Here is a 72,089-nt window from a genome sequence, read left to right as displayed (position 1 = left end):
TATCAATGTTGATCTCAGCAAATTCAGAATTATCATCCAATTTAACCACCATCGCTGCACCTTTCTCCCTGCCATTCCAATTTCCAAGCAACATCGTCAAATTTATCCATTCCCTCGAAAAAAAATCAATTGTGGCGATAATTAATTGTTTCGACCAGCAATTACAATTCGAAGTTCCCGGCAAAGCTTGGAAAGAGCAATGGCAGTAGACCCGCCAACCCGACCCGTTCCACCTAATACAAGAACCCTCGAGTTGGAAAGTTGAATTCTAGAATTATCATTACTATTAGCGAAAGAAATTAAGCTACTTGTTGCGCGCTTCAACTGAACCAGAGTTCCCGCCATTGCTCTTTCTCTCTCTAAAGGTGCGGTTTTTTTCCTCCTAAAAATGAAAGAAAAAGGCACTCCCTTATCATCATAGAATCCGTAACTCCAATCATCGCAAGTTTTTAACATCTGGACATGCATTATTTTAATAGAATTCAAAGTTTTGACATCAGAAAGGAATTTTGAGAACCGAAAATTGGGTGAATGGAACTCGGAAGCTTGTAATGGTAGTTTGTAATGGTGAGGCAGAAAGCAGGATGAAGTCGGGAAAAGTGGAAGTACGAGCAAGAGAGAGAGAAGCCGATGCATGAGTTTAGAAAAAGAAATTAACAAACAGGAGAGAGAAAAGAGAAAAAGATGAAGATAAATAAGAAATTAAGGAGAGATAGAAAAGAATGTGTATTTGATTTATATTTTTAATTTTGGGATTTGTTTGTGATAATTAGATAATAAGGGGGGTTAATTTATAAAATAAATAAATTTAAGGACCAAATTAACTATTTTCCTTTTGACTATTAACACCGTTAGTCAATTTGGTATGTGTTTGCTAACACAATGAACCTCAAGGTACCATTTTGTAAATTTTTAAACCACAGGGTTGCGATAGAAAATAGGTGTAGCCATAAGGTTTATTTTTGTACTAGTTTATAATAGTCTAAATGAACCTACATTGTATAAATATTTGTTCTCTCTCATTAGTATGACAACTCATTTATTTAAAAGTAAAAATTATTTTCAAATTGATGGGTTTAATATCCCAAAATTTTAAAAATAGTTGTATTTGTTTTTCTATAATTGGTTTTATAGTTTTTTTTTCATTTAGACCTTCATATAGACTCCACCAACACTCTTGATGTTTATTCTATATTATTTTTCTAATTTGATCCAAGTTTACTTTCGTTTTTTTTTTTTAAAGTTGTGCTGAAAACCCTCAACCCATCCCACCAATGTGATTCGAACTCATGACCTAGGTAAGCTCTCAACCAACAAGCTAAGAGCTTCACCACTTACTTTCGTTTTTTATATTCATTTATTTTTGCAAAAATGATCTAATTATTTTTACTAATGGTATTGAATAATTAGATTAAGTTTTTAGGTATTGTATATATTATATTATAGTATGTATATTTCAATTTCTTTTTAATTAAAGATTGGTTAACGAGGAAGGGTAAGCGGCGAACATCACAGCTATGCTGACACTAGATTTGTTCATGGGTTAGATTGGACCGGGCTTATGAATAAAAACTCATACCCAAACCCAGTCCAGCCCGTATTAAATAATCATCGGGCTCGGGTCGGGCTCGGCTAAATTAGAGAACCTTAATCCCAGGCTCAGGCCAGGCCCGCCCATACTAATGTTTTTTATATATGTAAATTTCAATCATTTCCACTTAAATAAATTAACAATACTATAAAAGAAGCTGGAAATTAAAAATATTAATTGAGCTGCAAATTTGAAGATGATCTGGAAGGTAAGGAGGCGGCTGATAATGTTAGAAAAGAAAGAGATGAGATATTAGACTAAGTTGAAATAGGTTTTACGTTTATTATATATTATTGATAAAATTAAATATGAATAAATTTTATAAATGGTTATTAATAAGTTTTATAAGAGATGTTCGGCCACTACTGTTTTATGTTTGAGCTTATGAATGTTTTATATCTGAGCTTTATTAACAAAATACAATCATATAAATCTTAACTTATAAAGTGTAATTTTTATAAAAGAAAAAAACTTATAGAGTGTAATAATATATAAATAAAATATCAATACGTATGTTACGGGCCGGTGAAGGAAAATAGGCTAACTTTTGGCAGCAGAAATATAAATTTTTTAACCTATTTCCATTAACCCAAGATCCGTTAATCGTTATTTCATATAAAGAGGGATAGAAAGAAATACCTTTTAGAAGTTCTATCTACTGTTGCAAACGAATTGCCCACAACTCTTACTTCAAGTTCCCAAGCACAAAACAAACAATTGAAGATCAAGTTAGAATTCAACCGTATATAACAACCAAAATAAATTGTCTCTAATTAATCAACATAAGATCAAGGATAAAGAGAAAAGAGATGTAATCAATTGAACGGAAGGAAGCGGTGGATAATCTCGTCCTTATGGTGTGGGTCGAAAATTCTCTCTCCCGGCTTAGTATGTGTATTTCAAAAATTACACATGGAGGGTATTTATATTCTTTTGTATCTAAACCCTGGTTAGATAGAATTAGGTTACTGAATAAGAATTTAATTCGGAATATAATTCTTATTTATTATCTATAATTATATCTTAAATATAAAGATAATAATAGTAATCTTATAGGATAATAATAGGTGCAATTTAATCTCATTAAAACTCATAACTTATTTATTCTTTAATTAATTTAATTCACAATTATAATCTAATTAGAATTGTTTAAAATCAAATTAAATGTTTATGTATTATATATACATAAAATCGCCCCACCCCATGTACTGGGCCTTAGCGGACTCAGTTGGGCTTCCATCAATTAATTAACATCCGTTTCTCTTTTGGGTTCCAAGTCTTATGTGTGACCCATTAGGTTCTTATTGCTTCTAGCCGTACGCAACTATTAAATTAATTTTCACAGAATTATATTTAATCTTTGCATAACGGAATGAGTACGCAAAATGTGATTAGCAAATCCGAAACATTCCCCCAGAGCTATAAGAAGACAGGTTGATTCTGTCGTTGACCTTTCCGTATTAGTTACAGTATAATTCGATCCTTTATCAACTACATCCTTGAACTGAATCTTATGACTATGGATAATGTCAAGTCACATATAGCGAGACGTTCGTTTTACTTGTACAGGCCGAGTCAACTCCAATTAGATAGGTTAAGTGAAATCTGTATTTCAAGTCTTAAGCTATCACCTTGCAAGGATTTAGATTCAAGTCTTTCACAAGCGATCCATGGACATATCTCCCATTTATCGGGAGTGACAAATGCTCAATCCAATGTATAACTATCCTGCAATTACTTCCTGTGATAACCAACATCTGCTGTTCACACCCCAGAGTCATCTCTGTTATGGATCGTGTTACAACATGATCAAAACGTCACATTCCGTAATCCAGAATTACTAATTAACATTCCTTTGAGTCTGAGGATTACTTATACCTATTAATACCAATGAGATGAACATGTGACAAGGATGAATCTACCCATCCTGTTATCTCAAGTCGGGTCCCCAATCCTAATGAACTTCTTTTCATTGGATCCATGTAATTGTCCAGATATCTGTATATATGAAGCTTGTGAGATCAGCTTTCTGTCTCGACAGAAGATTGTTACATGAAAGTCTCAACAGTGATATGTCAATCCTAAACATATTACTTGACTTGGGGTGGTTTTGAGTTTATTAGTTTATTATAAAGTTTCGTCTCACTTCATACTTGTATGAACACTTTATAATCACTTTAAACAAACTTATGGATTTCCTTTTATTAGACTTTATTTAGTTCTTAAAAAGGATTGCCTTTATATAGTTATGAAACCATATCTCATTAAAATAAACGATATAAAGAACACTTCATTTACATTAAGTTTGTATCCTAGAACAATTGTCTATAGGACACTAAACCCCAACAGTCGGGCCGGGCTGAAACATGCTTTTATAATAAATCACAAGCCCAACCCATAAATTAATGGGTATGTTCGGGCTTGGGCCGGGCCGGGCTAAATAAAAATCTAGCTTGACCAAGCCCGTCCCATTGTCTATGGGCCTGGACGGGCTGGGCGGGCCATCGGGTTTGTGAACAGGTCTAGCTGACACCCCCAGCACAGACCCAAAAAAGCCCCGAACCAAATTTATTAAAAGAATAAATAAATTGTTGAAACACCTTTCCACATGATTTTGATTTGATAAAATTATTTAAGTTAATCCATGATTAAGGGACAATTAAATTTAAGTGCTTTGATTTAATTGTACTAATATGTTTGTTCAATGATAAGCATAAATATAAATAGAAATAGAAATAAAAAGTAAGACAGGACGAAGTCAGCATAAGATCACAGCACAAACTGAGTATAGTGGAACTCAGCATGAAAGAAGATAAGTTATCTTCAGAACAGAAGCTTAAAGATCAAGCTAATCAACGAAGCTGAGTGGAACGAAACTCAGTATCAAAAGTAGAAAAGTCTTCTTAAGAACTAAGTCTTGCAGAACGAAGCTGACCATGAAACCTGAGTAAAAGAGAACTCAGTATAAGAATTGACAACAATCAAAGACAACGACTATCAAAATCAAGCTGAGTGATCTTCAGGACAGCATGAATGATCCGTTTGCTAAAAGACAAGATCCGACAACTGTCTGCACCAATCCAGAACCTTGGAATTACGCAAAAGCCAATTTCAAGACGCATGGGTCAACTGTTCTTTTGCTAAAAGACAAACTGGCACAAGAAGACGAAACCTGCAAGAAGAAGACAAGCCTGACGACTGTGGAAATTCAGACGACAGGATTGGCCTGCAAACCTGAAGCTGACCAGGGCTTTGTCTCAAAAAGGAGCCGTTTGGATCAACGGACAAATTCAAGATTCAAATCATTTCTGCTTCAGACCTCAACTATAAAAGGACATGATCATTCTTGGATCAATGGCCGCTTTACAACAAGAGAATACATAAAAACAAAGCACATCAAAACAAAAAGAGATCTTACACCAATTTTCTATACTTGTGTAAAAGCTAGATTGATTTTTGTAATCATCTAAGGTGTTCTTCATCTGAAAAGAACAAACTTGTATCAATTGTAAATTGAGAGTGTTGTGCTGAGTGTTTGGTTTTAAATACTCAGTGGTAGAGAAATCTAAGTGTTTGGTTATAGCACTTAGTAGGGTTGAGTAGACGAATAGAGGAAGGTACTCTTGCATATTCAACTGCCTTGTAAACGATTTGTGCTCTACCTTTAAAGAGCTCAGTATTGGATTTAAAAAGTCCGGAAGGACTCTGGGGACTGGACGTAGGCGGAGAGGCCGAATCAGGATAAGTCGTGCTGAGTAATCTCTAACTTTCTCTCAATATATATATATATATATATATATATATATATATATATATATATGTTGCTTGTTATATTTACTCGGCATATAAATTGTTTAAACTAACACTGAGTAAATAAGAGTGCTGAGTTGGAAGCTGACCACAAAAGTGTCAATTCTCAACTCATATGTAAAACAGTTCTAGTCAACATCTGACTAAAGCTGTCTTACGCTACAATTGGCTGTGCTGACCAAAGCTGAGTTAATAAACTCAAGAAATTATATTAAGTCAGCATAATTAAATTTGAAAAAGTTATATTAGTTCCTAACCCCCCCTTGGAACTAATCACACGGGACCAACAAGTGGTATTAGAGCTTAATAGCTCACTATTCAAAGATTTAACAATCTTGAGCTGATCCCGATAAATGGCTGAGAACAACACTCGTTTCCTTCCAGGGAACCAAACAACACAGATACTCCCAGAGGGATTATCAATTAGTCGGCCTCCCCTATTCTTTGGATCTAATTATACATTCTGGAAGAATAGGATGAAGAACTTTATTCAAGCCATAAATATGAGTGCATGGCTTGCAATAGTTCAAGGCCCATATGTGCCTTATAAAACTGTTAACAATGAGAAAGTTGTTAAGAGTGAAACTGAATGGTCAGAAGATGACCTTAAAAAATTACAAAACAATGCTTCGGCTATCAATATGCTTCACTATGCGTTAGATGCTGCAGAATGAAGGGAAATAGGCCAACGTATAGCAGCGGAAATATAAAAATTTTAACCTATTTCCATTAACCCCAAGATCCGTTAACCGTTATTTCATACAAAGAGGGATAAGAAGAAATACCTTTTAGATGTTCTATCTACTGTTGCAAACGAAGTGCCCACAACTCTTACTTCGAGTTCCCAAGCACACAACAAAACAACAGAAGATCAAGTTAGAATCAACCGTTTATTAACAACCAAAGTAGATTGTCTCTAATTAATCAACACAAGATCAAGGATAAAGAGAAAGAGATGAAAATCAATTGAACGGATGGAAGCGGTGAAAACTCGTCCTCGGTTAGGGGGGTTCGAATTCTCTCTCCTGGAATTAATGGTGGATTTCGAAAATCCTTAGTAGGGGGGTATTTATAATCACTTGTATCTAAACTCTAGTTAGATAGAATTAGGTTACTTAATAGGAATTCAATTCGGAATAGAATTCTTAATTATTATCTATTAATATATCTAAATATAAAAGATAATAATGATAACCTTATTGGATAGTAATAGGAGTAATATAATCTAATTAAAACTCATAACTTATTTATCCTTTAATTAATTTAATTCATGATCCTAATCCAATTAGGATTTGATAAAATCAAATTAATCATTTATGTATTTCACTACATAAATTTCGCCCCCCTTGGTTACTGGGCCCTATTGGGCTCAGTTGGGCTTCCATCAATTAATTAATATCTGTCTCTCTTTTGGGTTCCAAGTCTTATGTGTGACCCATTAGGTTCTTATCGCTTCTAGCCGTATACAACGTTATTAAATAATTTTTAAAGAATTATATTTAATCTTTGCATAACGGAATGATGTACAGAGTATGTGATTAGCAAGTCCGTAATCATTCCCCTAGAGCTATAAGAAGACAGGTTGATTCTGTCGTTGAGCTTTCCGTATTAGTTACGGTATAATTCGATCCTTTATCAACTACGTCCTTGAACTGAATCTTATGACTATGGGTGATGTCAAGTCACATATAGCGAGACGTTCGTTTTACTTGTTCTGGCCGAGTCAACTCCAATTAGATAGGTTAAGAGAAATCTAATTTCATTCTTAAGCTATCACCTTGCAAGGATTTAGAGTCAAGACTTCCACAAGCGATCCATGGACATATCTCCCATTTATCGGGAGTGATAAATGCTCAATCCAATGTATAACGATCCCGCAATCACTTCCTGTGATACCCAACGTCTGCTGTTCACACCCCAGAGTCATCTCTGTTAAGGATCGTGTTACACCAGAGTCAAAGCGTCACATTCCGTAATCCAGAATACCAATTAACATTCCTTTGAGTCTGAGGATTATTTATACCTATTAATACCAATGAGATGAACATGTGACAAGGAAGAATCTACCCATCCTGTTATCTCAAGTCGGGTCCCCAATCCTAATGAACTACATTTCATCGGATCCATGTAACTGTCCAGATATCTATATATATGAAGCTTGTGAGATCAGCTTTCTGTCGGACAGAAGACACTGTTACATGCAAGTCTCAACCGCGATATGTCAATCCTAAACATATTGCTTGACTTGGGGTGGTTTTAAGTTTATTAGTTTATTATAAAGTTTTGCCTCACTTCATGCTTGTATGAACACTTTATAATCACTTTAAACAAACTTACAGATTTCCTTTTATTAGACTTTATTTAGTGCTTAAAAGGGTTTTGCCTTTATATAGTTATAAAACATATATCTCATTAAAATAAATGATATAAAGAACACTTCATTTACATTAAGTCTGTATCCTAGAACAATTGTCTATAGGACACTAAACACATTAGTAACTAGTATGCTATTCACATCCCCTCGTAGTTTACCAAAAAAAAAATATGCTATTCACATTAATCCCAACCATATTGCCCATTAGTTTATGACAACATGAGTTTGCTCATCCAATTATCATAATCTAATTTAAGTATTACCCCATATTCATGAAAAGTGATTTTCGATAATTCAGGTGTTACCGTAAGACCCCGAGCTTGAGTTTGCTCAACAACCCAAAGGCCCCCAGTACTGCCGGCTGAATTATAATATTAGGGAGGCGCAACCGATTTTAATAACTTATTTATTTACTTAACTTTTTAATGAGGGATTTTATTTTAGGTCTCATAATCTAACTTAGTCTTGATTTGCTTTAGCATACATCAGACACATACATTGGCGTTATGGACATATTATCTAAATTATTCCGTCGAGCCAGAGACGGAATAAAAGGCCAAACCTAGGGAAATACTAACTATTACATATTTCTCTTTAGGTCCTCCGTCTTCTCTATGGCGCCTTGAAATTACACATTAATTTCTATACTAATAAAGAAAACTTCAATTGAATTGAAGGGAATTAGATGAGAGGAGAAATTACAATAGATAGTAGAAAGGCAGGACTCGCAGGCCCTATTTCAAAAATACCAAAAGACTAAAGAGGGTCCAAATATGTCCATAACTCCAAACATGTATAGACTCAATTAAATAAATTTAATTGGTTGATTACATAAGTATTTTATGTAATATTTAGATTAATCACATTAACTCAACAAATTAACTTTCATCCAATTTTACTTCTAATAGTTTCGTATCCTTTTATATTAAACTTTTAGATTAATATAACTATACAAAACTTTTAGTTATGCACGTCCCAATTATTTTGATTTTTATTCATTTAAACATTTTTTATTTACAAATAGGTAAAACAAACTTTTAAATAAATTTTCATTCGATAATCAAAACAGAAAACTATTAATTTCTGAAACATATACATATATATATTTAAAACTAGTTTTTAAATGATTTAAAAACTAAGTGGGTCTCGGGCCGGGCCCGAGGGTGGGCTGCTTCCGTTTGGCAGCAGCCCTGGGCGTTTGACCCGCCGCTGCCTTGCGGCAGCGGCGGCTTGGCGCCGCGCGCGGTTGCTGCCGCGCGGCAGCAACCACGACAGTAGTCGGGTCGCGCCGTATGGCGCGACCCGAACTGCTGTAATATATTTTTTTTATAAAATATATATATATGTCAGTTTTAAAACAGTTTTAAAATGATTTTCAGAAAATAGGAAAAACTATTATAGATTTTCCGTTTTATCTTTTAGAATGAATAAAATTGATTTTATCAATCTAACCATAAAACTAATAGATTTTGTTATAATGATTATCAACCAAAATTATTAGGAACATGTGCATAACCTATTTTAATTAACAATTAATTAAAACTTATTTATCTTTTAGAACTAATTAATCAAAACAGTTTTGTTAATCAACCTAACTATAAATATTTATTCAATCTGATTGAAAAACTTCTAAATTTTCATATATGAAATAACGGATTTAACGCAGTCTCTGATACCACTGAAGGGAAATAGGCTAACGTATAGCAGCGGAAATATAAAAATTTTAACCTATTTCCATTAACCCCAAGATCCGTTAACCGACAAAGAGGGATAAGAAGAAATACCTTTTAGATGTTCTATCTACCGTTGCAAACGAAGTGCCCACAACTCTTACTTCGAGTTCCTGAGCACAAAACAAAACAACAGAAGATCAAGTTAGAATCAGCCATTTATTAACAACCAAAGTAGATTGTCTCTAATTAATCAACACAAGATCAAGGATAAAGAGAAAGAGATGAAAATCAATTGAACGGATGGAAGCGGTGAAAACTCGTCCTCGGTTAGGGGGGTTTGAATTCTCTCTCCTGGAATTAATGGTGGATTTCGAAAATCCTTAGTAGGGGGGTATTTATAATCACTTGTATCTAAACCCTAGTTAGATAGAATTAGGTTACTTAATAGGAATTCAATTCGGAATAGAATTCTTAATTATTATCTATTAATATATCTAAATATAAAAGATAATAATGATAACCTTATTGGATAATAATAGGAGTAATATAATCTAATTAAAACTCATAACTTATTTATCCTTTAATTAATTTAATTCATGATCCTAATCCAATTAGGATTTGATAAAATCAAATTAATCATTTATGTATTTCACTACATAAATTTCGCCCCCCTTGGTTACTGGGCCCTATTGGGCTCAGTTGGGCTTCCATCAATTAATTAACATTTGTCTCTCTTTTGGGTTCCAAGTCTTATGTGTGACCCATTAGGTTCTTATCGCTTCTAGCCGTATACAACGTTATTAAATAATTTTTAAAGAATTATATTTAATCTTTGCATAACGGAATGATGTACAGAGTATGTGATTAGCAAGTCCGTAATCATTCCCCTAGAGCTATAAGAAGATAGGTTGATTCTGTCGTTGATCTTTCCGTATTAGTTACGGTATAATTCGATCCTTTATCAACTACGTCCTTGAACTGAATCTTATGACTATGGGTGATGTCAAGTCACATATAGCGAGATGTTCGTTTTACTTGTTCTGGCCGAGTCAACTCCAATTAGATAGGTTAAGAGAAATCTAATTTCATTCTTAAGCTATCACCTTGCAAGGATTTAGAGTCAAGACTTCCACAAGCGATCCATGGACATATCTCCCATTTATCGGGAGTGATAAATGCTCAATCCAATGTATAACGATCCCGCAATCACTTCCTGTGATACCCAACGTCTGCTGTTCACACCCCAGAGTCATCTCTGTTAAGGATCGTGTTACACCAGAGTCAAAGTGTCACATTCCGTAATCCAGAATACCAATTAACATTCCTTTGAGTCTGAGGATTATTTATACCTATTAATACCAATGAGATGAACATGTGACAAGGAAGAATCTACCCATCCTGTTATCTCAAGTCGGGTCCCCAATCCTAATGAACTACCTTTCATCGGATCCATGTAACTGTCTAGATATCTATATATATGAAGCTTGTGAGATCAGCTTTCTGTCGGACAGAAGACACTGTTACATGCAAGTCTCAACCGCGATATGTCAATCCTAAACATATTGCTTGACTTGGGGTGGTTTTAAGTTTATTATAAAGTTTTGTCTCACTTCATGCTTGTATGAACACTTTATAATCACTTTAAACAAACTTACGGATTTCCTTTTATTAGACTTTATTTAGTGCTTAAAAGGGTTTTGCCTTTATATAGTTATAAAACATATATCTCTTTAAAACAAATGATATAAAGAACACTTCATTTACATTAAGTCTGTATCCTAGAACAATTGTCTATAGGACACTAAACCCCAACACAGAATACAATAAGAATTCAGGGTGCGAGTCAGCACAAGAGATTTGGAAAAAGCTTGAAGTAACCTACGAAGGTACAAGCAAGGTCAAGGAATCAAAGGTGAACCAACATATGAGATTATACGAGCTGTTCGAGATGAACGACAATGAGGACATCTCTGAAATGAATGCTAGATTCACCAACATCATAAATGAGCTAAAGAGGCTTGGCAAGAACTTCACTGAAGAAGAGCAGGTGAAGAAAATCCTGAGAAGCTTACCAAAGAGCTGGCAAGCTAAGAAAACTGTTGTGGAGGAAGCTCAAGACTTGACCACATATAAATATGACGAGTTGATCGGATCTCTGCTGACTCATGAGATCTCTATGAAAAATTTTGAAGCAAAAGAAAAGTCAGAAGACAATAAACAAAAATCACTTGTCATGAAAGCTGACTCAACCGAAGCTGACTCATCGGATGATGAGGAAATGGCCATGTTCACAAGGAAGATGAAGAAGGTGTTCAGAAAAAATGAAAAGAACAGCAAGAGGCCATTCAGAAGAGGCGATAGGTACAAAGTTGAGTCCAGTGACAAATATAAAAAGGACAGCTCCAAGCCTGTCACGTGCTTTGAGTGCCATCAAACTGGGCACATTAAGTCAAGCTGCCCTAATCTGAAGAAAGAAAAGAAGGGAAGCAAAAAGGCAATGGTGGCCACATGGAGTGACAACGATGAGTCAACATCATCTGAAGCTGATGCCACCGAGTCAGCAAACATATGCTTCATGGCCGATGATGCTGCTGACCACACTCGATCTGAGCAAGCTGACCTCTCTGAAGAATCTGAACAGGAGGAATACTCAAATGAGGTAACATCCTTACACTTGCTTAGAAATGAAATGATTAACGCCCTGAGTGATTTATATACACTGACTAAAAAGTGTAATAAGAAAATAAAGGCACTCAGCAGACGATGTGACGAGATCGAAGAGGTCAAACTTAGTGACCTTCGATATCTTCTCCAAGACAACTCAACTTTGCATAGCAACATGGAAATTATGCACAAGTTTGTCTCGGAGGTCCAATCAGATTCAAAGAAACTGAGGAAGGACGTCACAAACCTACAGAACCAAATAAAAGGTTCAAACAAATCCCATGCTGAGTACTCAGGTACTGGTCAGTGTAGACAGTTCACTCAGTGTGACTGTTGTGGGAAAAGGGGACACACAACAGATGTGTGTTAGTACAACAAGCGGATTGTCCAATGTGACTTCTGCGGAAAGAAAGGACATACCACTAAGGTATGTTGGCATGCTCAGCACAATGGTGCTGACCAAAAACAAAGTCACCCCAAGAGGGTAACATTCTGTGACTTCTGTGGTAAAGCTTTGGAGACAATAAGAAGGGTAAGATAGTAGGATCAGGTACTATCGGAGGTAACCCCACCATTGAGTCAGTCTCCTTAGTTAAGGGTCTCAAATACAACCTATTGAGCGTAGCTCAGCTTTGTGATAGCGGTAGACAGGTTATATTTGATGTTACTCAGTGTCGGATACTCGAGGGAAAAACAAATAACTTAATTTTAACTGCCCCTCGTGTTGACAATGTATATATGTTGAGTTTAGAAAAACAGTTTTCCAAAAATATATGCTTAGTGTCTAAAGAGGATAACTCCTGGCTATGGCATAGGAGACTTGGTCATGTAAGCATGGACCTCCTAGCCAAATTAGCTAGAAAGCAACTAGTTGAGGGATTACCCAAATTAAAATTTCAAAAAGATCAATTATGCAATGCTTGTCAGCAAGGTAAACAAACGAAAAAGTCTTTTCAAAGTAAAAACATTGTCTCAACCAAGAGACCATTGGAATTACTACATTTGGACCTTTTCGGACCTGTCCAGCCACTCAGCTTGGGCGGTAAGAAATTCTCCTTAGTCATTGTAGACGATTTCTCTGGGTATACTTGGATCATCTTACTGAGTAGCAAGGATGAAACTTTTGAGATGTTCACAACATTGATTAAAAAGCTTGAAAATGACAAAAACCTAAAAGTAGCTCATATTAGAAGTGACAATGGTGGAGAATTCAAAAACTAATAGTTTGATGAATTCTGTGAAGCTGGTGGTATTGACCACAATTACTCTGCTCCTAGAACGCCTCAACAAAATGGGGTGGTTGAAAGGAAGAACAGAACAATTGTCGAAATTGCTAGGACAATGCTGAGCGAAAATAGGCTTCCAAAGTATTTCTGGGGTGAAGTTGTCCACACAGCATGCTACATACTCAATAGGGTTTTAGTTAGACCTATTCTTAAGAAAAACCCATACGAACTTTGGAAAGGACGAAAGCCCAACGTTGGCTACTTTCGTGCCTTTGGGTGTAAATGTTTTATACTCAATACAAAAGATAACCTTGCAAAATTTGATGCTAAAGCTGACGAAGAGATCTTTTTAGGGTACTCAACTAACAGTAAAGCATATAAAGTGTATAATAAACAAACTCAAGTTGTTGAAGAGTCTGTCCATATAGAGTTCGATGAAACTGACCCTGTAGGAAAGACAACTCAGTCCATCGAAGATGAACCGAGCTCAGCTTCCGCTGACTAAACAGGAGCTATTGAGTCATCAGTACAAGGGCTGACCAAAGGTAAACACGAACCCGAAATTACCTTTGCTGACCAATCTATTCCTGCATATATTATAGAAACACATATTCCAGATAACTCAACATTACCTAAAGAAATAAAAATTCCAAGAGGACATTCAGAGAAGTCCATTCTTGATGCCGCTGACAACAAGTTGATGACAAGAGATCAGCTTAGAAAGTATCTCGGGAATGTTGCATTCGTCTCAGTAAATGAGCCAAAGAACTTCGCCGATGCTGAGCACGATGAATATTGGATCAATGCTATGCAAGAAGAGCTTGATCAATTCACAAGAAATGAGGTATGGGATTTAGTACCAAAACCTAGGAATCAAAAGACCATAGGAACTAAGTGGGTCTTTAGAAATAAACTAGATGAGCAATGCAACATAGTCAGAAACAAAGCCCTACTTGTAGCCCAAGGCTATAGTCAGCAAAAGGGCATTGACTATGGTGAGACCTTTGCTCCTATTGCTAGGTTAGAGGCTATACATATATTGTGTGCATATGCTAGCTATATGAACTTTAAACTATATCAAATGGATGTTAAAAGTGCTTTTCTTAATGGCTTTATAAACGAAGAGGTATATGTTAGTCAGCCTCCAGGGTTTGAAGATCCAAAATTTCCAAACCACGTTTATAAACTCAAGAAGGCCTTGTATGGCCTAAAGCAAGCACCACATGCTTGGTATGAGAGGTTGACCAATTTCCTGCTGACCAGGAATTATGTGAGAGGCAAAGCTGACACAACCTTGTTCATTAAGAAAAAGGGTAAAAATACCTTACTAGCACAAATTTACGTAGATGATATAATCTTTGGTGCTACTGACGAATCAATGTGCAAAGAATTTAGTAAACAGATGCAAACTGAGTTCGAGATGTCTATGATGGGCGAACTCAACTTCTTCCTTGGACTACAAATCAAGCAAGGTAAGAATGACATCTTTATTAGTCAGTCCAAGTACGCCAAGGAAATGCTCAAAAAGTCGATATGGAAGATTGTAAACCCATATCAACCCCAATGGGTACTGACACTGTCCTATGCACGGATGAGAAAGGTAAGTCAGTAGATAGTAAGCTATATCGAGGTATGATTGGCTCTTTACTCTATCTTACTGCTAGTAGACCTGATATTCAGTACTCAGTATGCTATTGCGCTAGATATCAAGCTGACCCCAGGGAATCTCACCTTGTAGCTGTAAAACGAATTTTTAGATATTTGCAGAGCTCAGTTAATGCCGGTTTATGGTATCCAAATTCAAATGAATTCACACTCATTGGATACACTGATGCTGACTATGGACGAGATAAGCTAGAACGTAAGAGTACTTCGGGAGGATGTCACTTCCTTGGAAGCTGTCTAGTATCTTGGTTCAACAAGAAGCAGTCATCGGTTGCCCTGTCTACAACTGAAGTTGAGTACATTGTTGCTGGAAGCTATGTGGCTCAAGTCCTATGGATTAAGCAACAGCTTGAGGATTACGGAGTCAAAACAGAAACAATTGAAGTCAAATGTGATAACAAAAGCGCTATTGACCTATCCAAAAATCCAATCCAACACAGCAGGATGAAGCATGTCAACATAAGACATCACTTAATTAGAGATCATGTACTCAAGGGACAGAACAAGCTGACCTATATACCTACAGATGACCAGCTTGCGGATATCTTCACTAAGCCTTTGGCTCGTGAGCAATTCAGCATATTAAGGGAAGCTATCGGTATGTCTAATCCTCTTCAATAATACTATGTGCTTAATTGAGTGTTGAGTGATTATCATGCTGAGTGACTTGTGCTAATTTAGTAACTTCTACATGCTGAGCTTAATATGTGTTATAGGAAATCACCCTATGCTGAGTAAGACATACATTCTGAGTGATTATCTTAAGATGAGTTACTAAAGTAGTATGAAAATCCTCTACGTAAAACTGTGCACTCAGTACTGATAGGGGTCAAAAACCCTATCTTTGGGTACGGTTTTAGGACGGGTTTTAGCATTATTTAGTTAATAAGTGAGCATTTCTCGCATTTAAATGCTTTTGTGTGAGTTAATTAGGAATTGGAAACGTTTTATTTATTTTTCGTTGTTTAGGCTCGTTTTATGACTAATTTAGGCAATTATGGCCAAAATAGCATGCATAGTGTAATTCCGTTATCTTTTGAAGCTAATTGGTCCATCAAAAGTCGCACCAAACGAAGCGTTTGCTCAAAATAAGCGATTGACGGATCAATTTAGCTTTTGGACTAATGTTATCTGGAGTTTCTGTACGTGCGCAGGTGTAAGTTCGGGCGAAAAAGGACATCGACGACATTCGTCAAGCATCGAGAACATGCCGGGCGAAAACGCTCGACGAGCGAGCATCCGTGGGCCATTTCTGCTCGCCGAGCAGGCCCCTGGAGGCCTACTCGCCGAGCAGGCCGCCAGGCGCCTGCTCGGCGAGCAGGGGGCTGCTCGGCGAGCAGGGGGCTGCTCGGCGCGAGTAGCCCTGCTCACCGAGCAGCTCGCCCTACTCGGCGAGCAGGCCTGCGGGAATTGGTCAAAAAGACCAATTCCGCCCCCACGAAGCCACGATGGACCCCACGTCTTCCTACACCAATAAGGACACAAAAATAGGTCAAAAAGAGGGCCGAGACACGCCTATAAATAGAGTTTTTCCAATGTAATTTAGATATCTTTCAATTTTGTAAATTATCTTAGCTTCCCCCTTGTAATTCCTCTCCATCTCCTCCATCTTCTTCGACTTCCATTGAAGCTCCTTCAAAGCTTTTTCTCGAGGAATTATCAAGGTTCGTCCTTAAGATTAAGTCACCGGCTGCAGAGTAAACAGGTTCCCTGAAAGGGATTTTTGTATCTCCTTTTATCTTTCCTTGTTTGTACTCTTCGATACAGTTTCCGAACTTGACTTATTGTATCTTGTGACATTTATCTTCGCCTTTAATAATACTTTAGCTCTTGTTTTGTTCTATGATTATTTGTCTAATCTCTGTCTTACGCTTTATTCAATTGGTTTAACTCATTCAAAAGCCCCAAAATCTAGTAGGCACATATTGCGAGCTGAATCTGACCTAGTCAGAGCCTAGGAGATTGACGACCTCTTAGTTGATTAAGCGCCAATTTACTGAGCCTTGGACCTAGTTTCGGCCTTAGGGAATCACGCGCTAGGAACTTCAGGAGGGTAAGTAGGGTTAATCGCCTTGAATACAAGTGACTTAGATTAGGTTTTTTATTCAATAGACCTGATAATCTATCTTTATTATTATCGTTCATACCATGTTCCTTCGGATAATTGCATTAATGAAAGATCAATTAGGGGTAGAGTAACTTAGTTAGGCGTAGAATAACTTAGTTAGAATTAGATAACTTAGCTAGGATTAGTATAATTCAACCTAGGAGTAGATTAACTTAAACAAACCAACTCAAAACCCCCTAAGCCTAGATAACATCCGAGATTGAGTAGCTCGGTACTTGCAGAAATAAATCCTGTGGACGATAACCTGGACTTAAACCAGAAATTTATTACTTGATAACGACGGGGTACACTTATCCCTTAGTGAGTTCTCATCTAACCTTAGGTGAGGGCGCATCAAGTACCACAAACATTCAGTATTCTAACAAACTAAGTAAAGCCCACTTGCACCATTAAATGCTAGCACGCGTATTAAATAGCCACCTAGGGTGACGTAAGAAATAATTAGAAAACACATGCGCCGAATGTGTCATAAATGCCAGGATCTTTGTCGATTGATCATCTCGAGGTAAAATGGCTAGTTCAACGTATAGGATCAATTCGAACCTCTATAAATAGTGGAAGATTTCCCACTTAACTCTCTTTACACTCGAAATCCTTGGCATTCAAATCTCTCGCTCTCTAAATTCCAAAACCTCTCAAAAATCTCTGAGAAAATCATGTCGGACTCTCAGAATATCTCTGGTGGTGATTACGACAGAAATCACTCCGATGAAAACCCTAAGTCTCCTCCTCAGCAGGAATATAGCGAGACTCCCACCAAAGGACAAGGTCAGCATGACCAAACTCCAAGCAAGAGCCCTCAAGCTAACCTCGCAACCTCTTCGAAAAGAAGGACAAGCAACCCAATAAAAAGATTTTCCTTAAAGTCTATAAAAGCGTTAAGAACCATGAGGTACTTCGCTGTCGGTGGTTCTCTCCGAGCTTCGTAACGGCTGAGCAACCATTCTGTGAGTGGATCTTGAAAAATGAATGGGCTGGACTCTTCTCCCTTCCTGGTAAAGCCTTCCCTAGGTTGGTAAGGGAATTATACTCCAACCTCTGTGTTGACGAAGAAGATGCTGACCATCTAGTAACCCATGTCAAAAGCCAAAAAATAACGATTACCCCATCTTATCTAGCAACCTTGCTAAAACTGCCAGCCAAAGGGAAAGAATTCAGGACTACTAAGGAGAAACTTGACCACATTGTGACGTTCTGTAAGCCGGCGAACCACAAAGGGGAAATAGCTAGTACATGCATGGGTCAGAATCAAAAGATGGCTCACTACATCCTGACTAACTTTATCTTCCCAAAAATCAACTCAGCATTATCAGCTTCAAACTTCGAGTAGTGCTTCATCTGGCACATGCTGACCTATCAACCACTCAACATACCCGTGTTTCTCATCGGTGCACTTCAACGAAGTACTGGGAAACTCAGGATGGGGTCCCTCATTACAAGAATCCTTGAAGATCATCAAATAGACATGATTAATGAAACTGAGACTTGGGGAACTGAAATCACAGCGGCTCTGCTGTTTGGGTTAGTATACAACCAAACCCTCAAGTATAAGAAGGGAAAAGGGGTCATTGAGGAAAATGAGGAAGAAGTCGATCATGTAAAGGATGTGCAACCCAAGGAAGGGAAGAACTCCATGGTTGAACCTGCTGACCAAGCTAAGCGAGAGAAGAAGAGGAAAGCTATTCAAACATGTTCCAAAGATGTTCATGCTGTCCCGAAAAAGATTCGATTCGTATCAAAGGGAAAGAAGGATAGTGATGTGCAAGGTCAGGAAGAACCTGAGTCAACTGGTAAACGAAAAAGGCAAGATGAGCCTGAGGAAATCGAAAGTGAGGAAACACCTCTGAGGAAGAAGAAGAAATCTTCTGGTCTAAGTCCAATTGATGCTGTCCCTCTTGGTTTTGCTGTTTCTGATGATTCCCACTTCATGAGAAGCTAAGAGATTGACCTTGAGAAAATCCATGCTGATCAAGAAGCAGAAGAACTAAGAAACGATGAAGGTCAGCATGAAGATGTTGAGCCATGTCAGGAAGATAATGCTGTGCAAGAACAAACAATGGATATTGAGCAGGTTGAGAATCCTACTGTGCCAAGTAAGACAGTTGATGCTGAGTTCATAGAGCAAGACATAGCCGGGGATGAACTCAATACTGACCTAAGGGTAAATTCACCTTCTGAATCTCTTGATTCTATTCGAGCTGACCCCTCTCCTCCAAAGGCTAAGAAATTGAGAAGACTTAAGAAAAAGGCTCACAAATCGCCAGTTATTGACCTTCTGGGCGATTCTCCTCTGCGGGATCCTATCACTGATCTCTCCGACATGCAATTTAAATTCTTCTCCAATCCCACTGAGTCTTCTCCAAGGGAACTCGAGAAAAAGCAAGCCTCTGTTACTCATCCTGACGAACAAGCCAAGACTCCAGAAAATCCAATCCCTGCCGAGCAAGAGCTCGAAGTCCAAGCTGCTTAAAGTGAAAAGCATGCAGAGGAAAATCCTGCTCAAACTGAGTTGACTCCTCCTGCACCAACTCAAACCAACATTGAGCAGGTCAATATCTCTGCTGATCCACCTCCTTCCACTCCAATATCGCAGAATATTGAGAAGTCAGTTCCTGCAGCTGACCTAAATAAAAGCCCAGCTATTGACCAAGCTGGCCCCTCCAGTTCCACTCGAATTCCGGCAACTGAGCAAAATCCTGAAACACAATATGCTTATCTTCATGCTACTGAGTCTGGGCGTCGAATTATTGACTCTGCTCAAACTGATCTCCAGGATTTAAACACTACTCATGCCGATGCTGCTGGGTCTGCTAATATTGAGTCACCAAAAATCTCGTCTGTCACTCAGCTCCTAAATGAGATCAAGGGTCTCAAAGATCTAGTAAGTGTCATGACAACGGTCCAAACACAGCAACCCAAGCAAGACTCCATCGTCAAGCTAGCCGAACTGCAGTTAATGATGGTTAATCACATGGATTCCCTTCAAGGCCAAATTAATGCTCTTTCTGCAGTCAACACGGGCTATGCTACCTCTGATGAGTTGAATCAACATTTTACCAAGTTGCACTCTGAGATGACCGGCACTCGCGAGCTAATCTCCTCAACTTCTCAATGTTCGGTCGAACAAATTAGCGAAGCTATCCGTCTACTCAACTTGAGTAAGGAGGAAATGGACACTGACCAACTCAAGACGAATGAACTGTTGCAATACTCCCGAGCCACCTACAAACATGTGCGCCACACGAATGCTCAACGTCAGTTCTATGATTCGGCTTTGCTTAAAATGTACCATCAAGCTTATGCCATGCTGACTGACACTATAACATGGGTAGGAAAATCGCAAGAATATATCTTAAGTATGCTCAGTGCTTCTATCCGAATTCACGGTGCTACCTTGGATGATGGTGTTCCAGTTTTTGATGGTTTAAGGGAAAGCACAAAACGGCTTAAGGTTTATTCAGTCAGATTAACTCGTGCTGCTCTCAATGACACCTTCGTTCCTCCTCCGCCCGATGCTGGCAAAACGGGGGAGAAAGAACAATCTGATAGAACTCAGCACACAGGTGAAGCATCTGGTAGTCAGCAGCAAAAGGGAAAAGGCAAAGTCAATTCTGCCCAAGTCAATAGGAAGAAATAGTCTGCTAGCTTTTATTCTTGACTTGTATTTTTATTGTTTTCCTTATCTAGCGTATTTTTTCTTGCTGACTATCTATAAAATTATGCATTCGAAATTGATTAATCTTATGTGATGCTTACTTACGTATTGTGCTTTATGCCAATCTGTCTAAATTGAACAAACAAACAAAAGAAAAAGGAATATACTCAGTACATATTAGACTTGATACATTTGCTCTGAAAAAGGTTTCCCATAACTCTGATATCAAACTAACCATGTATCAAAAACTGAGTCAAAACATATTCCACACATTGACCTCTTCTGAAAAGCTGACCTAGGCTCATCTGAATTAGATCTTGGAAGGTCTAGAAATGAACTAAGTCAGTATAAGCATGCCTTAATTTTACTCAATTGAATCTTAGAAGGTTTAGAGTTAAGTTAAGTCAATAGATGCAACCCTTACGGGGGAGTGATTTCAGAAGCATAAAAATAATTTCAATCATGGGGAATCTCAATGATGAGTTCCATCAATTAAATATATTTTGCCAACATCAAAATGGGGGAGTTTGTTGAATGATGAGTATAAATATGTACTAATATGTGCTTTGATTTAATTGTACTAATATGTTTGTTCAATGATGAGTATAAATATAAATACAAATAGAAATAAAAAGTAAGACAGGACGAAATCAGCATAAGATTACAGCACAAGCTGAGTAGAGTGGAACTCAGCATGAAAGAAGATAAGTTATCTTCAGAACAGAAGCTTAAAGATCAAGCTAATCAACGAAGTTGAGTGGAACGAAACTCAGTATCAAAAGTAGAAAATTCTTCTTAAGAACTAAGTCTTGCAGAATGAAGCTGACCATGAAAGCTGAGTAAAAGAGAACTCAGTATATGAATTGACAACAATCAAAGACAACGACTATCAAAATCAAGCTGAGTGATCTTCAGGACAGTATGAATGATCTGTTTGCTAAAAGACAAGATCCGACAACTGTCTGCACCAATCCAGAACCTTGGAATTACGCAAAAGCCAATTTCAAGACGCATGGGTCAACTGTTCTTTTGCTAAAAGACAAACTGGCACAAGAAGACGAAACCTGCAAGAAGAAGACAAGCCTGACGACTGTGGAAATTCAGACGACATGATTGGCCTACAAACCTGAAGCTGACCAGGGCTTTGTCTAAAAAAGGAGTCGTTTAGATCAACAGACAAATTCAAGATTCAAATCATTTCTGCTTCAGACCTCAACTATAAAAGGACATGATCATTCTTGGATCAATGGCCACTTTACAACAAGAGAATACATAAAAACAAAGCACATCAAAACAAAAGGAGATCTTACACCAATTTTCTATACTTGTGTAAAAGCTAGATTGATTTTTGTAATCATCTAAGGTGTTCTTCATCTGAAAAGAACAAACTTGTATCAATTGTAAATTGAGAGTGTTGTGCTGAGTGTTTGGTTTTAAATACTCAGTGGTAGAGAAATCTAAGTGTTCGGTTATAGCACTTAGTAGGGGTTGAGTAGACGAATAGAGGAAGGTACTCTTGCATATTCAACTGCCTTGTAAACGGTTTGTGCTCTACCTTTAAAGAGCTCAGTATTGGATTTAAAAAGCCCGGAAGGACTCTAGGGACTGGATGTAGGCGGAGAGGCCGAACCAGGATAAGTCGTGTTGAGTAATCTTTAACTCTCTCTCAATATATATATATATATATCTGTATGTGTTGCTTGTTATATTTACTCGGCATATAAATTGTTTAAACTAACACTGAGTAAATAAGAGTGCTGAGTTGGAAGCTGACCACAAAAGTGTCAATTCTCAACTCATATGTAAAACAGTTCTAGTCAACATCTGACTAAAGTTGTCTTACGCTACAATTGGCCGTGCTGACCAAAGCTGAGTTAATAAACTCAAGAAATTATATTAAGTCAGCATAATTAAATTTGAAAACGTTATATTAGTTCCTAACCCCCCCTTGGAACTAATCACACGGGACCAACACAAATGTCATAATACAGAAAGAATAAAGAATAAAATGAAACAAAAGAATTAGGAAAAGTGATAAACACAACGTTCTACACGATCAGGATAAAAGACTGATCCACAAAAATCCGGGACAACATCCCAACAAGTCGAAGCTGTTGCCATCCGCCCATAATTTGCAAGCAAGTCCGCAACATGATTTCCTTCACGAAAAATATGAGAAACCACAAAAGCCACAGAATCAATCTGATTTAAACAATTGAACCATTTTTGTCTAAGCAACTAAGGAATCGAACAAGATTTAGATTTGAACATCTGCACAACATGCATTGAGTCGCTTTCAAGCCAAATTATCCGCCAACCTTTGTTGATATCCATGTAAATGGCGTAAACAATAGTAAATAGGCCAGCAAGATAAGCAAAGGAACTTTCAATCGGAAAAACAAACGCACTAAGGCACATACCAGTATGCGAGCGATAAATATCTCCGCAACCCGCAGGGCTAGGAGCACCCGTGATAGACGTATCAGTATTGATCTTAATCCAATCCCTCGGAGGTGGTTGCCAAAAAATTGGAGTAATACGTGGAGCCTTAGTAAGACGCTTTTCAATCCCGAGCTCACCTAAGATTTGAAGTTCAACTAGCGAATTCCAAATGGAGCCCCGTCTAGTGTGAGCAGATTCACGAACAACTCCCCAAATATGTCTCAGCGTGACCGAAGTATCAACCCTCTCATCCTTAAAAATGGACCTATTACGAGCAAGCCATTGAGCCCAAGCCATATTAACAATTGCTGCCGCCCACAGATCAGCGATTTGAGTACTGAAATATTGAATAACAGCATGATTAACCAGATTCCTAAGAGTCGAGTCCGTGATAATTCGTCTTCCAAACAATGAGCTAACACCATGCCAAATAAATTTGGAAAACCGACAGGAGACAAAAAGGTGGTCCAGCGTTTCAGTATCTAACAAGCACAAACTGCAACGAGAAACAACTTGACAGCCGTGCAACTGAAGCCGATCATGTGTCGGCAAATACCCAAGATAAGCCCACCATCCAATAAGCGAGTGTGCATGAGGAACACTCTGATATCTTAAAAAATGACTCCAATGTTGTTGAGTAGGAGGAGATCTAAGCCAAGCATACATGAGCTTAACAGTTAGAACCCCGCTCGTAGCTAGCTTCCAAACACATATAGCAACATCGTCCCTACCCCGCCTAATATTTCGCAATCTATTATCCACGACCGTAGGTAACTGATAGGGGTCAAAAAACCCCTATCTTTGGGTACGGTTTTAGAACGGTTTTTAGCGTTATTTAGTTAATAAGCGAGCAATTCTCGCATTTAAATGCTTTTGTGTGAGTTAGTTAGAAATTGGAAATGTTTTATTTACTTTTCGTTGTTCAGGCTCGTTTTATGATCAATTTAGGCAAATACGGCCAAAGTGGCATGCATATTATAATTCCGTTATCTTTTGAAGCTAATTGATCCGTCAAAAGTTGCACCAAACGAAGCGTTTGCTCAAAATAAGCGATTGGCGGGTCAATTTAGCCTTTGGACTAATGTTGTTTGGAGTTTATGTGCGTGTGCAGGTTAAAACATGATCAATTTCAGGCAAAAATCGTGTCTCGGGGACCCCCGGCAGTCGCTCGGCGAATTGAGCATCGGTGAGCAGCCCAGGCGCTGCTCGGCGCGCAGCCCGGGTGCTGCTCGGCGAGCTGCCCAGGCACCGCCCAGGCACTGCCCAGGCACTTCCTAGGCACTGTGCCTGCTCGCCGAGCAGTCCCCCAGAGGCCTGCTCGCCGAGCAGGCTGTGCTTGCTCGCGACGAGCAGTGCCTGCTCGGCGAGCAGACCTGCGGGAATTGGTCAAAAAGACCAATTCCGCCCCCACGACACCACGATGGACCCCACGACTTCCTACCTGCATAAGGACACGAAAATAGGTCAAGAAAAGGGCCCGAGCCACGCCTATAAATAGGATTTTTCCAATGTAATTAGGCATCTTTTATCTTTGTAATTTTCTTAGCTTTTCATCTTGAGAAATCCTCTCCACCTCCTCCATATCCTTCAAACCTCCATTGAAGACACCTCCGAAGCTCCGTTCAACGAGGATTGCTCAAGCTCCATCCTTAAGTCCTAGGAAGACGCCTGCATTGGTAGACAGGTTCCCTGAAAGGGATTTTTCTTCTTTTATATTCTGTCTAGCCTCTGATGCATGTTATGAATCCTAGGCTCATTGTAACTTCGTGACAATACTTTCATCTTTGATATATATTATAGTTCTTGTTCATTCAATTGTTTTAATGCTTTAATCTTTGTCTTACGCTTTGTCTGATTGGTTTAACTCATTCGATAATCCCAAAATCAAGTTGGCACATATTGCGAGCTGAATCTGACCTAGTCAGTGCCTATAGGATTGACGACCCTATAGAAGATTAAGCCCAAATTGCTGAGCCTTAGAGCTAGTTTCGGCCTTACAAGGGAATCACGAACTAGGGACTTTAGGAGGATAGGTCGGGTTAATCGCCTCGGACACAAGTGACTTAGGTTTTAATTCAATTGCTTAAACAATCTATTTTCATTATCATCGTACCCCTTCATGCTCCTTCGGATAATTGCATTGGTAAAAGATCACTTAGGAGTAGTTTAACTTAATTAGGGGTAGAGTAACTTAATTAGGCGTAGAATAACTTAGTTAGAATCAGATAACTTAGCCAGGAATAGTATAATTCAACCTAGGAGTAGATTAACTTAGAAAAACCAACTCAAAACCCCCTAAGCCTAGATAACACCTGAAACCAAGTAACTCGATACTTGCAGAAATAAATCCTATGGACGATAACCTGGACTTAACCAGAATTTATTACTTGATAACGACGGGGTACACTTATCCCTAAGATCGGCCTCGCTCCACGACCGCGCGAGGCCGCGTCAAGTTTTTGGCCCCGTTGCCGGGGATTTATTTCTTCTGCAATATCGAACCAAAGGTCGATTTGTTAGTTTAGGCATTCCTTGTTATTATCCTTTGTTTATAATCGTTTATACTTGTTTATATATAATCTTTTATACTTTTCTTTTTGTGAATATTTGTTTTTAATTTTTATTGTTATTTCTAATGATTCTTCTTTTTTTGAGAAAATGGCTAGAAACAATGGAAATAAGGAGTCTATTACGCATTTGCTTAACTTTCTATCTACTCACGAAGATCAAACTAACGATTTGTATGCCTCAATTAAAAATTTATGCATACAAAAAGGGATCCTAGTTGATTCAACCGCGGACGAATCAATTAAATAACCCAATTTGGTAGGTCAGGTTGATAAGGTAATATCTTTTCCCATTAACAATGAAGAACTGATCCCTAATTATGAGAAACCAAAAGTTTCAATATTAATTGAGGAATCAGTTGAAATTGAGCCTCTAGAGAAGAATCCAAAAATAGAAGAGTTCGGTTTTGCTCCAAGTCCAGAAATTTTCATTCTCTTTGATTTACCAAGGGAATCAAAAAGGGAGCAAACTAAATTTTTTCATAACTTATTTAAATTTTGTCCTTTGTTTTTATTAAAATTCTTTGAAACTGATAATCCGTTTTGCAGGTACGGATTATTTATTCAGGAATTTGAATTCCTAACGCGAATGTCAGCATACACTTAGGCGGGAATTCTATGTCGAGCTCACCGACTATAACGTAGCGCTTCTTGGGAGGCAACCCAAGTTTTAATAAAACTTTTCAGGTTTATTTTTAGATTATACATTGATATTTTAGTTTAGTTGTTTAGTTTTTTTATTTTATTTTATTTTATTTTTTTTTTATTTATTTTTTTTTAAGTGTTCAGGTTTAAAATAAAATTAAAAAAAAAATTAATTTGGCCCCAAGAGGCCCAGCTCGCCGAGCTGGGCACTGCCGCCCAGCTCGGCGAGTAGGGCCATGCTCACCGCGAGCTGGGCACTGCCCTGCTCGCCGCGAGCTGGGCGCTGCCGCCCAGCTCGCGCTGGGCACTGCGCCCAGCCCTGGCGCCCAGCCCGCCGCTGGGCACTGCCGCCCAGCCCGCTGCTCGGCCAAGATAAGCAACGGTTCGGGATTTTTTTTCCCGAACGAAGCTGAAATAAATAAATAAATAAATAAATAAAAATTTGCCACCGCAATTCATCAAGTTTTTGGCAATTGCGATAAAATCAGTAAGTTGTGTTCTCTACCCTAACTTTTTGCACATGCGCTTGATGGTTTTAGATGCAATGTTGGAACTTATTGCATATTTTAAGTGTGAGGAGGAGGGGTAGACAAACTTACAAAAATTTGTATAATTTTTAAATTTTTGTGGCGTCGTGTCTAGTTTAGTTTAGCGTTTTCGGGTTTTATTTATGTTTTTGCATGTTTAGGACCTAAAACCGTTAACCTCCTTCGAATCTAAACTTCGTTATTTGTCTTTGAGAGTTGAGAACCGAATCTAAGATTGCATGACAACTAGTTTAGCTGTAGGACACAATCCTTGTATCTGTAAAAGCATGAGCTAAAGTTTGCATTTAGACCCTACTTTTGAAGAAATGCTAAAATCATTACTTAGGTAGATAACTTAAGAATTGAAGGCATGTGATATTAAACTCGAGTTTGGGGAGAACTAGTAAGCACAAAAATTGAAACCCAAGAACTGTGAGTTGAATTTAAGCCCAAGAGCGAACAGCAAAAAGCTCTTTTTCTTGACATTTTTTGTGTGAATGCTTTGACTTGTGGAAAGATTACAGATTTTGCACCTAATACTGAGTTGAACCTACATGCAATGATTTGAGATGGTAAATGATGAATCAGCCTCATTAGAATTAACCCTTTTCTTTACCTTATTTTCTCTTTTTCATCCACTCTAGGAAGCCCCTTTGAGCCTATATTTTTGTAGTTTGTAGATTTTTCTTTCGTCCTAACCCAATTTTTGCAAACCATCACTTGGTTTGTAACTTAACCCAGTTTTTGCAAAGCTCGAATTGAGCATTTGTTTTCTTCTAGCGCTTTATCCTTGTTTATGGCATCATAGTAGCAAGCCAAAAGGCTAAGAAGTGATTGAGCAATGCGATCCCAAAAAAAAAAAAAAAAAAAGAGAAGAAAAACAGAAAAAGAAAAGAAAAGAGATGAACAAAAGAAGGAGAACTCTATCTCCCAGTTCTTAAAATCAAAACGTCTCAAAGAAAATATAACGAATAAAAAGCTCAGTCACTCCATACTAGCTAAAGCCATTTTAACTTTGTTTTTCTAGCGCTAAAACTATTAACCCTTGTTGTACCTTTAACCCTCTAACCACATTACAACCCCAATTCGAGGCTGTTTTTGATATCATCGGAGTCATATAGCATAGTAGAGGAACTCGGATGAATGTGCAAAATCAACGTAATCCTAAGCAAGAACATAAGCCGAGAGTAAACACTTTAGCCACCAAAATTGTGTGAAATGAGTGAACTACCTATGGTGAGGTGTTTTACTTAGCGATCCCCTCAAGCTCGTTTAATTGAACATGTGTCCTTTTTCTTAAAACATATGACCTATGATAATTGAAATGCGGCTTTTGGATATCGTGTTTCTACTTTGTATTTCCGAATGCATGTAATTACAGATGCTCGAAATTGTGTCAAGCACCTAGTCAATCCGGGAGGTTTTCTAGCTTGCTTGTGATTGCGGGTTTAGTTTTTTTAGTTTACTTGGGGACAAGTAAGGTTTTAAGTGTGAGGAGGTTTGATAGGGGTCAAAACCCCCTATCTTTGGGTACGGTTTTAGAACGGGTTTTAGCGTTATTTAGTTAATAAGCGAGCAATTCTCGCATTTACTTGCTTTTGTGTGAGTTAGTTAGAAATTGGAAATGTTTTATTTACTTTTCGTTGTTCAGGCTCGTTTTATGATCAATTTAGGCAAATACGGCCAAAATGGCATGCATATTATAATTCCGTTATCTTTTGAAGCTAATTGATCCGTCAAAAGTCGCACCAAACGAAGCGTTTGCTCAAAATAAGCGATTGGCGGGTCAATTTAGCCTTTGGACTAATGTTGTTTGGAGTTTATGTGCGTGTGCAGGTTAAAACATGATCAATTTCAGGCAAAAATCGTGTCTCGGGGACCCCCGGCAGTCGCTCGGTGAATTGAGCATCGGTGAGTAGCCCAGGCGCTGCTCGGCGAGCTGCCCAGGCACCGCCCAGGCACGGTGCCTGCTCGCCGAGCAGGCTGTGCCTGCTCGCGACGAGTAGTGCCTACTCGCCGAGCAGCTCGCCCTGCTCGACGAGCAGACCTGCGGGAATTGGTCAAAAAGACCAATTCCGCCCCCACGACACCACGATGGACCCCACGACTTCCTACCTGCATAAGGACACGAAAATAGGTCAAGAAAAGGGCCCGAGCCACGCCTATAAATAGGATTTTTCCAATGTAATTAGGCATCTTTTATCTTTGTAATTTTCTTAGCTTTTCATCTTGAGAAATCCTCTCCACCTCCTCCATATCCTTCAAACCTCCATTGAAGACACCTCCGAAGCTCCGTTCACCGAGGATTGCTCAAGCTCCATCCTTAAGTCCTAGGAAGACGCCTGCATTGGTAGACAGGTTCCCTGAAAGGGATTTTTCTTCTTTTATATTCTGTCTAGCCTCTGATACATGTTATGAATCCTAGGCTCATTGTAACTTCGTGACAATACTTTCATCTTTGATATATATTATAGTTCTTGTTCATTCAATTGTTTTAATGCTTTAATCTTTGTCTTACGCTTTGTCTGATTGGTTTAACTCATTCGATAATCCCAAAATCAAGTTGGCACATATTGCGAGCTGAATCTGACCTAGTCAGTGCCTATAGGATTGACAACCCTATAGAAGATTAAGCCCAAATTGCTGAGCCTTAGAGCTAGTTTCGGCCTTACAAGGGAATCACGAACTAGGGACTTTAGGAGGATAGGTCGGGTTAATCGCCTCGGACACAAGTGACTTAGGTTTTAATTCAATTGCTTAAACAATCTATTTTCATTATCATCGTACCCCTTCATGCTCCTTCGGATAATTGCATTGGTAAAAGATCACTTAGGAGTAGTTTAACTTAATTAGGGGTAGAGTAACTTAATTAGGCGTAGAATAACTTAGTTAGAATCAGATAACTTAGCCAGGAATAGTATAATTCAACCTAGGAGTAGATTAACTTAGAAAAACCAACTCAAAACCCCCTAAGCCTAGATAACACCTGAAACCAAGTAACTCGATACTTGCAGAAATAAATCTTGTGGACGATAACCTGGACTTAACCAGAATTTATTACTTGATAACGACGGGGTACACTTATCCCTAAGATCGGCCTCGCTCCACGACCGCGCGAGGCCGCGTCAGTAACATGGGCAGATTATGCCAATTATTACCATCCAAATAATCCTCCACCAATTCAAAACAATGGCGTTGTTGATTAGCAGATAGGCCAACCTGTGCAGCCAGCGAAGGGCACATCCAAGCCCCATTCCAAAAATTAAGATCAGAGTGCTGACCAATCCACCAAAAACAGTGATGCTCAACTTCAGAATTGATAACATCCGCAATGTTATTGTTAGGACTTCGCTGGGAATATTCCCTGGAAGAAGGATTAAAAGGAGGAAAAGCCGCAAGAGACTCTCTAGCTCAGGATATACGGTGTTCGCCTAGCGGAAGGGCGGATGAATGATACCCATACAACGATACGCCTTTGGTCATCCTGGGTCTGCCATATAGGGAGGTATGATAGGGGTCAAAAACCCCTATCTTTGGGTACGGTTTTAGGACGGGTTTTAGAGTTATTTGGTTAATAAGCGAGCAATTCTCGCATTTAAATGCTTTTGTGTGAGTTAGTTAGGAATTGGAAACGTTCTATTTACTTTTCGTCGTTTAGGCTCGTTTTATGATCAATTTAGGCAAATACGGCCGAAATAGCATGCATAGTAGAATTCCGTTATCTTTTGAAGCTAATTGGTCCGTCAAAAGTCGCACCAAACGAAGCGTTTGCTCAAAATAGGCGATTGACGGATCAATTTGGCTTTTGGACTAATGTTTTCTGGAGTTTTTATGCGTGTGCAGGTGTAAGTTCGGACGAAAGTGGCATAGAAGTCACTCGGCATGAATCGAGCACGCTTCGGGTGAAAACGCTCGGCGAGCAGGGCCCCACGGGCCATTTCTGCTCGCCGAGCAGGCCTCTGGTGGCCTGCCTGCTCGGCGCGAGCAGCCCTGCTCACCGAGCAGCCTTCCCTGCTCGGCGAGCAGCCCTGCGGGAATTGGTCAAAAAGACCAATTCCGCCCCCACGAAGCCACGTTCGGCCCCACGTCTTCCTACACCAACAAGGACACGAAAATAGGTCAAAACGAGGCCCGAGACGCGTCTATAAATAGGATTTTGCCATTGTAAATTGGATATCTTTCGTTTTTGTAAATTATTTTAGCTTTCCCCTTGTAATTCCTCTCCATCTTCTCCATCTTCCTCAACCTCCATTGAAGCTCCTTCAAAGCTTTTTCTCGAGGAATTATCAAGGTCCGTCCTTAAGATCAAGTCGCCGGCTGCAGAGTAAACAGGTTCCCTGAAAGGGATTTTTGTATCTCCTTTTATCTTTCCATGTTTGTACTCTTTGATACAGTTGCTGAACTTGACTTATTGTATCTTGTGACAATTATCTTCGCCTTTAATAATAATTTAGCTCTTGTTTTGTTCTATGATTATTCGTCTAATCTCTGTCTTACGCTTTATTCAATTGGTTTAACTCATTCAAAAGCCCCAAAATCTAGTAGGCACATATTGCGAGCTGAATCTGACCTAGTCAGAGCCTAGGAGATTGACGACCTCTTAGTTGATTAAGCGCCAATTTACTGAGCCTTAGACCTAGTTTCGGCCTTAGGGAATCACGCGCTAGGAACCTCAGGAGGGTAAGTATGATTAATCGCCTTGAATACAAGTGACTCAGATTAGGTTTTTATTCAATAGACTTGATAATCTATCTTTATTATTATCGTTCATACCATGTTCCTTCGAATAGTTTCATTAATGAAAGATCAATTAGGGGTAGAGTAACTTAGTTAGGCGTAGAATAACTTAGTTAGAATTAGATAACTTAGTTAGAATTAGATAACTTAGCTAGGATTAGTATAATTCAACCTAGGAGTAGATTAGTTTAAACAAACCAACTCAAAACCCCCTAAGCCTAGATAACATCCGAGATCGAGTAGCTCGGTACTTGCAGAAATAAATCCTGTGGACGATAACCTGGACTTAAAACCAGAAATTTATTACTTGATAACGACGGGGTACACTTATCCCTTAGTGAGTTCTCATCTCGAGTTAGGTGAGGGCGCATCAAGTTTTTGGCACCGTTGCCGGGGATTTATTTCCTCTGCAATATCGAACCAAAGGTCGACTTATTAGTTTAGGCATTCTTTGTGAATATATCCTTTGTTAATATCATTTATACTTGTTTATAGTAACTATACTTATTGATTACTTAATATTATTTGTACTTACAAAATCGTTCTTCCAGCAACTATGGAAAAAGAGCGTCAAATCCGTCCATGAACGATCTTAACATAAAAATGGATTTCCTTGTGGCTTCATACAGCCATAATGGCCAACCAAGGACACCATTTTGCAAGAGATGCGGCCAGAATCACCCCGGTAGGGTATGCCACATCAACTATTACGTACCTAGAGGTGAGAATGTGAGTTATTTGGGTAATTATCAAAGGTATAATTCTGAACCCTCAACTTACAACTACTACGATCAGGAGCATACACGATATCCACCGATGCCCTACATGGCACCCGTGGATACCCTTCCATGCCCCCATTCTAACTCTGACTTTTATGGCAGGCAAACAGAGTACTCAGGAGGAATAATGACCCTCTTAAGAGAGATATCCGTCCGATTGGCAGCCAACGAGGAGGCATGCAGGACCCTGAGTAACCAGCTTGCCACAATCAGACAAGAAGAAAGGGAATGCCACGAGGAGTTCCTCTTACAAGAAGAGGCGATTCAAGCCATCGCCCTAAGGAGCGGCAAGGAAGTGGACACACCCGTGGCACCTCCATCGCAAACGTATCCGTCACCTCAGGTAAGTAGGGAACCGGAAGTGGTAAGCAACCCCGGTCCTGCATCTGAAACTCCAGCTCCTGAAGTAGCTGTAGAAAAAGTAGTTAGGCCTTATACACCAAAACTGCCATTCCCTCAGAAGCAGAAAAAGGCCAACTTAGATAAGAAATTTGCTCGGTTTTCGGAAATCCTTAGTAGATTAGAAATAAACATTCCATTAATGGAAGCACTAAAGGAGATGCCGAACTATGCAAAATTTCTTAAAGACATGTTGTCGAAAAAGAAAAAGTTTGGGGAAAATGAGATAGTGGCTTTAACAGAACAATGCTCGGCCATAATCACCCATAAATTACCCCCCAAACTTAAAGATCAAGGGAGCTTTACTATCCCGTGTAGGATAGGCAATATGCACATAGATAGGGCATTATGCGATTTAGGAGCAAGTATTAATCTTATGCCTTTATCAATTTTCAGGAAATTGGGACTCGGAGAACCTAAACCGACAAACATGACACTGCAGCTGGCGGACAGGTCGATCGCACGGCCTAGAGGCATAGTTGAAGATGTATTGGTGAAGGTGGACAAACTGATCTTCCCGGTCGATTTTGTGGTCCTCGACATGGAAGAAGATGACTCCGTCCCTATTCTCCTCGGGAGACCGTTTCTTGCAACCGGTAGGACACTGATAGACGTCCATGGAGGTAAATTGGTCCTAAGGGTGCAGGACGAAGAGGTAACATTTAACGTTTATGAGTCTATGAAATTTCCTCAAGAGCGCTCCAAAAGTTGTAACTTTGTAGATGCACTAATAGATGAATGTGTTGAGGAAGTTGACCTTGACATAAGAAATGCCTCTTTAGAACTCGGTCTAGGTGGTGAGGAATGTGAAAACTCGAATGAACCATTTGAAGATCTCCCACCTGAAAAATGTTATTAGGTTAAGGGTAGAAAAGAGGACCTTGATTGAGAGATCAAACCTAAACCCAAAACCTCGTTAGAGGAACCTCCAAAATTGGAGCTTAAGCCCTTACCCAATAATCTGAAATATGTTTTTCTTCAACCTCCCACAGATTTACCCGTTATTATTTCTTCTTTGTTGACAGTTGAACAGGAAGAAAAATTGGTGGAGGTGCTGATGGAACATAAAGGAGCCTTTGGATGGTCGATCCACGACATCAAAGGCATCGACCCCAAAATCTGCACGCATAGAATTTTCCTTGAGGAAAAGATCAAGCCATATGCCCAACCTCAACGACGGCTCAACCCTAACATGAAAGAGGTGGTAAAAGTCGAGGTTATAAAACTCCTCGACGCAGGTATCATCTTTCCGATTTCTGATAGCCAATGGGTAAGCCCGGTTCAATGCGTGCCTAAAAAAGGGGGAACAACGGTAATGGAAAATGAAAAAGGGGAATTAATCCCAACTAGAAAGGTTATGGGTTGGCGTGTATGCATAGATTATAGGAAATTAAACGAGACCACCCATAAAGACCACTTTCCCTTACCGTTTATTGATTAAATGTTGGAACGATTAGCAGGGCACGAATTTTTCTGTACTTTAGATGGGCTATCCGGCTATATGCAAATTCCTGTGGACCCTTTAGATCAAGAGAAAACCACATTCACTTGCCCCTATGGGACTTTCGCATATAGGCGGATGCCTTTCGGATTGTGTAATGCCCCTGCCACATTCCAACGTTGTATGATGACTATGTTTTCTGACATGGTCGAGGAGTTCCTAGAAATTTTCATGGATGATTTTAATATTGTAGGACCTACTTTCGACCAATGTCTTGAAAACTTGGACCGAGTCTTAGAACGTTGTGAAGACAAGAACTTGGCACTTAATTGGGAAAAGTGCCAGTTCATGGTCCAAAATTGTATAGTGTTAGGACACAAGGTGTCGGGAAAAGGGATCGAGGTCGATCCGGAAAAAATTGAGGTAATTGAGAAACTGCCACCTCCTACCAATGTAAAATTGGTTAGGAGCTTTTTAGGACATGCGGGGTTTTATAGACGTTTCATAAAAGACTTTTCAAAAATCACTAAACCCCTCACTCAATTATTACTAAAAGATGCTGATTTTAATTTCAATGAAGAATGTATGTCTGCATTCAAACTACTGAAAAAGAAATTAATCGAAGCACCTATTATGGTAAGCCCGGATTGGTCCCTTCCCTTTGAGTTAATGTGCGATGCCAGTGATCTGGCCGTAGGAGCCTGTCTTGGGCAGAGGGTGGATAAACTTTTTCGCCCAATCTTCTATGCTAGCAAAACCTTGAACGATGCACAACAAAATTATTCAATAACTGAAAAGGAATTGCTAGCCGTAGTCTTTGCCTTTGACAAATTTAGGTCCTATTTGGTACTATCTAAGGTAATTGTTTTTACTGACCATGCAGCCTTGAGATATCTGATGAGCAAGCAGGATGCAAAACCTAGGCTGATCCGTTGGATCTTACTACTCCAAGAGTTTGACATCGAGATCAGAGACAAAAAAGGAGTGGAAAACGTAATAGCAGACCACCTATCCCGGTTAGCGTCAGATCAACAAACCTTAGAGCACGAGGTAATCAAGGAGGTATTTCTGGACGAAACATTGTATTCGGTACGATCTCTCCCCTGGTTTGCAGACATCGCGAACTACAAAGTCGGTAACATTCTTCCCCCTGATTTAGATGAAAGCAAAAAACGTAAGTTTATGTTTGAAAACAAGCAATATTTTTGGGAAGAACCATATTTATTTCGATTCTGCACTGATGGCATAATTAGGAGATGTATACCTGAAGATGAGGTAGATTCAGTGATTAATATGTGTCATTCTAGGGAACCAGGTGGCCACTTCGGGCCAGATAGGACAGTGGCAAAAATCCTCCAAAGTGGGTTTTGGTGGCCACAAATGCATAAAGATGTTAATAGCTATATTAAATATTGTGATGCATGTCAGAGAGTGGGGAATATCTCTAGGAGAAATGAGATGCTTCAACAAGGTATACTCGTGTGTGAGCTATTTGATGTTTGGGGCATAGATTTCATGGGACCCTTCCCCATGTCACACAACAACCAATACATTCTTGTGGCGGTTGATTATGTTTCCAAATGGGTAGAAGCAGAAGCTCTACCCACAAATGATGCTCTAGTAGTGATGAGATTTCTGAGAAAGAATATTTTCACCAGATTCGGGACACCCTGGACCATCATCAGTGATGGGGGATCCCATTTTTGCAATAGGCAATTTGACATGTTGCTCCAAAAGTATGGCGTAGCTCATAGGTTCGCAACACCCTACCACCCTCAGACGAGTGGCCAGGTAGAGGTGTCAAATAGAGAGTTGAAACATATTCTTGAAAAAACAGTAGGGAATGCTAGAAAAGACTGGAGCCTTAAGCTGGATGATGCTCTTTGGGCATATCGGACAGCTTTCAAGACTCCAATAGGAATGTCCCCCTATCGTTTAGTTTTCGGAAAATCTTGTCACTTACCGGTTGAACTAGAGCATAAGGCTTATTGGGCGCTAAAATATTTGAATTTTGACCCAAAACTTTCAGGTGAACTACGGCTAACTCAGCTGCACAAACTGGATGAACTCCGGTACAACTCTTACGAAAATGCCAAGCTATACAAAGAACGAACCAAAAAGGTGCATGATAGGAAAGTACAAAAGAAAACCTTTGAAATAGGTGATCAAGTACTACTATACAACTCCCGACTGAGATTCTTCCCAGGCAAACTCAAAAGTAGATGGCACGGACCATTCTCGGTCATCAACGCACACCCCTCCGGAATGGTTGAAATCAAAGGGAGGGATGGAGCCACCCAAAAGGTAAATGGGCACCGCCTAAAGCTTTATCTTGGCAAGAACGATTCGGACGTACAAGTTCTGCGCCTACAGACAAGCACAGAATGGGCGGCCGATCAGTAAGTTGTCTTCTCCACCCTAACTCTTTACACTCGTACTTCATGATTTGTGATGCAATGTTGGAACTTATTGCATGTTTTAGTGTGAGGAGGAGGGGGTAGACAAACTTACAAAAATTGTATAAATTTTAAATTTTTGTTGCGTCGTGTCTAGTTTAGTTTAGCGTTTTTAGGTTTTGTTTATGTTTTTGCATGTTTAGGACCTAAAACCGTGAACTTCCTTCGAATCTAAACTTCGTTATTTGTCTTTGAGGGCTGAGAACCGAATCTAAAATTGCATGACAACTAGTTTAGGCGTAGGACACAACTCTTGTATCTGTAAAAGCATGAGCTACAGTTGCATTTAGACCCTACTTTTGAAGAAATGCTAAAATCATTACTTAGGTAGATAACTTAAGAATTGAAGGCATGTAATATTAAACTTGAGTTTGGGGAAAACTAGTAAACACAAAATTGAAACCCAAAGAACTGTGAGCTGAATTTGAGCCTAAGAGCGAACATCAAAAAGCTCTTTTTCTTGACATTTTTGTGTGAATGCTTTGACTTGTGGAAGATTACAGATTTTGCACCTAATACTGTGTTGAACCTACATGTAATGATTTGAGATGATAAACGATGAATCAGCCTCATTAGAATTAACCCTTTTTCTTTACCTTATTTTTTTTTCTTTTTCATCCACTCTAGGAAGCCCCTTTGAGCCGACATTTTTGTAGTTGTAGATTTTTCTTTCGTTCTAACCTGTTTTTGCAAACCACAACTTGGTTCGCTATTTAACCTTTGTTTTCTTCTAGCACTCTATCTTTGTTTATGGCATTACAGTAGCAAGCCAAAAGGCTAAGAAGTGAATGAGCATCACTATCTCAAAAAAAAAAAAAAAAAAAAGAGAGAAAAAAAAAGAGAAAAAGAAAAGAGACGAACAAAAGGGAAAAACTTCATTCCCCAGTTCCTAAAAATCAAAAACGTCTCAAGAAAACATCCCAAAAGAAAAAAATAAGGGATGAATAAAAAGCTCAGTCACTTCGTACTTGCTAAAGCCATTTTAACTTTGTTTTTGTAGCGCTAGAACTTTTAACCCTTGTTGTACCTTTAACCCTCTAACCACATTACAACCTCAATTAGAGGCTGTTTTTGATATCATCGGAGTCATATAGCATAGTAGAGGAACTCGGATGAACCTGCAAAATCAACGTAATCCTAAGCAAGAACATAAGCCGAGAGTAAACACTTTAGCCACCAAAATTGTGTGAATGAGTGAACTACCTATGGTGAGGTGTTTTACTTAGCGATCCCCTTAAACTCGTTTAATTGAACATGTGTCCATTTGCTTAAAACTATGACCCATGATAATTGAAATGCGGCTTTTGGATATCGTGTCTCTACTTTGTATTTCCGAATGCATGTAATTACAGATGCTCGAAGTTGTGTCAAGCACCTAGTCAAATCGGGAGGTTTTCTAGCTTGCTTGTGATGGTGGGTTTAGTTTTTAGTTTACTTGGGGACAAGTAAAGTTTTAAGTGCGAGGAGGTTTGATAGGAGTAAAAAACCCCTATCTTTGGGTACGGTGTTAGGACGGGTTTTAGAGTTATTTGGTTAATAAGCGAGCAATTCTCGCATTTAAATGCTTTTGTGTGAGTTAGTTAGGAATTGGAAACGTTCTATTTACTTTTCATCGTTTAGGCTCGTTTTATGATCAATTTAGGCAAATACGACCGAAATAGCATGCATAGTAGAATTCCGTTATCTTTTGAAGCTAATTGGTCCGTCAAAAGTCGCACCAAACGAAGCGTTTGCTCAAAATAGGCGATTGACGGATCAATTTGGCTTTTGGACTAATGTTTTATGGAGTTTTTATGCGTGTGCAGGTGTAAGTTCGGACGAAAAAGGGCATAGAAGTCACTCGGCATGAATCGAGCACGCTTCGGGCGAAAACGCTCGGTGAGCAGGGCCCCACGGGCCATTTCTGCTCGCCGAGCAGGCCCCTGGAGGCCTACTCGCCGAGCAGGCCCCTGGTGGCCTGCTCGCCGAGCAGGGCGCCAGAGGCCTGCTCGGCGAGCAGGCCACCAGGCGCCTGCTCGGCGAGCAGGGGGCTCCTCGGCGCGAGCAGCCTTCCCTGCTCAGCGAGCAGCCCTGCGGGAATTGGTCAAAAAGACCAATTCCGCCTCCACGAAGCCACGTTCGGCCCCACGTCTTCCTACACCAACAAGGACACGAAAATAGGTCAAAACGAAGCCCGAGACGCGTCTATAAATAGGATTTTTCCATTGTAAATTGGATATCTTTCGTTTTTGTAAATTATTTTAGCTTTCCCCTTGTAATTCCTCTCCATCTTCTCCATCTTCCTCAACCTCCATTGAAGCTCCTTCAAAGCTTTTTCTCGAGGAATTATCAAGGTCCGTCCTTAAGATCAAGTCGCCGGCTGCAGAGTAAACAGGTTCCCTGAAAGGGATTTTTGTATCTCCTTTTATCTTTCCATGTTTGTACTCTTTGATACAGTTGCCGAACTTGACTTATTGTATCTTGTGACAATTATCTTCGCCTTTAATAATAATTTAGCTCTTGTTTTGTTCTATGATTATTCGTCTAATCTTTGTCTTACGCTTTATTCAATTGGTTTAACTCATTCAAAAGCCCCAAAATCTAGTAGGCACATATTGCGAGATGAATCTGACCTAGTCAGAGCCTAGGAGATTGACGACCTCTTAGTTGATTAAGCGCCAATTTACTGAGCCTTAGACCTAGTTTCGGCCTTAGGGAATCACGCGCTAGGAACCTCAGGAGGGTAAGTAGGGTTAATCTCCTTGAATACAAGTGACTCAGATTAGGTTTTTATTCAATAGACTTGATAATCTATCTTTATTATTATCGTTCATACCATGTTCCTTCGAATAGTTTCATTAATGAAAGATCAATTAGGGGTAGAGTAACTTAGTTAGGCGTAGAATAACTTAGTTAGAATTAGATAACTTAGTTAGAATTAGATAACTTAGCTAGGATTAGTATAATTCAACCTAGGAGTAGATTAGTTTAAACAAACCAACTCAAAACCCCCTAAGCCTAGATAACATCCGAGATCGAGTAGCTCGGTACTTGCAGAAATAAATCCTGTGGACGATAACCTGGACTTAAACCAGAAATTTATTACTTGATAACGACGGGGTACACTTATCCCTTAGTGAGTTCTCATCTCGAGTTAGGTGAGGGTGCATCAAGGTACGCCCTTACTTGATCCGCTAAGACATGAAACTAAGCTGTTAAGCGGTGGAGTCACCATCATTGATAAGCATTAATGATTCCTTAAAGACAATAATAGCCTGGGGGTAAAGATCAGAGTTAAGTTGCATTAAAAGGGCATTACAATTCAATAAAGGCATTAAAAGAGAGCCATTACGGTTATCACTTAATCCTATATAAATACCCACGTGATAAGGTGTCAAAAGGTACACATTATTCTAGCTTTCCTTTGTGATTACAGATTATTCTCACTCCGAAAATTACTAACTTAGGCATCAGAGTGCCCCCGGCCGAGGACAACGGCACCTCACAGGGACATTATCCGGTGTAAAGAAATCAACGTGATATCAAGAATAAATGGATTTTATCGAGCCCCAAATAGAAGAATTCATGATATAATGTCGTGACTATCCCGCTCTATTGAGAAAACGAGTTCTAAGTAAGTTAAAGTGTAGAGACTTTTCCTGAAGAAGGCCCCAAGCCATCTTCCCAGTTAGTGCCTTGTTTAGAATATACAGATTCTTGATTCCAAGACCTCCATCCTTGAAGTTTTGACAACAAAATTTTCAAGGGACAGTGACAAGTTTCTTGCAATTAATGGACCCAGACCAAATAAAATTCCCCATATGCCTAGTCATACATGTAAGCAGCGCAGAGGGCCACTTATAAATGATAAAAGAGTGAATGAAGCTACCAGTAATTATAGAATTTACCAGAGCCACTCTCCCAGCCATAGACAAACAATGCCCTTTCCATTTAGCAAAGTGAGCAAGCACCCTGTCCATCAAACTAGTCAGATGTCGTGTCTTTGGCAATCCAAAAAACAAAGGGACTCCAAGATAGCGAAATGGAACAGACCCTTGATGAATACCAATAATATCAGCAAGATGATTGCCACGTCCAGAAGAAACAAAGGAGCCCAGAAAAAAGTTCAGATTTGTTCCAACTAACACACTGACCTGAGATAAATCCATACAGCTCAAATACGCCCTTAATAACAGCTAGATTACCCGAAGAGGCCCTACAGAAGAGAAGAATGTCGTCAGCATAAAATAAATGAGTCGGAAAGACCTTTGCAGAAGTATATTGCATCAGAGCAAGTCGCACAGTGTCCACGAGGTGAAGCAACCAACGACTAAGAAAGTATGATTTTTTTTATAAAAGTTAATGATTTGTACTTTTTAGTAATTTTAATATATACTTTTTCATATTTTTTTCTAACTGAAATTCTTTAAAATAATAATAATAAAAAAATAAGATTAATTAAGAAATGTATTACAATACAATAAAAAAACCAAAAATTAAATTAAACTACAATTAAAATTTAACATTATATCTACGATATAAAAGAATTACATTTATGTTGAAATGGAAACAATATCAAATTATTATGCTATAAATTACTACAATCAATATGTTTCTAATGTTGCACATGAAGAGGCTTTATCAATTCAATATGTTACATATATACATTTAGCATTTTCCTTAAAAAAACTTCAATTAAATACACACAAAAATTCATAAGAGTATTGTTATCGTCGTAATTTATAGCATTTTTAGTATTTAATGATTAGTTATTTTGTACCATTTTAATAATGGTTTTTGTTTATTTTCTTCATTTTATGTATCTAAGCCACTTTGTGTGTTTTCTAGGCACTTTCGCAAGGTTTTTGGCACAAATAACCAAGTCGGCGCTTAAGGTGGGAACTCGGAAGTAAAGGGGACCATAAAAAAGGAGTTTTAGTGACACCCATCGTGCATCTCGTCGCGGATGGGTGCTGCAAGATAAAAGTCCAATTGTTCACACTATGACAGATTTGACACATTTTCGTATTTTCAACTTATCTCCCTCATATGGACTCGGATTGAGGCGATTCAAAATGCGTTGGAAAGCTAAGAGAAAGATGTACAAATGAATAATAATAATCATCTCCAAATTTGAAGTGTATCAGGCCCATAAAATTATCCAAAGTTGATGAACATGTTGAAGCTTCCTTTCCCACCTTTACACATTTCAACTCCTAAATTGTCAAAGTCTTCCACCATCCTCTCTTAAAGGCTGAATTCATAAGATTAAGGAGTGGGAGGCCATAAGTAGACTTGGTCTTTGGAATTATGTGTGCCATTTTACTATAAAAGGAGGCCTTGGGAGCCATTTGAAGACACACCGAGCTTAAGCTTAATTCCTCCCTTTGCTGATTTTTCTCTTCAAAGATCAGTTGTATTTGTTGTTATTATGTTCAAGTTGTTGTTTGTGCAAAATTCCATCCAATAAAAGTAAGTTTTAAGTTACCGAAGAAGTTCGTTCGACAATCATCATTACGGTTTCTTCTAAACTTCAATCTCTTTTATTATTATGAACTCCATTATCTATCTTTCTAAGGTGTGTTTTAATCTAATTATGGGCTAAAACCCCCTTAACTAAGGATAAAAGCGGATCTTAACCTTAATTATGTGGTAATTACGTTTAACCTATTTAAGCTATGTTTATCCTTTTTTAGAACTAACTTATGATTATTAATGCTTGTAGGTGATGGACTCAATTCCTACTTGAATATAATTAATCGTTTATATTGACCATGATTAAATTGATTAATCGAAATTCATAAGTTGGACCTAATTACCATTTAGTGTGGCTTATTGGTTTTCCAAGGTTTTTCATGAATCTTATTACAAATCTTAGATTTATTACTTGAGCCAGACCAAAGGAAAGTAGTAAATCGAAGGTTTGGAACTAAGAAAACTTAGTGCTTCTTTGGATTAATTACTTGAGCCGGACCAAGGGAAAGTAATTAATCGAAAGTTTAGAACTAATTATTCGAGCGGTTTTTCTTGAATCTTAAGTAATCACTTTAGCCGGACCAATGTAAAGTAGGTTAAAAAGGTTTAGATTAATAAAACTTAATGCTTCTCTAGATTAATTACTTGAGCCGGACCAAGGGAAAGTAATTAATCGAGAGTTTAGAGCCAATCTCGAGAATCTATTAGTTAATAAGAAAAATCGTCATCTTAAAAATGATAAAACAACTTAAAAGGGGTTAGGTGTTATTACGAAGCAAATAGGTTAAGTGAAGCTAGAAGCCTTAGTTTCTTTCAATATAAGTAATCCCTCACTTAATTTGTATAATTTTCATTTCATTTCTTGCATAAGTCTTAGTTTGGTTGTCCAACAAACTCTACCTTTTGATTGTTTAAATAATAAATAGTAAGCAAAAAGATTAGTATTTATAATCACCATCCTCGTGGGAACGATACTCTACTTTCACTTTATTACCTGCTACACGACTACGGTACACTTGCCTTCACATGCACGTATATGTAAAACGCACATCAAGTATACACAAATTCATATTGATGATAATCATTTTGCTTGATGGAATTTCATGATCACCAAAGTATTCGAATTCAATTATTCATTAGGCTACAATAACCCAATATATCCAATTGAATCAGCTTAAGGTGATGAGTTCCCCTATTTTCATCTCATAATATCCCATCAAGACATTCAATCAATTTGTTCTTCATTCTTTGATTGTATGCAATATCAGTCACGCTCGCAGATATCACTTCTTTGACTTCATTAATATTTTCTAACAATTATATATTCTTAAATTTCAAAAGCAAGAACACGAAACATACAAAAGAATAGAAAACAAAAATGAAGGGACAAATAAGAAAATTATGAGAGAATTATTTTTGTCTCATTTTTTTTTTCTAAAATAAGAGAGAATGACATATAAAGAGAGTGGAAATGTTTTTTCCCATTAATTAAAAAATTTATTTTTTCTTAAAAAGTATTAAGTCCATAAATTTATTTTAGTCAAATAGAATTAAATTGCAATTATAACCACTCAATACAAAAAAAAAGTTTATAATTAATATGTGAAATTAATTATATTAATAAGAGTCATTATGCTCAACATTTTTAGAAATTGAAGATATTTAAATAATAATATTTTCAATTAATATTTTTCAACAACTTGTCATATGATCATGTTTCATGTTCATCTGTTTATCTGTTCAAAACTCTTGAAATACTAACAATTTTGTTTAAACTATAATATAATGGTTAATAATTGTATATGCATGTGTTACAGAAGTAATCGTCTCAATATCCCATAATTAATGTACATTTTCGGATTTTAAGCGTCAAAATTTATTTTTATTTACTTTCATTTTGAGTTTATATCTAGCATAATCCAAATTCTTCAAGAATAATTGGAAGCTTACAATCTCTTTGTCTAGAGTATTGGACAAAAAAACCTAACTTCTTGTTTTAATAATAATAATATAGAATCTATGACTAAAAAAATCAGAAAGGAATAATAATGACGTAACATAATTTATAATTGAAATAAACTTCATTGTAAGTATAATGTTTCAATACTTCTTTAATTATTTTCTTCAATATGTCTCAAACTTCAATGAACCACTATTGTATGAAACTTTATATCTATTAGTACCAAAATGCATAAAAATAAAAAATAAAATCCATATCAGTTGGATAAATCCAAAAAATTAGTGCATTTCACCAGGTTTTGAATTTGAAAAATTAATCCAACTTTAATTAAACTTAACAGTTGAGTTCATATAAAAGCTGAAAATCTAAATTTTAGTTAGAGTTAACAATCGAAACGATTACACCTAGCAATATATAATAAAAAAGAATGCAAATGTACAAAATCTTTACTTTAGTCAATTTGAAAAAAAAAACAAATAAAAAAGAAGATATAGATAAGGTAATGTGAGGTATGGAACATGGGTAACGACGGAAAATAAATTTTATCTTTAAAAAGTGGAACTATAACAACTATTATTTTATAAAAACAAAGCAACAACACAAATAAGGACAAAATAATTACTATATATGAAAAAAATCAAATAATTACATTCAGAAAGATAAGGATTTCCTATAATTTTGACACCTTTGTGTTTCCCGATTTTAGTTGTCCATGAATGTTCTATTTCTATCGGATTTCTTCAGTTGGAGATATCAAAGTTTGAAATTCTCCAAATTCTTGAAGAAAATGTAATTAAATAGTTTATCAATGGAAACCGTTTCTAAATAGATCTAAATCTCTTAATGAAGTAAGAACAACCTATAAAACTGCATTATTTAAAGTAAGAACAAAATTAATACATTACCAAAATTAAAAGTTGATGACTTTCAAGGTCGGCTCTGCCCTTAGGCAATAGAGGGGTCATATAATAATGTTTTCTTAATACATCATTAATGTTTTATAGAATAGTTATAAAAAAAATTAAAAAGACATTGAATAATTAAAATTAGTGATTTTACATTGGGTAAGGTGCAAAAATACCCCTAACGTTTTGGGTCAGGAGCAATTTTACCCCTAACGTCTAAAATGGTGCAATTTTGCCCCTAACGTTTGTAGCCAAGAGTAATTTTACCCCTAACGTTGGTAATTTGGGTCAATTTCATACACTATTATAAAACACATATATTTTTGTTCATTATTTTGTACCAATTGCATATCAATTCATTCTAAAAAAAGGATTTCATGTTTTTTATAATTTAATAATAGAATTGGAGATTAATATTTATAAATTCGGTGAATTTTTTGATTTTTTTTGTTTAATTCGTACAAAAGACAATATATTTTTTATTTTTTTATTTTTTATTTCATATCCTAACATATGTTTACGATTCGTTACTCATAAAATGACGCACATATGAAGTATAGATGATAAGATTCATGACCGAGAAGACAGTTTGATGAATTATTTCTGAAATTGGCCCAATTTATGAATGTTAGGGGTAAAATTGCTCTTGGCTACAAACCTTAGGGGTAAAATTGCACCATTTTAGACGTTAGGGGTAAAATTACTCCTGACCCAAAACCTTAGGGTATTTTTGCACCTTAACCCTTTTACATTTAAAAGGGCAATATCAGTTTTTTTAGAAAAATATTTTTATGTTTATATGTATATTTTTTCTCATTATTCTAAATTCTAAAGTTATAAAGTTTTTTTAAATGTTTACATCATTCCATTAGATGAAAACAGTACAACTACAGCAAGAAAACAATAAGGAATAAAACCCCACACACGTATAGACTAAAGCCAACACAAAATCCATGAACAAATAAAAAGACTACAAAGAGAGAAAAAAGTCATAAAATATACATTTTTTCATCAAATTTAAATTATATAAATATATGTAGTTTAAATTTTTTATTTATGTATAAAAAGCCTATAATTTATACATCGCCTAGGGCCTCAAACCATCATAAGTCGGCCCTGATGACTTTGGTTTTCAATGGCTGATGAATATAATGGTGGAATACTATCTATCATGCTTTATATATATATATATATATATATATATATATAGGTTTATTTATGATTTTTGGATTTTCTTCGTTTTGTGTTTTTTCATCTTTCTGTAACTTACTTTCTTTTATTACTTTAATTAATGTGTTAATAATTGACAATTTATTATTATTATTATAAATTATAAATATATTATTCTATAGAATTAAAAGACAACGGTGGAAATGAACAGTAAAACAAAATCAATTCCAATTTCAATTGAAAAAAATTTAGATACCAATTGTAACCTCATACTTTTAGAATAATTTCTGCTTAACGTTTCTCAAAGCGACATAGCTTTGTAAAAATGGTTGTTACATTTACAGAACCTTCATCCTGCTCCCTTTTTCCCTATTATTTTCGTTCTCTTTCTTTTCTCCACCAGTGATTCAACTATTTTCCTAGTTTATCTTTCACTCATGGCAAGCACATCTAAAGATGACATAGGTTATTCATCGTTTCACTCTCTTTTCCTTACTGCTTTGGTAAGATTTTCTAACTGGGTTTTTTCATCTATTTTGTCATGATATACACAGACCTGAAGAAAAGTTGTGTTTGGTTTCCAAGATATTGTGGCTTAATATGTGACTGTTCTTTTGTTCAAGTGGGTTTTGAATTTGTGGAAAAAGTCCAACTGGTTATGAAAGTAAGTTTTATTCCGTGAATTTGACCTATTTTTCCTCAATCAGTTTAAATCCTTTATCTATATGCATTAACCATAAATTTAGAAAAATAAGATGATTACCTTGGTTAATTGGTGTATTACGGCCAGTTACATTTATAATTAGATAAAATAGATCTGAGAGCTGGAAAGTAAAATTTGAACTTCAAATTGCATGTTTTAATAAAGTAGCTGCTTTCATTAATTGATTTTTTCAAATTTCATGTGGTTAATGCGTTTTTATTGGTGAAAGAAAGCCTCAATATTTTTCACAGTTTCTGTTTGTTGTTTAGGGAGATTATCAAATTTTTTATTGAAATAATACACTAAGGATTCAATATTGGTCTCAGAAACCAAAAAATGGCAGAAAATACATTGCCTCTAAACATGCAGCGAATTTGACAAGTTCTGAAATCCAATCATCCATAACACTCAAAGGATAGAATACCACTGCCAAATTAAAAAAAAAAACACTGGTGAAATAAGAACATTTGAACTCAGTAATTTAAAAGCAAATTAATTAACAAAACAACTAAACTAACTCTCAAAATAATCTGTGTGACTTATAGTTAACTTTCAAATAATTATTTAAGTGCATGTAATTCAATCAACTTATTAACACCGCTTTAATCAGATACCTGTTGAAATTGAACTCAAAATCCTTGTGAGATAGATGGAAGAACTATGTTAAAACCCAATATGAAAACAGTAAATGACTGAAACTTGCAGAAACAGAACTCGAACTGTTTTATGCTGAGACTTTTAAGAATTAAAATGGATTTAGACTTTTGGATTAACTGACAGAAAAAGGGGATATCGTAAATGAACTATTCATGGTTCAGATTTCAAAATAAGCAGACTTAAAACAACGCATTTAAAATTGAAATTGTTGTATTAAAAAAAATAAACGGATAAAGTATTTGAAATTTTTTTTGACCACTTATATGTTGAAATTGTGGAAATTAAGTTGTTGAAAATGATTTGTAAAACCAATAAAATAAAACTATGAATTATCGGTATCTTTTAGATGAGCTTCATACATGACATTTCAAATTAAAATTAAGAGTCATTTGGGGTAGGGGGGAATTCATTTGTTTGAAGAAAAGAAAGATACAGCAGAAAGATAAAAAAAAAACTCCAGAGAGTAAGAAAAATACAGAGTGAAAAGAGTTTTTAATCTGAGAAATACAAGAGTTCATCATCTCTGTTCTTAATCCTTCAAATCAAAATACCAAATTGAGTATTTTGATAATGCTAATTGCAACAAAAAGCTTCAAATCACACATTTGAAACTGTTATGCATCAGTTCTGGTTCTTATTTCAACAAATTTAGGTTGCTATACTCGGTTCTGTTCGAGGGTCTGTTTGATTGCGTTCGTGATTCCACGTCTACACAAAACTCGATAACAGCCTGGAAATTAATTCAAATATGAGAAGTAAACTTTAAGTGTTAATTTAGCTCTTGAAAGTTAGCTAACAGCATGCTATTTTCAAAATAAAGAAAATGAGTTGTTTTTGTTCAAAGAACTGCTAATATAAAAGCTCTTTCTATGAAGTTATCATGTGTGATTATATATTTCATTAACCTTTTATCCCATTATATTATATCTTTATTTTAATTTATATGAAAACACAAAAACTAAAACCTAAGCAGATGGATATTATTGAATTTGGGAGGCTAAATCTATATTGAGGTTTCTCTAACGTGTTAAACTTAATCTTTAGAGTTTTTTTTTGGCAAATTGTAGAATTTGTCAAATTTTTAATATGTTTCATTTTGAAGTATCCGGTGATTTTAATTTTCTTGATGAAACGCGAGGATAGATTTGATTGAAACATGAAATTAGGCATTTCCAATGAGCAAAACGCCTACTAGATAAATGTAGAGAAGAAATTGTTTACTATGCTGCAACATAGGAAAGAAGCATTCTGATCACTGCTATACTTTTTTGTTTTTGGTCACTTTTGAGGACCACAAACCGTGGAAAAAATTGAAAAGTCATAGTCAGAAGAAAGTATGTTAAAGGAAAATCATAAGATGGTCAACAGTACAAGAAAAACAGGATTTAATGATAGAAAATACCATCATTAAAAGTCTAATTCCACTCATTAAAGGTTTTTAATGAGCGGATTAGTCCCTTGAGAAAGTTCTTCTTACTAAAAGTATTAATGAGCAAAATAATTCCGCTCATTATTAACTTACATTGAGTGGACATTTACTCTTACTAAAAACCGTGTATAATGATAAAAAAAAATACACTCATTAGAAATATTTACAATGATTAAAAATCCACTCATTAGAAATATTTATAATGATTAAAAAACCTTTTATTAAAATTATTTATATGATTAAAAACCTGATTTGGATTGAAGGGAGCTACTCTAAATTAGGTAAATTCAACTCTCAAATAAATTAAAATATCTTGAATAATTCTAAAACACGGTTAAAAAGAAGTAAATATATGACGGCCCGTAATGCAATATTACATGCCTATATTATATAAACGTTGATAAAATTCAACCAGTATACAAACAAATAGCTATAAATGATCTATTATTTCAAGATTTGGGACCCTGTAAAAACCTTGTGATAGCAGAGACATCGAATTAACTATTACAGATATCAATGTCAATGTACACAAATCATCCATTCCACCAAAAAAGAAAGCTTACACTAAATATCCTTACAGAACTCATCCCACCAATCTAATGTCATTCCTTTTCTGGTAACCCAAAACCGGAACCCGAAGCACTCTTTAGAAAAGACGGTCTAAAGTTGTATTCCTTATCCCACCTCTTACATTTCTTGAGAGTATTTGCCGGTCATCTCTGTGAATTGTGCTAACACCTGCCAGTTATTTGACTTGAAAGTAAGTGAGAAGATGAAAAAAGTATACATCAATATGCAGTTGTGAGGTAAGGGCATACCTCTCTGTGTATTCAGTTTCAAACTTAGAGACTTTTGCTCTTTTCGTAAGAATTTCAGCATCAACAGCTCTAAGATTTTCCTTTCCTTCGATGAAAGGTGCATCACAAACACTCTATTGAGTAGCTTGCACTTTTACAAAAATTATCACCCGCATGAAATTAGTCTAATATGAATTTAAAAGTCAAGTCAAGTTCATAGAGATTCATGACTAAAAACCATACAAACTAGAAAACCAAGTGCATTACAACTGAACATAGACAGCAAAAATGTGGGTGTCAGCCTGAGTTCAGTAATTTCACATTGCTGAAAGCCATCCAATTTCTTAAAGAAGGCCGCATCTGCATCCTTTGCAGCTACAATCTGAAGTTAAATGATACATCAGAGCAAATGGAGAACAATGAGCAAAGAGTAAACTTAATAAAAAAAGATGACATCAACTATTTGACAATAACACAAACTCACTGAGTTGACAGTGTGATCTAATGGATAAACATGAAAACTAAGGAAATACATTCTAGCAGCTGCAATTTTTCCAATTTTAGACATGTCCTGTCCTCCTACGCAAAAGTTGATGAGCAATAATAAACACGTTTAATTTTGAAATTGAATACAATACAAGAATAATAAAGTCAACTTGACGGAAGGTAAACATTATTCACCAAGACTAAAGCTTTTACAGTAGAAAAGTTATAGTGTCATCAATTCATGAACACTTTCTTGTTTTTTCTTTAATTTATAAGCCTTATTTCAAACTGAACATTTTTTGCCCAACAGGATAGAGCAAATATTTTAGAGCTGAAAAAAGTAGGGCAAAATCTAACTACAGAACCAAGAAGAGAAAGCATTTCAATATTTGGCCAGTTAAAGCCAGTTAATTAGTAAAACTTAAATGTCCACGATCATACCTCAAATGTAGTAAAGAAATTCTTAGAAAATGAGCTTTCATTCTTTTCTTTGAAAAAGTAGCATCCAAAAGCAACATGAGATTGCTTTCTACCTGTAGAGCAACACTTAGTCCACTTTTTTCTTCTTTATTAAAATATAACAGCTGCAGAAACAAAATCAAATGCTAAGTTTCATGATTTGGAATATCATCCACCAAGAACCTACACCATAATAAAGTACAACTAGTATTGAGAGAGTATATAATTAGTTGCATACACTATCTGATACATGTTCCACAGAATAGAGAAAGTATGGTAAGCTTTGGTTGGATCAAACCACAAAAAGATTCTCTGCTCTTTGTTTCCTTTTCCACCACTAAACACATTTGTCTGTAAAATGTAGGGTTGTCCTGTTATGTTCCCGAGAAACTTGAATTCTATTTCATCATGCCCATTATTTTGAGATGATACTACATTAAATTAACCCATTAATAACTAGTGATATATATGTAATTTCGTTCAAAATGAAGAGAGAAGGACTTACAAGATTTATCGGGTATCGCAATTCAGATTTATACATTACTATGCTTTTTAATATGATATTGAATTATCACCATAATTTGTACATTGCAGCGGCCATGAAACCCCTTACCACTGATATCAACATTCTAAGCCATTAATGTTGAGGCTGCAAATACCAACAAACTTAAATCATGACGAAACGATTTGGTAAAATAAAATTTTAATTTCAATTTATTTTGGTTAAAAGTTAGACTTTCAGTCAGTCATGCTATATAAACCCTCTCAATTATTATGACTAGACGCCAAAACCATGTTCATGTAACTGATAGGCCAAAGTTAACTAATATCCATAGACTATATACTATAGTGTAACACATTGGATATCAGCAAGTAATATAGCAGAAGTAAAACAATGGGATGTCATATGAAAGAACGTATCAAGGATTTATATGGACCTATATACCACCTTAGCATTAGCTATACAATAACAAGAGTATTTGAGTAGTGATTAGCCAGTTCGTTTTTTTTTCACTACTCACATTGAATCTATGAGTAAGAAGAACAGTAACACACCTTTGAAGAAGAATTTTTTTGCATCTTCAGTGCACCAGTATCAACAAGCTTTCTTGCGGCTTTCAAATCGACCTAACTGCACATAATAATAAATTTCAGGATTAAGAACATAACCATATCTTTGACCATTAATAACTAATAACTGAATGTTATTTGTTTATTTTTGCACAATAATCATTTCTGCAGTTTAAACTACTACTGATCTTCAAGCTTTGCCATAACAAAATCAGGGTACTTCCATATTACAACTATGAAACATGGAGCAACAAGTTAAAAAATACAGATTCATATATACTAAATACTACCACAAAAGAGGCTAACCATGAATCAAGTCCCCGATTTGCTGTTTCTAAACTTAGAACAAAAAAATAAAAAGGAGCTTATAGAAGAACCACAAGAAAGTTAAGAACAGAGGAAGTACATTTGTTGTTCATGCCATTTGGATTTATGAATGCTAATTTAGAAACCACTTGAGCATATATTGTCATGGTGTGAACATTACAAGCACTAAATATAGTCATTTTACAGAATTGTTTTATTTTTATTCAATAATATGTGGCATCCACTCTATGCCACACAAGAAGTACATGATAATATCTAATCATTTCAGTTTATGAGATTGAAATATAAACATCTGCTATGATAACATATGATAGTCAATGATGACTTAGGTGCATGTCCTCACTTAAGTGTCTTGACTTGTTTCCTTGGATAGTGAAAGCAGCTAGTTATTAATTCATGAGATAATTAGGTTGCCAAATTATATGAACAATTAATATCATGTCTGTTGGGGTTTAGTGTCCTATAGACAATTGTTCCAGGATATAAACCTACGGTAAATGAATTGTTCTTTATGTCATTTGTTTTAATAAGATATGGTTTCATAACTGTATAAAGGCAACCACTTTTAAAGAACTGAATAAGTCTAAATAAAAGGAAATCCCTAAGTTTATTTAAAGTGATTATAAAGTGTTCATACAAGCATAAAGTGAGACAAAACATTATAATAAACTAATAAACTTAAAACCACCCCAAGTCAAGTGATATGTTTTGAATAGGGATTGACATAACACTGTTAAGACTTGCATGTAACAATGTTTTCTATCGAGACAGAGAGCTGATCTCACAAGCTTCAGATATGTAGATATCTGGACAGTTACATGGATCCAATGAAATGATTCATTAGGATTGGGGGCCCGACTTGAGATAACGTGATGGGTAGATTTATCCTTGTCACCTGTTCATCTCATTGGTATTAATAAGTATAAGTAATCCTCAGACTCAAAGGAATATTAATTAGTGATTCTGGATTATGGAATGTGATGCTTTGATCCTGTTCTAACACGATCCATAACAGGGATGACTCTAGGGTGTGTTCGGCAGACGTTGGGTATCACATGAAGTAATTACAGGGTAGTTAACATTGGATTGAGCATTTGTCACTCCTAATAAATGGAAGATACGTCCAAGGATCGCTTGTGGAAGACTTGACTCTAAATCCTTGCAAGGTGATAGAAGACTTGAAATGGAGATTTCACTTAACCTATCTATTCGGAGTTAACTCGGCTTGTACAAGTAAAACGAACGTCTCGCTATATGTGACTTGACATAATCCATAGTCATAAGATTTTGTTCAAGGATGTAGTTAATAAAGGATCGAATTATACTGTAACTAATATGAAAAGGTCAACGACGGAATCAACCTGTCTTCTTATAACTCCAGGGGAATGTTTCGGATCTGCCAATCACAGTTCGCGTACTCATTCCATTATACAAAGATTGAATGTAATTTTGAGAAATTAATTTAATGGTTGTATATGGCTAGAAGCAATAAGAACCTAATGGGTCACACATAAGATTTGGAATCCAAAAGAGAAACAGATGTTAATTAATTGACAGAAGCCCAACTGAGTCCACTAAGGCCCAATTATGGAGGGGGGCGATTTTATGTGTAGGGACACATAAGGAATTAATTTAATTTCGGACAATTATAATTAGATTATGATTATGGATTAAATTAATTATAGGATAAATAAGTTAGGAGGTTTATTGAGATTAAATTGCTTCTAATTATTATCTTATTTAATAAGTTATTATTATCTTTATATTTAGATATAATTATAGATAATAATAATAATAATAAGAGTATTATTCTGAATATAACTCTTATTCAATAACCTAATTCTATCTAACTAGGGTTTAGATACAAAAGGATATCTAAACCCCCTCCTACTGCGAATTTCGGCCATGCCATACTATCCCGGAGAGTGCAAATTTTGACCCCCAACCGTTGTGGATCGATTGTCACCGCTTGCTTCCGAATCAATTGATTTTCATCTCTTTCTTTTATTCCTTGATCTTGTGTTGATTAATTAGAGGCAATCTATCTTGATTGCTATTAATTGGTTGAGTTCTAATATCATTTGATTTGTGTTTTGTTTTGTGCTCGTGAACTCGGATCTAGAGTTGAGGGCACTTCGCTTGCAACGGTAGATAGTTCGTCAAAATGTATTTCCTTCTATCCCTCTTTATATGAAATAACGATTAACGGATATTGGTTTAAGGAAATAGGTTAAAATTTTTATATTTCCGTTGCCAAACGTTGGCCTATTTTCCTTCAGTGGTATCAGAGCCTGCGTTAAATCCGTTATTTCATATATGAAAATTAAAAGGTTTTTCAATCAGATTGAATATATATTTATTGTTAGGTTAATTAATAAAATTGTTTTGATTAATTAATCTAAAGATAAATAAGTTTTAATTAATTGTTAATTAAAATTGATTATGCATAAGTTCCTAATTATTTTGGTTGATAATCATTGTAACAAAATCTATTTGTTTTATGGTTAGATTAATAAAAGTTAGTTTTGTTAATTCTAAAAGATAAAACAGAAAATCTTTAAAAGATTTTCTTATGTTCTGAAAATTGTTTTAAAATTGTTTTAAAACATATATATATATATATATATATATATATATATATATATTTAAAAATATATATAGAACAGCAGTCCGGGTTGCGCCGCGAGGCAGCAACCCGAACTACTGTTCACGGTTGCTGCCTCGCGGCAGTAACTAGTAGCGATTGGGCATCGCTGCCTTAAGGCAGCGGCGGCCCAGCCGCAATGCTGCTACCAGACGGCAGCAGCAATTTAGGTCGGGCCCTTACGGGCCCGACCTAGGTTGTGTATATATGGATATTTTAAAAATGGGTTTTAAAATAAAATAGTTTTGAATATATATATATATATATATATACACGTTTCAGAAATAAATAGTTTTCTGTTTTTGATTATCAAATAAAAGAGTTTATTTAAAAGTTTGTTTTACTTATTATTTGATATTTGTAAATCAAATGTGTTAAATGAATTAAAACAAAATTAATTGGGATATGCATAATAAAAGGATTTGTATAGTTATATTAATCTAATATGCAATTGTTACAGTTTGATTAGATTAGATATAAGAGATACAAAGTTAATAGAATTAAAATTGGATGAAAGTTAATTTGACAAATTAATGTGATTAACCTAAATATTACATAAATAATTTATGTAATCAACCAATTAAATTTATTTAATTGAGTCTATGCATGTTTGGAGTTATGGACATATTTGGACCCTCTATTTAGTCTTTTGGTATTTTGGAAATAGGACCTGCGTGTCCTGCCTATCTACTATCTATTGTAATTTCTTCTCTCATCTAATTCCCTTCAAATTAGTTGAAGTTTTCTTTAGTAGTATAGAAATTAATATTGATGTAATTTCGAGGCGCCATGGAGAAGACGGATGACCTAAAGAGAAATATGTAATAGTTAGTATTTCCCTAGGTTTGACCTTTTATTCTGTTTCTGGCTCAACGGAATAATTTAGATAATATGTCCATAACGCCAATGTAAATTGTATGTGTCTGATGTATGCTAAAGAAAATCAAGACTAGTTTAGATTATGAGACTTAAAATAAAAATCCCTCACTAATTAAAAGTTAAGTAAATAAGCAAGTTATTAAAATCGGTTGCCCCTCCCTAATATTATAATTCAGCTGGCAGTACTGGGGGCCTTTGGGTTGTTGAGCAAACTCAAGCTCGGGGTCTTATGGTAACACCTGAATTATCGAAAATCATTTTCACGAATATGGGGTAATACTTAAATTAGATTATGATAATTGGATGAGCAAACTCATGTTGTTATAAACTAATGGGCAATATGGTTGGGATTAATATTAATGCATATTAGTTACTAATGTGGTTAGTAACCCAATAACCTAGGAATCGCATTGTTGATGTGATTGATTGCATGAATCTACCTAACAAATGGGACTAGCTTGTTGAACAAACTCAAGGTGAAATTTTTAGGAGTTAGGATCCTAGCTCACTAAAGGATTTGTGAAATTCTTCGAATTAATATGGAGGGCTATTAATTTGGCAAAATAGTGGAAGCAATTTAAAATGAAATTAAAAGACCTATAATTTTAGATTGATATACTTTAAAGCAAATGAATAACATACGTTTACTCTTTCTCACTCTCAGATTAAATTAAAACACTCATAAAATCATGATTAAAACCAATCTGCAAAATATACTTACCGATAACAAGTTGAACGGTTCAAACTTCACCGACTGGTATCGCAACCTCAAAATTGTTTTGAAGTTCGATAAGATAGGGTATGTACTTGATACATCGATACCCCCTACCCCGGCTGATGATGCTCCTATCAAAGAGATCGATGCTTACTAGAAGCATAAGGCTGATGACGATCATGTGGGATGCATCATACTTGCATCGATGACACCGGAATTGCAAAGGCAACATGAGGAGATGGATGCCTATTCTATTGTCACGCACCTGAAAGAGTTGTTTGGGAAACAAACTCGGTGCGAACGCTACAAGATATCGAAGCTGTTTTATCGATGCAGGATGCAAGAGGGCATATCTGTGATGACACATTGTGTCATGATGATTGGCTTTATTACCAAGCTTTCTAGTATTGGATTCGCGATGGATCATGAACTAAGTGTGGACTTACTTCTTCAATCCCTCCCAGAGAGTTATTCACAGTTCATCATGAACTACCAGATGAATGACTTGCAAACCTCTCTCGAAGAGCTTGCAAACATGCTCAAGACAGTTGAGCCCAATATGAAGAAAGACAAGGCAATACATGCTCTTGTCATTGGGGGATCAAAGAAGAGGAAAGGGAATACTCCCAATCCTAAACATCCCAAGAAGGGAAAGAGGGCCATGCCTACTAAAGCAAATGGGAAGCAAGTGAAGAAGCCCAAAGGAGAGTGCCACTTTTGTGGTAAAGACGGGCATTGGAGAAGGAACTGCAAGGAGTACCTAGCCTCCTTCAAGAAGGGAAAAGACGGTGCTTCAACATCTGGTATGTTCTATATTGAAATAAATACAAATTCACAGTCTGAATCTTGGGTATTGGATACCAGATGTGGATCTCATATTTGTACAAATATGCAGGAACTAAGACGGACTAAGGAATTGAAGAAAGGAAGTATAAACTTGCGAGTAGGGAATGGAGCAAGAGTTGCAGCGCTCGTAATTGGAGATTATGTTTTAAGTTTGCCCTCTGGGCTTGTAATAGAATTAAGGAACTGTTTGTATGTTCTAGAGATGTCCAGAAACATTATTTCTATTAGCTGTCTTGTTGACGACGACTTTCATATTTCAATTAAGAACAAAGTTTGTGAGTTTTATAGAAATGGGATTTTATATTTTTCAGGAATATCATTAAAATGGGATTTATGTGTTAGATGATAAAATTTATGTATTCGCAATTGATACCAAAATACATAAGATAGATAATTCAACTTACTTGTGGCATTGTCATTTAGGCCATATAAACATAAGACGTATGCTCAAGCTACATCAAGATGGGCTTATAGATTCAATTGATTGTGAATCAATGGAAACATGCGAAGCGTGTTTAAAAGGAAAAATGACAAAGACACCTTTTAGCAATAAATGTGAGCGTGTATCAGACACTCTAGGATTAATACATTCGGATGTATGTGGTCCTAAGTCAGTCCAAGCAAGAGGAGGATTTAGATACTTCATTAGCTTCATAGATTACCATTCTAGATATGGTTATGTTTATTTGATGAAGTACAAGTCAGAAGCTTTTGAGAAATTCAAATGCTTCAAGAATGAAGTGGAAAATCAAACAGGAAAGAAAATTAAGATACTTCGATCTGATCGAGGTGGTGAATATCTTTCAGATGAATTTTTGAATTATCTAACAGAATGTGGGATATGCTCACAATGGACGCCTCCTTATACACCATAACACAATGGTGTATCCGAAAGGAGAAACCGTACCTTACTAGATATGGTACGATCCATGATGAGCACATCATTACTTCCAAAGACGTTCTGGGGTTATGACTTAGAAACTGCCCTCTTTACCCTAAATCGAGTACCAACTAAATCCGCCATTCCACACCATATGAATTGTTCATTGGTAGGAAACCTATTTTCTCATTCATGATAATATGGGTTTGTTCAGCATTTGTCAAGCGTATAGTAGCATCAGATAAATTGGATGCTAAATCTGATAAATGTTTCTTCATAGGATACCTTAAGGAAACTCTGGGGTATTACTTCTATCATCAGATGATCAGAAAGTAATAGTATCCAAGCATGCAGTGTTCTTAGAGAAAGAGTTTCTTGAAGAAACACAAACGGGAAGCATGATTGAACTTGATGAAGTTCAAGAAGAAGAAACACCAGCTGAAGCAACAGAGGCGATAGAGGAACCCGAAGAAGTCCCATTAGATGAGACTCAAGTGCTACCACCTACTCGTAGATCACAAAGAGTTCATGAACTCCCAATTAGATATGGTTTTCTAGTGGGAGATGATGAAGAGGTTCCCGTATTAGACGACGAACCCGAGAATTACGAAGAGGCTCTCACCAGTCCAGATTCTAAAGCATGGCTTAAGGCCATAGATTCTGAAATGGATTCCATGTATACTAACCAAGTTTGGACTTTGGTTGATCCACCCGAAGGGATAAAACCTATTGGGTGCAAGTGGATCTTCAAAAAGAAGACCGACATGGATGGAAAGGTTAGAACCTACAAAGCTAGGTTAGTAGCGAAAGGATACCGTCAAAAACAAGGAGTTGATTATGACGAAACTGTTGGTCCCTTATAACGTTACAAGTATAGTTCCAAGGGGGGGTTAGGAACTATTTAAAAATTTTAAGTTAGGGCAGACTTCTTTTCTGTGAGAAAAAGGTTTTAACAGCGGCGCTGAGTGAATAGCAAGATACTGGCTTAGTCAACTGGTGACTAGGTTAGTTTCTTTACTTGAGTCAGGAGATAGCACTTAGAGTCTATTCCTGAGCTCAGATATTCAATGCGCACAACTCAGCTTGACCTCTTTACTTGGTCAGTTTTTGTTTAAGCAAGCAATAAATATATAAAGGAGTTTAAGGTTAGAAATATGTTACTCAGCAGATTTATCCAGGTTCGGCCTCCAAGCCTACGTCCTGTCCCCGGAACACGTTCCGAGATTTCGAATTCTCTACTGATCTCTTTAACGGTAGAGCATCAAACCTTTTACAATCTTAGCAACTGAGTATAACAAGAGTACCTTCCTCTATACCTCTACTCAATCCTAATCTCTCGCTGAGTACTATAACCGAGTACTTAGCCTCTCCTTTCTAATCTCTAGAAATGATAAGTGTTTGTCCTAAACAACGATTGCTAAGACACCTTAGATGATTGAATAATCACTCTAGACTTTTACACAAAAGATATGAAATTTACTGTAAGATTGCTTTGTTTTTTCTTGCAGAACTTTGCGTAGAGATTTGGTCAGCGTAATGGCTTGATCAAGTTCTGTGTAGAATGAAGCAACTGAAGGGCTCTATTTATAGAGACGTCTGAGGCATCGGTCATTTCGAATTTCGAAATAACCGTTGGAGGGAAACGGCTTCCTGTCGTTGTCATCCTGTCTTGCTCAGAGCTCTCGGCCAATCAGATTTGAGTATCTTCTGTCCTCGGTCAGCTTTTGGTCAGCTCGGCAGAATGTCTCTCCATTTGTGGTAAGGTCAACTAGACAGCATCCTGTGTCGTCTGAACTTTACCCAAAGTGGAAACACTTTGTCTGGAAGTTGTTCTTAGCCAGCTGCTGTCTTGTACTCTTTGTCGAATCAACTCAGCAGCTTCGTCCCGAAGTTGTTCCACGAAGGTCTTCTAGATCCTTCTTCCGCTGAGCTGTGTTTTGTACATAACGACAGCGTTTTGACATACGCGGGCCGAGTTGCCTTAAACTGTTTGACTTGGGCTTTGACTTCCGTATTGGGCTTTGGGCCTTTTAATCTTTGTGTCTTATAAACAATTTAACTCAACATTGAACAAACACATTAGTAGAATAAATCAAAGCATTTAAACTTAGTGTGTTTAGAATATGTTTTTTAATTATACTTAAACAATTTTGTCAAATCAAAATTATGTGGAAAGGTGTTTCAACAAACTCCCCCATTTTGATGTTGGCAAAACTATTCAGCGAAGAACTCAGTATTGAGCTCCCCCATAATAGTTGACCTAGTATAACTTAGCAAACTCCCCCGTCAGGGTTGAGCCACTGACTTAGTTTTACTCTAAACATTTAAGGATTTAATCGAGTAAGTCTAAGGTCAGTTTTCAGATATAGGTCAGCTTATAGAACATATTCTATTTTACTCAGTGTTTAAGCGGAAGTGTGAACATTCAGAGAGCGCTGAGTAATTTGTTGTTCAATGAGTTTTATAAGACAATGTTTTATAAACATACAAGTCAATGTCAAACATGTTATCAGCATTGGACATAGTTGATGTAATTGAAGATACATAATGACTTAATACTCAGCATCGTATATAATAACTCATAACTCAGGTTTAAGATAAAAAGATGCAAGTATTGATATTAATAGAGGTAGTCAGCGTATACAGCAAAAGATATAAGAACAAACATAGAGACTACACATTTAGCATATAGATATACTGAGCTAGCCTAATTTCTATTTCTTTTTCTTTTGCTTGGACTGACTATGCTCATGCTGTGTTCTAGCTTGGTCTTTCTCCCCCGTTTTGTTAGCATCGGGAGGAGGAATCCTAAAGGCATCAGTTAAAACGGCTCTGGTCAGTTCGGTGGACAGCGCCTTAAGTCTATCAGCGCTTTTATTGACACCGTCAAAAATAGCAACTCCATCATCGGAGACCTCTGCGGGTATATTAAGTTCAGCAGCGCTGATCATGCTGACTATGAAAGCTTGAGATTTACCTATCCAGGTAAGTGCTTCGGACAGACCAGCGACGACTTGATGAAATGTCTTCAGTAAGGATGTGCCGTAGTATTGACGCTGAATATTGCTGTGACGTACATGGTTGAAGGTTTGTCTGGTGACAGACAGTATCTCATTTTGCTTCATGGCGTCAGTGTCCATCTCTTGTTTGTTCAAATTCAACAATCGAACAGTCTCACTAATTTGCTCCACTGAGCATTGAGAATAGGAGACCATTTGCTCGTTGGTCTTGATTTGCTCGGTGTGAAGCTGAGCAAAGAGCATTTTGACTTCATCAGAAGTGGCATATCGTGTGTTCGCAGCTGACAAGGTCTGAACTTGACCTTGAAGAGTGTTGAGGTGTTGAACAATTGTTAGCTGGAGCTCAGCCAGCTTTGTGATGGAATCCTGCTTAGGTTGCTGTGCTTGAATGGAGACTATGACACTCAACAAATCCTTGAATCCCTTAACTTCATTGAGAAGCTGAGTTACTTAGGAGAGCTGAGTTGTCTCAACAGTAGAAGACCCAGCAGCAGGTGGAGTGGTTTGATGAAGGTCTTTGATTAATGTTTGCACCGAGTCGATGATTCTTTTTCCAGACTCGGTGGCATGCAAGTAGCTAAAAGAGCCTTCATGAACTTGCCTAGATTCCTCAGTATGACCGGTTGGAAGAGGAGTCAGAGGAATAACATGGTCAGTGACTGGAAGTGTGTTTTTAATCTGCACTTGAGTCTCGGGTAGAACTGATTGATCGGCAGAAGTGTTGATTGGAGAAAAAGTAATCTGAATGCTGTCTGTGCTGACTGTAGCAGGAATGTCCTGAGTCAGCACAATGCTTGTAGTAACAACATTGACGGGAATTGACTCCACTTGGCTTATAGAGTTAGCAGAAGCATTTAAGTCGGCGTGTTCCTTTGGTGAAGAAACAGAGGCTTGCTTTTCAAGAGAAGCCGATGGAGTAGAAGATGGTTGTTTTCTAAAAAATTTCAGCTTGAGTGCAAAAGGATCCTTGGTCGGCTTCTGGATAACAAAGTTAGGGACAGTTGGTGGTTGAACAGGAAGGTCAATGACTGTCTTCTAACTTGCCTTAACTAATCTTCTTCTGCGAGGAGGAGTGTCAGCTTGAATAGATTCTCCTGAGTGAGAAGGTGAAGTTTCTTCTTAATCAGCATTAAGCTGGTCAGCTTGTTCTTGGTCTTGATCAACATTGGGTTGGTAAGGTTCTTGTTCTTCTCCAGCAGCCAACTCAGTATTGGTTGGCTCAGCTTCAACCTCACTAGTTGTCTTCTCGGAGTCAGTATCATCCTAACCGCTTGCTTCTTCTTGATCATCATCTTCTTCACTATCGCCATCTAACTCTTCCTCAACTTGTGCCATGAACTGATCATCCAGATGTACATCATCTTCTTGATGCACAACTTCGGTTCTTAGACACTGTGTGTAGTGAGAATCACCAGGAACAACGACGTCAGTAGGGATAGCATCAATTGGAGTTAGTGTAGAAGACTTCTGCTTCTTTTGAGGTTGCTCTTCAGTTTCAGGCTCATCTTGCCTGCTCCTCTTTTCAGCTGACTTAGGTCTCTCCTGACCTGGTTCAGCAGCTGACTTAGGCTTCTTGGCCTGAGGCTCAGCCTTCTTTGAAGGTGTCCCAACAACTTTCCTCTTGCGGGCAGCTGAAGTCTTTGTCCTTTTGCTTTGCTTTGGAGCTGTTTCCTCAGCTTGTTGTTCAGCAGCAGCTTTTCCTTTCTTTATTGGCTGATTGAACTTCAAAGCCCTCAGCGAAGCAGCGGTTATCTCAGATCCTTTAGCCTTAGTTTCCTCAGATAGATCAATTTGATGATCTAAGAGGATTCTGGTGATGAGCGATCCTAGCCTGAGAGTTCCAGTGCTTCTTTGGAAGCCAGAAATCAAGAATACTGGCATGTTGATCGGCTTGTATGTCAGCATATGCCATACAAAGCATTGCTCAAAATTCGTTGCTGAGGTGGTGCAGTTGATCTTGGGGTAAATGAAGTAGGTCAGCAGATAGTGAGCCATCTTTTGGTGCTGACCCATTGAGGTGCTTGAGACTTCTCCAGAGTGGCCAGAGGGTTTACAGAAGGTGGTATCGTACCCAGTACCTTCATGATCTCCAGATTGCCTCAGTTTTGCTCCCTCATTCTTTAACTTCAGCAAGTTAGCAAGATAAGTAGGGTTTATGAAAATGGTCTTTTCCTTTACCACAGTTACCAGATAGTCCTGGTTATCATCAGCAACTCGGAGATTGTGGTAGAACTCCCTTACTAGGTCAGGATAGGTGTGATCCCTAATGGAGAACAGCTCGGTCCAGCCATTTTTCGATATCCATTCGTAGAAGGGTTGCTCGGATGTCACGAAGGCCTCAGAAACCCATCGCGAGAAGTCTATTTTCCATTCCCTCACGTCTTCGAATACCTTAGTATAGGTTCTGGCCTTGGTCGGCTTACCCTTAGATGAGGTAGCTTGGCCAGCTTTGCCTTTGCTCGGCGTAGTGACCTTGGTGGTTTCAGGCAAAGTAGTTTGCCTGGAGTGTTCATCGGAGCTGGTCTTAGGGTGACCGGCACCGGAGATGTTAACGGAAACTCTAGTCATAGTTTCAGAACAAGATTGGGAAGCTTTGAGAGTTTTTAGAGAGAGAATGCTTTGCTAGAGAATTCGGTAAGTGTAAAGAAAATAAAAATGGGGATTTACCCATTATTTATAGCGGTGAAGAGTGGATCTTATCGAATCCATGTGTCAGTTTTGCCTTGGGATTGTCAACCGACAAAGATCCTGGCTTTTATGACACATTCGGCGCATACGTCATCCTAGGTGGCTATTCGCGTGCTTTTGCATTTAATGCAACGGATCTAACACTCAGCGTTTAGAATACTAAGCGTTTTATATTCTGAGTGGTCAGTAGTATATAAAAGGATGATTTCTCAGTTTGAGATTTCTACTCGGTGTGCATATTTACTCAGTATTGATATGTATTTTGCGTTAAGTACTCAGCATAAATTTACATTTAGAACAGGAATTTACTGAAGAGGATTAAACATACCAATGGCTTCTCTCAGTATGCTGAACTGTTCACGAGCCAGTGGCTTTGAAAAGATATCCGTAAGCTGCTCATCCGTTGGGACATAGGTCAGCTTTATCTCACCCTTGAGTACATGGTCTCTAATGAAGTGATGCCTTATGCTGACATGCTTCATTCTGCCGTGTTGAATTGAGTTCTTTGATAGATCAATTGCACTTTTGTTGTCGCATTTGACCTCAATTGTCTTTGTTTGAACACCATAGTCTTCAAGCTGTTGCTTAATCCATAGGACTTGAGCAACACAGTGACCAGCAGCAATGTACTCAGCTTCAGTGGTAGACAAGGCTACTGACGCCTGCTTCTTGCTGAACCAGGATACAAGACAGCTTCCTAAGAAATGACATCCTCCAGAGGTGCTTTTCTGTTCTAGCTTGTCTCGACCATAGTCAGCGTCAGTGTATCCAACGAGTGTAAAGCCATGAGTGTTGGGATACCATAAACCTGCGTTCACTGAGCTTTGCAAATATCTAAGGATTCTTTTTACAGCTATGTAATGAGATTCCTTTGGGTTAGATTGATATCTAGCACAGTAGCATACTGAGAACTGAATGTCCGGTCTACTTGCTGTTAAGTAAAGTAGAGAGCCTATCATACCTCGATACAATTTGCTGTCTACCGACTTACCATTCTCGTCAGCGCAGAGGATAGTGTCAGTGCCTATAGGAGTGGAAATTGGCTTGCAATTTTCAAGATCATATTTCTTCAATATCTCCTTGGCATATTTAGCTTGACTGATGAAGATGCCATTTTTGCCTTGTTTGATTTGAAGTCCAAGGAAGAAGTTGAGTTCTCCCATCATTGACATTTCAAACTCAGTCTGCATTTGCTTGCTAAATTCCTTGCACATTGACTCATTAGTAGCACCGAAAATAATATCATCAACATATATTTGAGCCAGCATGGTATCTTTACCCTTTCTCTTAATGAATAAGGTTGTATCAGCTTTGCCTCTGACATAATTTCTAGTCAGCAGGAAACTGGTCAGCCTCTCATACCAAGCACGTGGTGCTTGCTTGAGGCCGTACAAAGCCTTTTTAAGTTTATAAACGTGGTTTGGGAATTTAGGATCCTCAAACCCTGGAGGTTGATTAACATAAACTTCCTCGTTTATAACTCCATTAAGAAATGCACTCTTAACATCCATTTGAAACAGTTTAGAGTTCATGTAAGATGCATATGCACATAAAATCCTAATAGCCTCTAGCCTTGCCACTGGGGCAAAGGTCTCACCGTAGTCAATACCTTCTTGCTGACTGTAGCCTTGAGCTACAAGTCTTGCTTTGTTTCTGACCACGTTTCCTTGCTCATCCAGCTTGTTGCGGAAGACCCATCTTGTTCCAATGGTCTTCTGACTCCTTGGATGTGGCACTAGCTCCCATACATAGTTTCTTCTGAATTGGTCAAGTTCCTCTTGCATTGCGCTCATCCAGAATTCATCTTCCTCAGCATCAGCGAAGTGCTTAGGTTCCTGAACTGAGACGAAGGCTACATTGCTGAGGTACCTCCTGAGTTGGTTTCTTGTCATCAGGGTATTCTCAGCGGCATCAAGGATTGCACTCTCTGAGTGCCCTCTTGGAATCCTTATCTCTTTGGGTAGATTGATGTCTTGTGCTGTCTGTGTTTCAAAAATCTCTGCAGGTGAAGACTGGTCAGTGAAAACAATATTTGGTTCACTTTTACCTTTGGTCAGCCCTTGAGGGAATGACTCAGCGGCTGTATCTTGATCAGCGGGTGCTGAGTGTGGATCATCCTCGGTCAGCGGTAGATATCTTCCTGCAGGGTTAGTTTCGTCGAACTCAACATGTACTGACTCTTCTAAAACTTGAGTTCGTTTATTGAAAACTCTGTATGCTTTGCTGTTTGTTGAGTAGCCTAAAAAGATAGCTTCATCAGCTTTTGAGTCAAATTTAGCTAGGCTATCTTTGGTGTTTAAAATAAAACATTTACAGCCAAAGGCACGAAAGTATCCAATGTTGGGCTTTCGTCCTTTCCAAAGTTCGTAGGGGGTTTTCTTTAGTATAGGTTTAACAAGAGCCCTATTAAGAATATAGCACGCTGTGTTAACAGCCTCTCTCCAAAAATACTTTGGAAGCCTATGCTCACTCAGCATTGTCCTGGCTATTTCAACCAAGGTTTTGTTCTTCCTTTCAACAACCCCATTTTGTTGAGGCGTCCTAGGAGCAGAAAAGTTATGGTCAATGCCGTTGGCTTCACAGAATTCAACAAACTGTTGGTTTTTGAATTCTCCACCATTATCACTTCGGATGTGAGCCAATTTTAGGTCTTTGTCATTTTCAAGTTTTCTAACCAAATTTGAAAATGTCTCAAAGGTCTCATCCTTGCTGCTCAGCAAGATGACCCAAGTGTACCGAGAGAAGTCATCTATAATGACCAAGGAAAATCTTCTTCCACCCAGACTCAGCGGCTGGACTGGATCAAAGAGATCCAAGTGTAGTAACTCTAACAGATGCTTAGTTGAGACAACATTTTTACTATGAAAAGATTGTTTGGTTTGTTTTCCAGCTTGGCAAGCGTGACATAATTGATCTTTTTCAAATCTAAGTTCAGGCAGTCCCTCAACCAATTGCTTTCTTGCTAATTTGGCTAGGAGGTCCATGCTTACATGACCAAGTCTCCTGTGCCATAGCCAGGAATTTTCTTCCTTTGAAACTAAGCATACAGTTTTTGAAAACTTTTTCTCTAAGTCTAGCATAAAGACATTATCAATCCGAGGGGCAGTTAAAATTAACTCATTTGTTTTTCCCTCGTATATTTTACATCCAGGAGCATCAAATATAACTTTTCTCCCATTGTCACATAGCTGAGCTACGCTGAGTAAGTTATATTTGAGTCCGCTGACTATGGAGACTGACTCAATAGTAGGATTACCTCCGATGGTTCCTGACCCTACTATCTTACCCTTTTTGTTGTCTCCAAAACTTACGCTTCCTCCTCGTTTATGCTCAAACGTGATGAACTGAGTTTCATCACTAGTCATGTGCCTCGAGCATGCGCTGTCAATATACCACATCTTTGACTTCTCAGCACACCTCAGGCTTACCTGCATTGTAACTAGTTACTTTTAGGTACCCAATTCTTTTTGGGTCCTTGCTTGTTAGGTTCAACAGGTAAAGCATCATATTTGATTTTATGGCGACATACTTGGACAGTATGGCCATTCTTTCCACAGAAGTCACAGCTGACTTTTCGTTTAGGATTTCTCACTGACTGGTCAGCACCCCAGTGCTGAGCATGCCAGCACACCTTTGTGGTATGTCCTTTCTTCCCACAGAAGTCACACTGGACATTCCGCAGGGGATTCCATCTCTGCTGACCAGTACTTCGGTACTAAGCATTCAGAGGAATATTTCTTTTGTTTTGAACCTTTAGTTGGTTCTGGATATTTGTGACGTCTTTTCTCAGTTTCTTTGAATCTGATTGGACTTCAGAGACAGACTTATGTATGATCTCCATGTTATCATGCAAAGTTGAGTTGTCCTGAAGATGGAATCTGAGGTCACTTAGCTTGACCTCTTCAACCTCATCACAGCGCCTGCTGAGTGCTCTAATTTTCTTATTACACTTTTTGACAAGTGTATAGAGGTCACTCAGGGCATTACCCATTTCGTTTCTGAGCTGGGAAAGTGATATTACCTCATTTGATTGCTCCTCATCGTCAGATGCAATGGAGGGGTCAGCATGCTCAGAGACGCACGGCTCAGCAAGTTCGTCAGCCATGAAGCATATATTTGCTGACTCGGTGGCCTCAGCTTCTGTTGATGAAGACTCATCACTGTCGCTCCATGTTGCCACCATTGCCTTTTTGCCGTTCTTCTTATCTTTCCTCAGCGTGGGGCAGCTTGACTTGATATGGCCAGTTTGATGATATTCAAAGCATGTAATGGACTTTGAGTTGTCTTTCTTGTATTTGCTGTCGCTGGACTCAGCTTTATACTTATCAAACTTTCTGTAGGGCTTCTTAGAATATTTGTCATTCTTTCTGAACAGCCTTTTCATCTTCCTTGTGAACATAGCCATCTCTTCATCATCAGTTGAGCTCCCATCAGTGGAGTCAGCTTTCATGACAAGAGACTTCTGCTTCTTGTCTTCAGACTTTTCCTTCACCTCGAAGTTTTTCATTGATATCTCATGGGTCAGCAGCGAGCCGATGAGTTCGTCATATTTGTAGGTGGTTAAGTCCTGAGCTTCCTCAACAGCGGTCTTCTTTGCTTGCCAGTCTTTAGGAAGACTCCTGAGTATCTTTTTGACTTGTTCTTCCTCAGTGAAGATCTTCCCAAGTCTCTTGAGCTCATTGATGATGTTGGTAAACCTTGCATTCATGTCAGTTATGCCCTCATCATTGTTCATTTCGAACAGCTCGTACAGTCTCATCTGCTGGTTCACCTTGGACTCCTTTACTTTATTGGTTCCTTCGTAGGTGACCTCCAGCTTCTTCCAGATCTCTTGCGCCGACTCACAACCTGAGATTTTATTATATTCTGCAGCATCGAGCGCACAGTGAAACATGTTTATAGCCGAAGCATGATTTTGTAGCTTCTTGAGATCATCCTCTGTCCATTTGGCCTCAGCTTTAACAACTGTTTGGCCAGCCACAACTTCGACAGGTACAAATGGGCCTTGGACTATGGATAGCCAGGCACTCATATTTGTAGCCTGAATGAAATTTTTCATCCTATTCTTCCAGAAGGTATAGTTAGACCCAAAGAATAGGGGAGGCCGAGTAATGGACAGCCCCTCAGGTAAGATCTGAGTTGTTTGGTTTCCTGGGAGAAACCGAGTGCTGTTTTCGCCCATAGTGGGGATCAGCTCAAGGTGGTTAAACCTTTTACAGTGAGCTTTTAAGCTCTAATACCACTTGTTGGTCCCTTATAACGTTACAAGTATAGTTCCAATGGGGGGTTAGGAACTATTTAAAAATTTTAAGTTAGGGCAGACTTCTTTTCTATGAGAAAAAGGTTTTAACAGCGGCGCTGAGTGAATAGCAAGATACTGGCTTAGTCAACTGGTGACTAGGTCAGTTTCTTTACTTGAGTCAAGAGATAGCACTTAGAGTCTATTCCTGAGCTCAGATATTCAATGCGCACAACTCAGCTTGACCTCTTTACTTGGTCAGTTTTTGTTTAAGCAAGCAATAAATATATAAAGGAGTTTAAGGTTAGAAATATGTTACTCAGCAGATTTATCCAAGTTCGGCCTCCAAGCCTACGTCCTGTCCCCGAAACACGTTCCGAGATTTCGAATTCTCTACTGAGCTCTTTAACGGTAGAGCATCAAACCTTTTACAATCTTAGCAACTGAGTATAACAAGAGTACCTTCCTCTATACCTCTACTCAATCCTAATCTCTCGCTGAGTACTATAACCGAGTACTCAGCCTCTCCTTTCTAATCTCTAGAAATGATAAGTGTTTGTCCTAAACAACGATTGCTAAGACACCTTAGATGATTGAATAATCACTCTAGACTTTTACACAAAAGATATGAAATTTAGTGTAAGATTGCTTTGCTTTTTCTTGCAGAACTTTGCATAGAGATTTGGTCAGCGTAATGGCTTGATCAAGTTCTGTGTAGAATGAAGCAACTGAAGGGCTCTATTTATAGAGACGTCTGAGGCATCGGTCATTTCGAATTTCGAAATAACCGTTGGAGGGAAACGGCTTCCTGTCGTTGTCATCCTGTCTTGCTCAGAGCTCTCGGCCAATCAGATTTGAGTATCTTCTGTCCTCGGTCAGCTTTTGGTCAGCTCGGCAGAATGTCTCTCCATTTGTGGTAAGGTCAACTAGACAACATCCTGTGTCGTCTGAACTTTACCCAAAGTGGAAACACTTTGTCTGGAAGTTTTTCTTAGCCAGCTGCTGTCTTGTACTCTTTGTCGAATCAACTCAGCAGCTTCGTCCCGAAGTTGTTCCACGAAGGTCTTCTAGATCCTACTTCCGCTGAGCTGCGTTTTGTAGATAACGACAGCGTTTTGACATATGCGGGCCGAGTTGCCTTAAACTGTTTGACTTGGGCTTTGACTTTCGTATTGGGCTTTGGGCCTTTTAATCTTTGTGTCTTATAAACTTTTTAACTCAACATTGAACAAACACATTAGTAGAATAAATCAAAGCATTTAAACTTAGTGTGTTTAGAATATGTTTTTTAATTATACTTAAACAATTTTGTCAAATCAAAATTATGTGGAAAGGTGTTTCAACAGAAACTTTCTCTCCAGTAGATTTGGCAAATGGATGTGAAAACAGCTTTCCTAAATGGAAACCTGCTTGAGGATGTATATATGATGCAACCTGAAGGTTTTATATCGAAGGATGCAACCAAGGTTTGCAAACTTCAGAGATCCATTTATGGACTCAAGCGATAGGAAAATACAAAAGAAAACCTTTGAAATAGGTGACCAAGTACTACTATACAACTCCCGACTGAGATTCTTCCCAGGCAAACTCAAAAGTAGATGGCACGGGCCATTCTCGGTCATCAACGCACACCCCTCCGGAATGGTTGAAATCAAAGGAAGGGATGGATCCACCCAAAATGTAAATGGGCACCGCCTAAAGCTTTATCTTGGCAAGAACGATTCGGACGTATAAGTTCTGCGCCTACAGACAAGCACAGAATGGGCGGCCTATCAGTAAGTTATCTTCTCCACCCTAACTCTTTACACTTGCTCTTTATGATTTGTGATGCAATGTTGGAACTTATTGCATATTTTTAGTGTGAGGAGGAGGGGTAGACAAACTTACAAAAATTGTATAAATTTTTAATTTTTGTTGCGTCGTGTCTAGTTTAGTTTAGCGTTTTTGGGTTTTGTTTATGTTTTTGCATGTTTAGGACCTAAAACTGTGAACCTCCTTCGAATCTAAACTTCATTATTTGTCTTTGAGGGCTGAGAACCGAATCTAAAATTGCATGACAACTAGTTTAGGCGTAGGACACAACTCTTGTATCTGTAAAAGCATGAGCTAAGGTTTGCATTTAGACCCTACTTTTGAAGCAATGCTAAAATCATTACTTAGGTAGATAACTTAAGAATTGAAGGCATGTGACATTAAACTTGAGTTTGGGGAAAACTAGTAAACACAAAATTGAAACCCAAAGAATTGTGAGTTGAATTTGAGCCCAAGAGCGAACATCAAAAAGCTCTTTTTCTTGACATTTTTGTGTGAATGCTTTGACTTGTGGAAGATTACAGATTTTGCACCTAATACTGTGTTGAACTTACATGCAATGGTTTGAGATGATAAATGATGAATCAGCCTCATTAGAATTAACCCTTTTCGTTACCTTATTTTCTCTTTTTCATCCACTCTAGGAAGCCCCTTTGAGCCTATATTTTTGTAGTTGATAGATTTTTCTTTCGTTCTAACCTGTTTTTGCAAACCACAACTTGGTTTGCTACTTAACCCAAATTCTTTTACAAAGCTCAAATAAGAGCCTTTGTTTTCTTCTAGCGCTTTATCTTTGTTTATGGCATTACAGTAGCAAGCCAAAAGGCTAAGAAGTGAATGAGCATCACTATCCGAAAAAGAAAAAGAGACAAACAGAAAAAGAAAAAGAAAAGAAAAGAGACGAACAAAGGGAAGAACTTCATTCCCCAGTTCTTAAAAATCAAAGACGTCTCAAGAAAACATCCCAAAAAGAAAATAATAAGGGATGAATAAAAAGCTCAGTCACTTCATATTTGCTAAAGCCATTTAAACTTTGTTTTTGTAGCGCTAGAACTATTAACCCTTGTTGTACCTTTAACCCTCTAACCACATTACAACCCCGATTAGAGGCTGTTTTTGATATCATCGGAATCATATAGCATAGTAGAGGAACGCGGATGAACGTGCAA

General features: G+C 37.5%; 1 long non-coding RNA gene across 1 annotated transcript; it reads left to right on the top strand.

Annotated features, from left to right (window-relative positions):
- The first annotated feature begins 46,639 nt into the window (after positions 1-46,639).
- On the top strand, positions 46,640-53,679 carry LOC136217183 (uncharacterized). The gene is made up of 3 exons (XR_010683449.1): positions 46,640-46,733; positions 46,823-46,932; positions 53,213-53,679. It is a non-coding gene; the product is annotated as an uncharacterized lncRNA (long non-coding RNA).
- Positions 53,680-72,089: the final 18,410 nt, after the last annotated feature.

This window comes from Euphorbia lathyris, chromosome 2 (assembly GCF_963576675.1).
Source record: "Euphorbia lathyris chromosome 2, ddEupLath1.1, whole genome shotgun sequence".
In the NCBI taxonomy this organism is placed as follows: Eukaryota; Viridiplantae; Streptophyta; class Magnoliopsida; order Malpighiales; family Euphorbiaceae; genus Euphorbia; species Euphorbia lathyris.
Note: the sequence above shows the minus strand (reverse complement) of the source record. Positions and strands in the feature narration are given on the sequence as shown.